The 72,089-nt window shown below is 33.5% G+C and overlaps 4 protein-coding genes and 1 long non-coding RNA gene across 5 annotated transcripts; 3 read left to right on the plus strand and 2 right to left on the minus strand.

Moving 5' to 3' along the window:
- Positions 1-5,748: 5,748 nt before the first annotated feature.
- Positions 5,749-6,611, plus strand: LOC112782314 (pleckstrin homology domain-containing protein 1). The gene has a single exon (XM_025824660.3). It carries the CDS (start codon positions 5,974-5,976, stop codon positions 6,406-6,408), a length of 435 nt encoding a protein of 144 aa, XP_025680445.1. The 5' UTR covers positions 5,749-5,973; the 3' UTR covers positions 6,409-6,611.
- Positions 6,612-9,331: 2,720 nt separating this feature from the next.
- On the minus strand, positions 9,332-11,538 carry LOC140173168 (probable LRR receptor-like serine/threonine-protein kinase At3g47570). Its single transcript, XM_072230924.1, has 2 exons — positions 11,315-11,538; positions 9,332-9,935 (listed from the first exon to the last, which is right to left on the minus strand). Exons 1-2 carry the CDS (start codon positions 11,536-11,538, stop codon positions 9,332-9,334), a joined length of 828 nt encoding a protein of 275 aa, XP_072087025.1.
- A 1,863-nt stretch (positions 11,539-13,401) lies between these two features.
- On the minus strand, positions 13,402-15,097 carry LOC112785438 (uncharacterized). Its single transcript, XR_011878951.1, has 3 exons — positions 14,747-15,097; positions 13,898-14,227; positions 13,402-13,737 (listed from the first exon to the last, which is right to left on the minus strand). It is a non-coding gene; the product is annotated as an uncharacterized lncRNA (long non-coding RNA).
- A 19,865-nt stretch (positions 15,098-34,962) lies between these two features.
- LOC112785440 (uncharacterized) lies at positions 34,963-39,584 on the plus strand. Its single transcript, XM_025828905.1, has 4 exons — positions 34,963-35,338; positions 35,375-37,191; positions 37,357-39,218; positions 39,335-39,584. The coding sequence occupies exons 1-4, from the start codon at positions 34,963-34,965 to the stop codon at positions 39,582-39,584; spliced, it is 4,305 nt and encodes a 1,434-aa protein (XP_025684690.1).
- A 3,102-nt stretch (positions 39,585-42,686) lies between these two features.
- LOC140182945 (uncharacterized) lies at positions 42,687-49,567 on the plus strand. The gene is made up of 7 exons (XM_072230925.1): positions 42,687-42,997; positions 46,694-46,973; positions 47,214-47,279; positions 47,611-47,893; positions 47,984-48,242; positions 48,340-48,585; positions 49,252-49,567. The coding sequence occupies exons 1-7, from the start codon at positions 42,687-42,689 to the stop codon at positions 49,565-49,567; spliced, it is 1,761 nt and encodes a 586-aa protein (XP_072087026.1).
- Positions 49,568-72,089: the final 22,522 nt, after the last annotated feature.

Genomic DNA, 72,089 nt, shown 5'->3' on the forward strand with positions numbered 1-72,089 from the left:
GATAAGGCAGCAGCACCATGTGATGCTTGCCATCTAGCTAAACAGAAAAGACATCCTTTTCCTGTAAGTAGTTCTGACCCAACTCAATTGTTTGAGCTTGTACACATAGACATTTGGGGGCCACTTAGAGTGCCATCCACCAGTGGACATCGTTACTTTCTAACCATTGTAGAAAATAAATCAAGATATACTTGGGTGTACTTGATGAAATTGAAGTCTGAAGTATGCAATCTAGTTCAACATTTCATCACTTTCATACAAACTCAATTCAACAAATCTATCAAAATCATTCGGACTGACAATGGTCCAGAATTTCTCATGGAATCTTTTTTTGCTAAAACTGGAATTTTGCATCAAACTTCCTGTGTTGAGACTCCTCAACAAAATGGGATAGTAGAACGAAAATACCAACATATTCTTAACATCACCAGAGCTATACTATTTCAATCTCAAGTCCCACATTGTTTTTGGAATTTTGCTGTTAAGCATGCTGTTTTCTTAATGAATAGGATTTCTTCTACTTTTCTCAAGGACAAGTCTCCTTTTCAAATATTGCATCAATCTCTCCCTGATCTACTGACCCTAAAGGTCTTTGGTTGCTTGGCCTATGCCAGCACCATCAATGCTCACAGGTCCAAGCTGGATCCTCGAGCCAGGAAATGTGCTTTCCTTGGATTTAGGGAGGGGACAAAAGGATATGTTTTAATCGACTTAAAATCCAAAGAAATTTTTGTTTCTAGAAATGTGGAATTTTACGAAAACCATTTTCCTTTTGCACAAGATAAAAACAATCATGCATCAACATTAGAATTAAAAATAAATAAAACCATTGCACCACCTGCACTAAGACCTGAAACATTGGAATTGGACCATGGCCCTTCTTCCTACAAGCACACGAGTGACTCATCGAGAGTCACTAAAGGTGACTCAACAAATCAAAGGGAAAATACCCAAGAACTAGCCAGGGAAAACTCACAACTAAGATACTCTGAACATAATGTACAAAGGAAATCCACAAGGGAGAGAAAGCCACCAGCTTATCTAAAGGATTTTGTTTGTATGAGCACCACCATTGACAAAGCTAATCCAAATCAAACCATCAACGATAAAGTCAGGTATCCAATGTCAAACTTTGTGTCTTATGAATCTCTTTCTGCATTACATAAAGCATATTCACTTGCACTAACCAATGATATCGAGCCAAAGTGTTATGAGGAGGCGGTGTTACAACCCTGTTGGCAAGATGCGATCAATGCTGAGCTTAAGGCTCTTAAAATGAACAAAACGTGGAGGCTTACAACTCTGCCTCATGGGAAGAAAGCGATTGGAAGTAAGTGGGTCTTCAAGATAAAACACAACCCGGACGGTTCGATAGAAAGGTACAAGGCACGGTTAGTAGCAAAAGGGTATACACAGGTGGCCGGTATTGATTATCTAGACACATTTAGCCCAGTGGTAAAACTGAAAACACTAAGGATTGTGCTAGCCTTGGCTGCCATGAAAGGTTGGATGCTTAAACAAGTTGATGTAAATACTGCATTCTTGCATGGCGTACTCAAGGAGGAGGTTTACATGAGGCCACCACAAGGTTTGGAAATTGAAGATGGGAAGGTGTGTAAGCTGGAAAAATCACTGTATGGACTCAAGCAGGCTAGTCGTCAATGGAACCACATGCTACATTCTGTCTTGGTAGAAGCTGGATACACCAGGTCAGCATCAGACCATTGCTTGTTCACGAAAGGGACAGAATCTGGTTTTACAGCACTGCTGGTCTATGTGGATGACTTAGTGATAGCTGGAAATGATGAAAAGGAAATCGATCGAATTAAGAGGATCTTGGATGAGAAATTCAAGATCAAGGACATAGGAGATTTGAAGTTCTTTCTAGGGATGGAAGTTGCAAGATCAAAGAAAGGTATTGCTCTCTATCAAAGAAAGTATGTGATGGACTTGTTAAAAGATACAAGATTTGAAGGTTGCAAACCAATAAGAACACCATTGGATTATATCGTGAAGCTGTCCAGAGAAAGAGGAGAACCACTGAAGGATCATTCAGCTTATAGGAAGCTAGTTGGGAGGCTCTTGTACTTAGCTAACACCAGACCTGATATAAGTTACGCAGTTGGAAAGCTCAGTCAGTTTTTGGACTGCCCAACCACACAGCACATGCAGGCAGCACATCATGTGCTCAGGTACTTAAAAGGAGCCCCAGCAGCAGGGTTGTTTTTCACATCAGAACCAGATTTCAATCTGACTGGGTTCTCAGATTCGGACTGGGCAGCATGCCCAGACACTAGGAAATCAATTTCAGCCTATTGTTTCTACCTGGGAAACTCACTCATAACATGGAAGAGTAAAAAGTAATTGACAGTGGCTTCATCATCCTCCGAGGCAGAGTATCGAGCATTAGCGAGTGCGACTAGAGAGGCACAATGGATTAGTTACATCTTGAAGGATCTGCAGATCCCTCTTACCAAGGCTATCAACATCTTCTGTGATAGTCAGTCAGCAATATACATAGCATCTAACCCTGTGTTCCATGAGAGGACGAAACACATAGAGGTGGATTGTCATGTGGTGAGGAATAAAGTTCAAGAGGGACTCATTCATTTGCTACCCATCTCAACCCATGAGCAAGTGGCTGATTTGCTCACCAAAGCACTTGCACCAACCGTGTTTAGTAGGCTCCGAGATAAACTAGGCATGCTGAACATATACGCTCCTAACTTAAGGGAGGGTGTCACTTAACCTCTAAGTTTGATAATAAATAGTTAGAGTAATTTAAGTTAGGAGCTGATATGTGCCTGATCAGTTAGTCATGTTGATAATTATATTAGATGACACCTCAGCAAATTGGTTACTAGTTTGTTAGAAGGGTTCTGATCTAGTACAGCTAAGGTATAGTGTAGGTGCTGTATATATATGTATTTGCAACTCACCTGTAAAGTGTGATTCACCATTTTATGCTATTAGGTATTTTGCAATTGTGCCTTTCTCTCTGGTTTTCTCTCACTGAAAGTGCAGCTACTCACACTTGCAACACCTTCAACATGTTTTTGTCCACTCTTCATCACTTGATCAAGGTATAAAGGTCTTGCATATATAGTCCTAAGGCATTCAAGAACCGTTGGACACCCTTTTTCACACACTGTCACCTTTTATCATAACTTGTAAGAAGGTACAAAGGAAAAATTCTTTTTTCTTGTGCCACTATCTTTTATCCTTTTGGTAGTATTTTGTAGTTAAACGTCAAAAGATGCCTTCAAACGGTTTAACTTGTTGAGTATATTTGAATTAAACCGTTGCAGTCATAATGCGTGTTTTGCTATGATACTTTTTGAGGTTGAAATTTTTCATTCCCTTAAATTTTTTTCGCACGTGAGAAAATGACATAATTTTGGAGGTATACTATTACTTGGGGGCAGAAGTTCTAACATGAATTGTTTACTTAGATATAGTTTCTGAAATTATATAACACTTTCTCAGATTTGGCATTCACTTAGTTTATATATATAATATATTACGGGTTAAGTACGATTTTGGTTCCTAACGTAGAGACTGAAAATTTATTTCATCCCCGACCTTTTTTCCACTACAAAATGGTCCTAAAGATTTCAGTTTGTTTAAAAATAGTCATTCGAACGAAAATACCCTTCCCCCATCTTCCCTAACATGCAGAAACAGAAGCAGAATGCAGAAGCAGCATGCAGAAGCAGAAAACAGGAGCAGTGAAACAGCAACTACAATGAAACAACAACAACTAGAAGAACAACACCACCAACAACAATGGATAATGAAATCAAAGCAACAACAAAAGCAAACTAGAAGCAGAAACAAAAATAGAAAAATTAAAGAAAAAAGGGCTAAAGGTGGTGGGGCAGGAGGGGCTGTGGCAGTGAACTGCGAATCGCGAGAGGAGGAGAGATGCAGTGGTGGTGGCGGATCGCGTGGAAAGGACTACAGCAGTGGTGGCGATGCCGCGAATTGCAATGAGAACGGCAAGGAAGCAGCGGCGGCATGGAGATTCCCCACTCTCCATCACAAACGGTGGTGCTACCTTTCCCCCGACTCTCTTTCTCCCCCTCCCCCTTCTCTTTCTTCCCCCCTCCGTCATTTCCTTTCTTTCTTTTTTCTTTTATTTTATAATTTTTTTAATTAGGAGTAATTTGGTAATAAAAATAAAAAATTTGGTAAAAAGGAAGATTTTCAAACAAACTGAAATTTTTGAGACCATTTTGTAGCAAAAAAAAAAAGGGCAGAGACAAAATAAATTTTCGATCTCTACGTTAGGGATTAAAATTGTACTTAACACATATTGCTTTAGAAAAAAAAATCTTATTGCATTGAACACTTGAGAAAATGTTAAATAGTAAATAATGAAATTATTAAATTATATTTGAGTGTGTATAATCATCAAAACTCAATTAGAGATATGTGAAAGTGAAACTAACAATCTCACCTTTTTATATGATGACAACACAAATATAAGTTTAAGAATTTGATTGATTCTGAGAAATATAAAGTGATCTAAAGGACAAATGCTTAGATATTTTTCAAGATATAGACATACCGAAAATCATACTAATCTATAGTAACCCAAGATTATGTTGTTAAAAAACAAGATAAATCCAGAAAATCGCATCAAAGAATAGTAGACAGAAGATTTTTAGGAATGGTTTAATTAATTTGTTGATTTCTATAGATTTACTAAATTTTTAATTAAGTCCCTATATTTTTTTAATTAAATTTTTATATTGTTTTTAAATTCATAATTAGGTCCTTTTTAGTGTAAAAAATATTAGAGTTAGCTGAATATTTTTCTACAAATTGAATGTATTCACGATTAAGAATCTAACTAGATCTTTAACCATATATTTGTTGAGAGAAATATTCTATTAATTTTAATATTTTTGACATGAAAAGAATCTAATTACAAGATTAAAAGAAATATAGAGACTCAATTAAAAAAATATAAAAATTTAATTAAAAAGTTGGTGAAACTACAAAGACTAATAAAATAATTAAACTTTTAGAAATTTGGAGTTCTAATATGTATCTTTGGAAATTCTTAAGAAAGATTAAAATTTTAGGTAGAAGTAAGATTGTAGAGAAAAAAAATCGGCTAAATCCTTTTTAATTCTATCAATATAACATACATTTAAAAGAACTTCATAAATTTTAGGGTGACATTTCTAACGTATTTATTTTAAAATGTCAATACTCATTGTGTTATTTTTTTTTTTTTTGTCATACTCATTGTGTTATTCTTTATTGATCACTTTAATTAAAATTTTGATATGATTTATAATTAAATATATTTGTAAAGTTATAAAAAAATAGAACAAAAGAAGAAAAAAAATAGATGTTAATAACAGAACCCATGATACACATTTTGAGTTCAACCCAATGGGGTGGTCTATGTTTCACATTACTTTTCCTCTATATCAAAATTTTCAACACAATTTTTCATAAATAATTTTAATAAAATATTATATTATATGTATATAAAAGTAGTCATTATACAATTGTGAAAACATTCTTAAGTACTCTTAATAATTTATTTTATAACAAAGTAAAGTATATAGCATAAATTAATTGAAGATAATAAATTTTTTATTTTATTCTAAAAGTATTTAAAAATTACTTATATTTATATATAAATATATTTATTATTTAATTTATTTTTAATATATATCTTATATTCCAATTTATATTTCAAATGATAATAATAGTAGTATATTATTAAAATATACAAAATACGGTTGTAATTTTATACTTCATCCTGATTATTAAGTTAACAAGTTGATATAAGAAAAGGAAAAGAAGTAAAAAAAAAAAAACAGCAAGAATAATCTGGCGTGTGGCTAAGTCCAGCGAGACACTGTAACTAACTGTGACTGAATCTTTCATCTCCTGAGCTGTTCTTTTAAATCTCCCTCACTTCCTAATCTCCCTCCATTTCCCTTTCTACTAATGGCCAACCTGTGGCGCGCCGCGGTTGGCCTCGCAACCAATCCGGCAACGGCGGACCACGATGCCATCGAGTTCTGGTCGAACCCTGAGCGAACCGGCTGGCTAACAAAGCAGGGAGAGTACATCAAAACGTGGCGCCGTCGCTGGTTCGTCCTCAAGCAAGGGAAGCTTTTCTGGTTCAAGGACTCAACCGTCACGCGTGCATCAAAGCCACGCGGCGTCATTACCGTCGCGTCTTGCCTTACCGTTAAGGGCGCGGAGGATGCGCTCAACAAGCCTTGTGCATTCGAGCTATCCACGCGCTACGACACGATGTACTTCATCGCCGATTCGAAGAAGGAGAAGGAGGATTGGATCAACTCTATTGGTCGCTCCATTGTTCAACATTCTAGATCCGTCACTGAGGATGAGATCGTCGATTACGACAAGCGATGATTCCTCAAGCGCGTGAAATCTGTTTCGGTAAATCGACAAATCAAACCTCTCTTTTGCCCTTTTCTGTTTGTGTATATTAATCAATCGTGTTGAATTGTTATCTCACATTACCGTGATTAAAGAGAACGAACATGTAATGATACAGTTTCTTATATAAACCAAGATTGATGGTAATAAATTGGTGAGCAAGTATTATTCCTTAATCCTTGTAAATGGTAGAGAAGAAAACACAGACAACACGCAATAATTCACAAAAAAGAAGAAGGATAATCCAACTCAAAGCAGCTAAATGTTTCTCATAAACATGACACCTATTTATGGAAGGAGTTTGTGTTTAATTGCATGCAGCTCCATTATGACATCTTTAATGTTCATCGGTCGAGTGAGAAACTCTTGAGAACATGCAACTCCAATCCTGGCAAAGGACACTAAACACTCCTTGATACTTTACTTTTACGTGATCTTTCTTTCTCCTTCACTATACAAAGTTAGCAATCTTAAATCAACAATCTCAATGATTCCTTTTGGAATTATCTTTTTACAAAATTTGTGTAGGCTTAGATTTTCACCAAACATGTAATTTGTTGTTTTTTTTTTCTGTTAGTATTTTCAAAAGAAGAATTTCATAGTTATAAATGTCTTCTTGTGGTGATACTGACCCACCTGTTCCATACTCTAAATGATTCCATCAAAATGATAAGGGAAGAAGAATAGATATAGCGCAACAACATGATGATTATAGAACAGTTATTTTCAGTTCAATAAATATTTTAAGGAATTGATTGCCATAATAAAGTAGACATCATAATTAAATTAATGCAATTATGCATGATAGTATCATGAATCTAACAAATAATAATACATGAATTAATTTGAAGAAATAGTAGACAAATATTACCAAAAATGATCAAGAGCACTTTTACTTGGTGGAACATATCCGATGGTTCCTTTAATTATAGAGGAACTACCATGATTACTAGTAGAATAGTTTTTGTCCCCTTGAACAACTGAACAAGTCTAGTTAGACCAAAGTCTCCCAAGTGGAAAACAATATCATCATCAAGAAGCACATTGCCAGGCTTAATATCACAATGAATTACGGCTTCTCCTGAATCATTATGAATATAATCCAACACAAAAGTTACATCAAGAGCAATATTTACCCTTTGCATAAGGTTCAGACTCATATTTGTGAACTCGCTATCTTCAATAGTGTTGTGCAACAAAGTTTCTAGGCTCCCATTAGACATGAACTCAAACACTATGGCCTTGAAATCATTCCTTTGTAATCAACACTTGAACAAGAAGTCAGTAGGCTGAGAAGGTTTCTGTGTTTAATTTTTCCTAGAGCTTTACATTTGGCCATGAAACTCTTCGATGCCCCTCGTGTTTGAAGATTCAACACATTCACAGCAACATGTCTCTCAAAATGGACAAGAGTTTCTCCATACACAGAGCCAGAGCTTCCCAAGCCAACTAAATTGCATGAAAAAAATCCATTTCTTGCTTGATGTAGCTCTTCATAGGAAACCTTCAAATATCTATGTTCTACTGATGGTGAAAAAGATAACTTTTTGGACTTCTTCCTGAGGCATAATAGATACTAATAAAAATTATGAAAGAGATCAAAAGCCTGCCAATCACACTGATGAGAGTAATTTTCTTTTCATGAGAGCTCTAATGTTTGTTTAAGAAAAACTCAGGACATGGAGAGAGATTCAGTTGAGGTATCCCACCATACAAATCATTATTTTCAATGAGTGATATTACAGTGATGTTACTAAAGACTCCTTCCAGTGGAATTTGACAATATAGATGATTATAAGACATGCTCAAATTACTCAAAAAAGTCAGGTTTTCGAGTTCATGGAGATTGTGCTTGAGAAATTATTAGAAAGGTCTAACCTTTCAAGAGATCTTAAAAATCCCAGGAATGGGGGTAGACTCCCATGGAAGAAATTTTTGTCTAATCGAAGCTCTGTTAGTGTTACACACCAAGTTCCACGGGAATGACACCACAAAACTTGTTTGCATACATATATAATTTGGAGAGATGCATCAAATTACCTAACTCTAGAGGGATCGAACCAGTAAAGGAGTTGGTGGATAAGTCAATATTTACTAAACCTTCTTGATAGCCAAAAGTTTGAGTAGGTATGTTTCCACTTAAATTGTTTACCGAAATGTTGAATGTGTGCATCTTTTTACAATATATCAAGGTAAATGGAATACTTCCTTTAAATGCTTTAAAGTCCATGTGAACTTCTGACAATATAGTAAGATTGCCTATGCCAGTAGGAATATTACCTGAAAGAATGTTTCGTTGAGTGGAAAACTCTTGAAAACATGCAACTCCAATCCTGGAAAGGACACTAAACACTCCTTGATACTTTGCTTTTGTGTGATCTTTCTTTCTCCTTCACCATACGGAGTTAGCAATCTTGAGTCAACAATCTTAGTGATTCCTTCTGAAATTGCTTTTTTACAAAACTTGTGTAGACTTAGATCTTCACCAAACATGTCATTTGTTGGTTTCTTTCCTGTTAGTATTTTCAAAAGAAAAATTTCATAGCTATAAATGTCTCCTTGTGGTGATACTGACCCACCTCCTCCATACTTTAAATGATTCCAACAAAATGATAAGTGAAGAAGAATAGACATACCGCAACAACATGATGATTATAGACTAGTTATTTTCAATTTAATAAATATTTTAAGGAGTTGATTGCCATAACAAGGTAGATATCATAAGTAAATTAATGCAATTATGCATGATAATATCGTGAATCTAACAAATAATAATACATGAATTAATTTGAAGAAATAGTAGACAAATATTACCAAAAGTGATCAAGAGCACTTTTACCTGGTGGCTGGTGGAACATATCGGATGGCTCCCATAATTATAGAGGAACTACCATGATTACTGGTAGAATAGCTTCTGTCCCCTTGAAATAAGTCTAGCTAGACCAAAGTCTCCCAAGCGGGCAACAATATCATCATCAAGAAGCATATTGCTAGGCTTAATATCACAATGAATTACAACTCCTGAATCATTGTGAATATAATCCAATGCAAAAGCTATATCAAGAGCAATATTTACCCTTTGCATAAGGTTCAGACTCAGATTTGTGGACTCGCTATCTTCAATAGTGTTGTACAACAAAGTTTTTAGGCTCCTATTAGACATGAACTCAAACACTATGGCCTTAAAATCATTCTCTTTGTAGTTAACACTTGAACAAGAAGCCAATAGGCTAAGAAGGTTTCTGTGTTTAATTATTCCTAGAGCTTTACATTCGGCCATGAAACTCTTCGATGCCCCACCTGTTTGAAGATTCAACACTTTCACAGCAACAGGTCTCTCAAAATAGACAAGGGTTTCTCTATACACAGAGCCAGAGCTTCCCGTGTCAACTAAATTGGATGAAGAAAATCCATTTGTTGCTTGATGTAGCTCTCCATAGGAAACCTTTAAGTATCTATGTTTTAGTGATGGTGAAAAAGATAACTTCTTGGACTTCTTCCTGAGGCAATAGATACTAATAAAATTATGAAAGAGATCAAAAGCCTGCCAATCACACCGATGAGAGTAATTTTCTTTTCATGAGAGCTCTAATGTTTGTTTAAGAAAAACTCAGGACATGGAGAGAGATTCAGTTGAGGTATCCCACCATACAAATCATTATTTCCAATGAGTGATATTATAGTGATGTTACTAAAGACTCCTTCCAGTGAGACTTGACCATAGAGATGGTTATAAGATAAGTTCAAATTACTCAAAAAAGTCAGGTTTTCAAGTTCATGGAGATTGTGCTTGAGAAGTTATTATTAGAAAGGTCTAACCTTTCAAGGGATCTTAAAGATCCCAGGAATGGGGTAGACTCCCATAGAAGAAATTTCTGTCTAGTCGAAGCTCTGATAGTGTTACACACCAAGTTCCATGGGATGACACCACAAAACTTGTTTGCATACATATATAATTTTGAGATATGCATCAAATTACCTAACTCTAGAGGGATTGAATCAATAAAGGAGTTGGTGGATAAGTCAAAATTTACTAAACCTTCTTGATAGCCAAAGATTTGAGTAGGTATATTTTCACTTAAATTATTTTTAAAAATGCTAAATATATGCATCTTTTTACAGTATATCAACGTAAATAGAATACTTCCTTTAAAGTTCAAATGCATTAAAGTCTATATAAACTTCTGCCAATATAGTAAGATTGCCTATACCAGTAGAAATGTTACTTGAAAGATTGTTCTTACTCAAAAATATTATTACTAGATTTTTAAGCTTTCCAATTGAATTTGAAAATGGTCCCTCAAGGACATTCTCATCCATAAAAAGTGAACCTAAGCCAAATAGATTTTCAATTTTTCCAGATATTCTTCCAGATCTTTGATTCAATCCCATGTCAAGCAAAATCTTAATAAGATTGGTTGATAAGTTGCCTATGAGAATTATCAATGCACCACCTAAATAATTTTTATAAAAGTCCAGCTTTTGCAATTGAGTATAATTAGTCAACGAAAGAAAAGAAATCCAAATCGTGAGCTCTTCCAGTCCCAAATCTATTAGGACCCACTTTAAATTCCCGCAGTTTGTGTAAACTTCCTAAAGTGGAGAAATTAGTCCATAAAAATCATTTTCTTCTATATCAAATTTTTGCAATTCAGAAAGATTAGATATTGAAGATGGAAAAATATCAGTGAATAAGTTTCCTCTATACGCAAAATTTTGAAGATTGGGAAAAACCTGAGCTATGTTTGAGAGAAGATTACCCGCTAATTGGTTGCCCGCTAATGAGAGAGTTTGAATATTTGAAAGGTTGTAACGTGAAGGAGGAAGTAATCCAAAAAAATTATTTAGTCCCAGGGCGAAAAATTTTAAATTCGTCAACCTTCCTAAAGCTGGAGTTATGCTTCCTTCCAAATGATTTTGTGAAAGTGACAACTTGTGAAGTGATGAAAAATTTTTCAAAGAAGGCCGGATATTGCCGACAAAATCATTGGCTACAAGTCCCAATTGAGTGAGTTGTTCCATAGAACTAAGCCATGAAGGAAATTTGACAGTTAAATTATTGTATAGCAATATAATCACCTGAAGGCTTGAACAATTTATCATCTCTACGGGAATATGATTACCAAGATTATTGTCTCTCTAAGTCAAGAATCTTCAGCCTCTTTAAACTACCTACTTGTCTTGGAATTTCACCATGCAAGTAGATGTCAGTACTCCTTGAAAAACGTTAAATTTCCTAAGGATGGCGCAAGAGTACCACCCAGTATTAATTTTGCAGTTGTAGGAATGAGACTCTCATGTGGCAGCAACTTGCATGTAACGCGCTGCCATTCACAAAAATGGAGAGACTCATTCCATCATGGCAGAGCATGAGGATCATCATTGGTAAGCTTGTCCTTCAAAGCAAGCAATGCTATCTTATCGGTCTCTGAACTCAAGGATTTGGCCGTTGTAGGTGACCCATGTAAATTAAGATTTGTGAAGCAATAAATAAGAAGAGAAATCTGATCATGAAAATTGTTATTTTACAGTGCAGAATGCGACAATAAAAGCATGGAAAATCAGTAGACAAAAAGAAGTACTTAATAATAGGAATCATACGTCTAGATTCTATCAAGCTTCAGCCTTGTAACTGGTTGATACAAATGATTAAGAATTTATTCTTCATTTCTATTTTAATATACAACTAATGTTTCATAAAGTCATCCAATATATAAATTAAATTATGTGATTAAATGAATATCTTTATATAAATATGATAGTTAAAAATTATTAAATAATTTAATATAATATATGTCTATATTCTAATTATCTTCTTCACACACTAATAAAATTTTCATGTAAGTAAACTAATCGTTATCAAATTAATATATATAAAAACAAAAACTAATAAAATTATAATTTAAATATTATTTATTAATTTTTTATATTTTTTATTTGAAAAAAGTATAGAAAGCCAATTTTTTTATGGCCAACTTTAACCAATTTTTTTACTCTTAAAATAATTTTTTTTCTACTCATCTTCTCGCGATCGGCTTTTTCTTTATCTACACTTACTAAGATTTTACTTCAATTCATAAACATATATTACCCATCTCCCTCGTAAGTCGTAACTTTCAATAAAATTATTATTGACTTTAGATATAGATTTCATTTTTGCACGTTCTTTTAACTAAGATTTTGAATTTTTTTATATAATTTTTTGGGTGACTTTCTGATATATAGAAGAATAACTGAGCAGAAAGCATAAATTTTTAGATTGTAATTAAGTTTTAAAAAAAATACTAATTTGACAATTATATAAAAATAAATTAAATCTAATTAGAAAATTAACTATTTATCACAGACACTCGCAACTTTTGTAAAATTTTATTTTAATTTACATTAATATTCAAATTAACATCTAAAAATAAATGTGAACCGAAAACATGTTATCTATAAACGCTGTTTGAAATTTGAAAAGTGAAGTACCAACCCGACTCCTGTTCATTTTCAAGAATGACAATGCGACCCCTTAAAATAAAATCGATCCAGTTTGGTCTCTATCTCCGATTTCCGTCACACAAGGCGGTTCCCATGCGTTTTTCTCCGGCGAGACTTGACGGAAAACGCTGAACTGGCTCGTTCGGTGCGTGACCTGTCATATGAAGTGGATGATGTATTCAGTCAGTGTTGAGATGGAGAAGTTGAAATGGACAGGGGCTAATTTGTCCTACCCAGTCACCATATAAACGACGTCGTTTGAGTGGGAAGCAACGTTTCAGTTACTTTTGAAAAGGTGGGTTTCCATGAAACCCCTTCCTCCAGCCTTCACATTTAGAAGAAAACCCTAACAGAGCCATAAGCACATAGTTGTAAGAATCGGACCGGTGATCAAACCGGTCAGGTTACTGGTTTATTGGTTTATTGGTTCAACCGATAAACTGCTGCTTGAACCGGTAAAACCGGTTTCACATGAATAAAAAATATAAAATATTAAAAATAGTCATAAACTTAATAAATTCAAAATACATATCGTTAGTTCTTCACCAACATTTTAAAAACAACCAAGTTTCAAAGTCTAAATATAACTAATACAAAGATAAACATGAAAGTAGTTAGTACTAGTACATTAGTATCTTAATTAAACACAATATGGATAACAATTCATAAACTAAATCCAAGGAGTGATTTCGAAGTCGGCAAGTTGCTCTTCATCTGACAAATGTGGAGCTACATCCTGATTGGTTTCATTTTGATTTGCATTTTCCACAGAATTATTAGCTCCATCATCCTTCCGATCATCTTCCAAATCCAATTGATCTAGCATTATAGATAATGTTTCACAAATCAAGATAAAAAATAATATAAAACATGTCATAAGGCATACGAAAATCATAGTTGATCAAAATTCATAAATAAATAAAAGCATACCTAAATCATCTAAAGGTGATTGAAAATTCATAAATAAATAAAAGCATACTTGAGTTTTTCTTTTCTTGCTTCGAAGCTCTTCAATACTTTCATGGAATTGGTGTCTCACTGCAGCTGGCACCTTTCGACAAGACTCAACATCTCCTCCTTTTCCAGCCAAATGAAGCTTAAACCGATGAATTCCTCCACCCCTAATAAGCTTCTCACAATATATGCATAGCAGAATTGTTTTTTCAGACTCCACAACTTGTTTACAATGACCCATGCAAGATCATTTTTTGCTCTATTATTGTTTTTTTGGGTTCCGATTGATGCATCAGCAGTTGATCCTTGTTCTTGCGAAGATGGTGTTTCTGATGGTGTATTCGCAGCAGACATTCTAAAAGAATATGGAGTAGCAAAACCGCAAAATTATAAAACAATAACAATCCTAAATTCCCTAGTTCCTAATCCCTATTCAGCAAGACAGCAACCTTAAAACTTAAATGCTTAAATAGTTAAATTCCATATTCAGCAAGACAAACATATTCATATTTCATAGATTCAAATCAAGCATATAATTCAACAGTTTCATATTTCCAGTACAAATCAACAACACAACAAATTTACAACTTACAAGTCAGCAAGGATATTCAGCTTAACAATTTCAATAAGCATATTCAACAGTTTCATATTTCAAGCTTTCAACAAGGATATTCATCTTAACAATTTCAACAAGCATATTCATATTCATAACAGCAAGTCAGCAAGAAGTGCAGAAAAAAAGTAAGTTTACAACTTACAAGTGCAATGCAGAACAGAGCGGGTGTAATGCATTTTTCACAAAACAATGAACAATCACTAAACTTCAAGTGCAGAACCGAGCAGAAGCAGATTACAGAACTGGAGCTTACCTTACCTGTTTGACAGAGTCACAGAGCAGAAGGGCGAGGCAACGACGAGTTCGACCGGAAAAGCAACGGCGACTGGCCGAGGGCGACGGCGCTGGAACGGCGAGTTCGATTGGGCGGCAACGGCGAGTTCGCGGGTGGCGGGTCTGTATCTGTCCTGTTCCTACTCCCTTGGTTGAGTTGGTTCCTTCAGAGTTCAGACCGGTGGTGAGACGAAGAGGATGACGGCGGGCGGCTGGGGGCTGGGGGCTGGGTGAGTGAGGTGAGGCGGACTGGCGGAGGGCTGAGGCTTAGGCGCCGTTAGGGTTGGGGGGAAAAGGGGAAAGTGGAATTGGGGTGGGGGTGGGGTTTGGTAGCCCGTAGGGCTTTTCTTTTTTCTTTTTTTAAATAAACCAAAACGACGTCGTTTTGGAAAAGGAATAAAAAAAAAACATTTTCGAACCGGTCGGTTTACCAGAAACCGTCGATTTTCCGGTTTTCATCAAAACCGGCCGGTTCAACCCGGTTCGAAACGACTCTCTTCCTTATCCGGTTACATCACTCAACCGGACCGGTTATGGGTCCGGTTCACCGGTTTTCTGGTCAAACCGGCCGGTCCGGTCCGGTTTTTACAACTATGCATGAGCAGCAGCAACGAACCACCGTTGAGTTCCATTTATGGGATTGGAAGAGAAGTTTTTAAAGATGAAGGCAGAAGTCCTATAAGTGTATCTGCAGGAAGTGTTGCTGCGCCGAAGAAGAAGAAGAAGTTCATTGCTCCACGATGCCAGTGTGGGGCGCATGCTATTTTGTTTCTCTCTTCAACAGAACTAAACCCTAACCGGTTATTTTTTGGATGTCCACATTTCAAGGTAATCTGAAATTTAATTTAAGTTTTGTTGATTTTAACTCGATGTGACATCTTTTGAGCCTACAGAGCACAAAACCGCATTGTAAATTTTTTGCATGGTTGGATGATTATGTTGCCTCGTTTGAAGAGTTTCCCAGAAATTCTCCTGATATAGAGGGTTGGACGCGAGATCAAAGTCAGATTCCTGATGCTGCTGGTGTTGATGCTGGAAAACTGAGGGAACTAGATGCTAGAGTTAGTGGATTAGAATTGGAAGCTAAAAATTGTAATGCCAATAGTGGTTCTAGCGGCGTTTGTGTTAAAGCTTTGGTTATTGCTTTTGTATTTGGAATTGTGATCTCCAAATTTTTTTAAGGCATATGAGTAGCAGGAACCTTTTGTGATACTAGGTTCAAAGTGTGTCTTATTTTTTAGAAGTGTATGTTGTTTACATTGTAAGTTGAAGTATGTATGTTGTTTCAAATGAGAATATGATTTGATCCAAGAAAAATGGTCTATTACTACTTTGATGAATTCTGGCAGCATGTAGTCATACAGATTTCTTACTGGAAAATGTTGGATAAACAAACCCAAAAGATACCTTATATAAAACATGTACACAAAACAACCAATCATGTCATTGTTCAGCATGAGAAAGGGACAACTTATAGCCTTCTAACAACAAAAAGAAGGCCAACATGTAGCCTTGAAACAAAGTGTTTCCTAAATTTGTCAAGTTTCAAACTGACTTAAAAATCTTCCACATCAGTCTAGTAGAATTTCAAAATGACTTAAACATGCATACAAGCACTTAAAAGCTTCCAAAATATTTCCTAGATTTGTAAACACTGACACTTAAACTAATAACAAAAGGAGTCATTCTTATCATCTATGTCAACAGCAACATATCAGATATCAAGTCTTCTTCGAATGTATAAACCCAGGGGTAGGAATGAACTTGAAAAGCCTTGCTGCAGTCCCGGAACTTGCTGCAGCCATGGTCTCAGCAGAAGGAGCACTTTGTTGAAAGGGAACATTAGCAGTTGTTGTCCTCGGGTTCACAGCCTGATCGGTTGGAACACATGGTCTAAGACCTGATGCTGCTTGAACTAATGGTGGAGTGGGTTGTCCAAATGAAGGTGGAGCCGAGATAGGAGCAGTTGGGGGCCTAACAACATGGTGCTTTCTTCTCTGGGCATAACTGAGGTTGGGGGTGGAGCAGGGTTGTGGGGGTGGTTGATTCAGGTTCATAGCCTCTCTTGCAACTTGTAACAAAAATTTAATGAGTATAAAATAAACAAACAGCTTAAAAGAACATTGACCAATGACTATACCTCATCTGCCTGGGGTGCATTTTGTGAAAAGGGAATTTCTTCTCCCTGTTCTTGTTGGTCAGAATTACCTTTCTTATGCATTGTCTTTAGAAGTTTCTTCTTGTTCTTCTTTGCCTTTGTCTATCACAGTAGTATAAATATGTTAGTGCAAGGAGAGTCTAATCTGTCATCTAAACAACAATAGGGATAAGGAGCAGGTTAAAAGATATTACTAGTGGATCCATAGGTGGGGAAGGTTGTACAGTATCACTGTTTAGATTGACATTAGGTCCTACATCCTAATCATGTAAACAACCAATAGTGAGACACATAAACCCCTCACAATATTTAAATGAGACACCTAAATCCCCCACAATTTTTAAATGAGACACTTAAACCCTTAACAACTAATATGGTGTTCCAAATCGAACCCTAATTACATGGCCTCTGTTCTGGTTTGGGTTAAAGGGTACAATCTGCATTGGCTTCCCCTTACCAGCTCTTCTCTACTTCTTTGTCAATGGCTGCCAGTTTGGATCCTTTGGGTCATTCTTACAGGTCTTGTAGTACTAGTAATGCCCAAGCTATCCACATTTGTTGCACGTCACTTCAAAGGTTTTCTTGGCTTTAGTGGCGTGCACCTCAGGTTCTATAGGATCTACCTTCCTCTTCATCTTGGGGCGATGAGCTGGTCTCTTGATATTGGGTGGTTCCATCCTTGGAGCATCACATGGGGTCTAGTACTCCTCTGAATCTACTGGTTTGATGCAATGTATATATGTTGCTCTGATTGATTGCATGGTGAGCCATTTATGCACATGCTCCTCTGGCTTCAGACCAATTTTATACATTACTGCAACAGCGTGACAACAAGGCCTAACAAGAAGCACAATCCAGACATGCAATCCACAAGGTTATATGAATGATGTACAAATCAATATTCCAACAGCACAATATTAGAAATTTATAAAATTCCATAAGATACAATAACTCAAATAATGATTGATTCATAAACAACTATACCAGTAAGTTGCCAAGCATTACAAGTGCAGGTCCTTTCTTGAAGGTTAACTCCAACCTTGCTTGTTCCTCTATGAACCTCGAAGAGCACCCTATCATTGTCTCTAGCCCAAATGGCTCTCCACTTGTTAGCTTTAGGTTTCACAAACTCATCCAGTTTCTTCTGCTGTACTGGTGCCAAGTGACCATTGTGGCTCTCAAGCTTCTTCTTGTGTGTTGCCATTTGGCCTACAACCCTAAATGAAACCCTTCTTGGAAGCGTCTAAGCTAATGTATAACCTATCAAACAAAGGGAGGGCTTCAGGTTGTGGTATTGTCTCCATCAATGCTGTGGACCCGGGATTACTCCGATGAATCTCACTCAAGTAGTCTCTAACTTTTCCATACTGTGCCCGTGCATTACCAATGACCACCTTTCTAGCTACTTTCAAGGCCCTCGCAATCATTCTATGGTTAAGTTGCACATTGTACTCCTCAATCATGTGATCCATTGCCTGCCTTGGTTTCATATCAGGATGGATAAGTAGTCTCTTAATGAGCTTCGATGCCACCCAGCCCCTATCTGCCATGTTGCTGCCATAGTCTCTGGCACATGTGTGCTCATCTATCAGAGTTTTCACCTGGAAACACCTGCTAGTACTATTTTAGGATGTGAAAATCAGCCATGGACAATCCTCAGCAACACATGCTGCCCTCAGACTATGTTTTTATTTTTAATATATAACACATCCTTTCCCTCAAATACAAAGTAGTCTTTTAAAGCCTTCTTAAACGTTTCCATTGTAGGGAATATCTGACCAACCTTAAATACTACCTCTCCATACTCAGTATCCTCATCAAAGGAATCATATGCTCTCATTCTCTCATCCTCAGAAGAAACTGGGCTCTTGAAAGCCTCACGCTCATACTCATATGGTTTCTCATAATCACTATCCATCTGCACCTCAGTTGGGACTGAGCTTTGGTTACTAGGCCCATCACCCATACTAGGACCCTCAGCTGATCCACCTACAGGCCCATCTCTCTGGTCTTTTTGTCCAGCCCCAACACTTGATCCAGCTTCTCCAGTTTGGCCCTCCATCCCCCTCTTGCCTAGTCCATCTCTTAAGATATGCCTCCTTCTAACACCAAAATATTTTTTAGATGTTCTCTTCTTAGCAGTTCTTGGTGATTGTCTTGGGGTATTACAACTTAAACCACCCTTCTTACCCTCATTCTTTTTAGGTGACACTATTTTTTTAGGCACATTGTTCTTCTTCTTAGTTTTTTTTTCCTCATCTGTACTTTTATCTTCAGTTTCATACCCAACAGCCTCATTACTCGTCTTTTTCTTTGCTGAAACTCCCTTTTTTGGAACCCTTTTCTTCCTCTTGTTTTCTTCTTCACTACCACTGTCATCTGTCTCAAATCCAGGAGGAGGGGCTTGTAAGGCTCATCCTCTGTTGTCTCATATCCATCATCAGTTGATGATGATGATGATGATGAATCCAACACAACAGTCTCCTCAACCATATCTTCTTCAACTACATCAGGCATATCCACATCGTGTTCAAAGTAGATGTATAGCTCATCAGTTTTCCTGTACCTCAACTTACCCTCCCTCATCTGATTAATTTCTACATCTCCTTTAATTGCATGGAGTCCAGCTTCCATATTCGGTTCTCCCATATCAAGCCAGAACATCTGTTTATACTCCCGGTAACCCAATTCTTTAATAATTCAACCAAGTCAAAAAAATTTACGTAATCCAAGTCTAAGGGGGGGGGGAATCTCTTCACTTTACCATCCAAGTAGCAGAGATCACCTTCAGAGTTTCTGACAAATCTCCGCCATGGTGGAACACAGGAATGACCATATACTCAGACATCTGCAATTAGTTTATTCAAGCTTTAATAAAATCTCCCTAACAATAAACATGCTTAAACAAGAATGACCACCACTATATTATTTAATTTTTCAAAAATGCCCAAAGTTCAGGGTTATTTCAAATTTTCCATGACTAGGACCACAAAGGGTTGCAGACAACAATGGTTCCTTGTCAGAAGCAGAATCAATTTGGGGGGACCACACAACGCACAAGGGACAAATGCTTCATATAAAAATCACTAACCTGAACTGTCTACAGCGTCCTGACACAATTCCGTCCAGCTCCGTCAACAGCACCACCAAACCACCGTGAACTATGACGTCGTCAACACTGTAAGCAGCAACATCAGCGCTTTCCTCCACCAACATAGCATCCACAATGGTCTTGAGAAGTGAAGAAGCTTTTGACCTAGAGTTTTTTTGTAAATGTCAAGGCTGGGGGAAGGGGTTTTATGGAAACCCACCTTTTCAAAAGCAACTGAAACGTTGCTTCCCACTCAAACGACATCGTTTATATGGTGATTGGGTAGGACAAATTAGCCCCTGTCCATCTCAATTTCTCCATCTCAGCACTGACTGAACACGTCATCCGCCTCATATGACAGGTCACGCACCGAACGAGCCAGCTCAGCGTTTTTCGTCAAGTCTCGCCGGAGAAAAATGCATGGGGACCGCCTTGTGTGACGAAAATCGGGGACAGGGACCAACTGGATCGATTTTATTTTGTGGGGTTGCGTTGTCATTCTTGAAAATGGATAGGGACGGGTTGGTACTTCACTCGAAATTTGAATCAATCATTGGATTTTTAGATGCCAATATCAAGCTTAAGAAAGAGATTAACGCGAAATTAGGACCGGAGAGAGATGAACGGAAATGGGTTAAGTGAGAAAGTGGAAAAAAAATAATTTTGATACAATATAAGTGTAAAATAATTGTACATATATATTTAATTATGCAACAACATATTATAAAAAAAATTATTATTTTTATTAACTATAAGAATAATTATTTAAAAAGATGAATATAATTGTACATTATGTACAATATTTTACTTATTAATACATCAAAATTAAACTAAAAAAAATCATGGTAGAGCCAGAGGCATGGTTCATTCCAATGGACTAAACTAAAGAATTGCATATTCCGTTCAAATTTGCATGCAACTTTGTTTCCTCACATGCTAAGACGTCGAAAAAGGAAGTGCTAAATGATAATAAATTAAAGGTCTAAAATAAATATGAGACCAAAGAAATAATAAAGATAATTATTGAAGACTATTATTCCAAGGCAAATTCTATGGTATGGTCAGTTGAAGACATCTACACAAATAATGGGGTGCAGTCTTTTGGAGTGCGTTCCGAGTAAGATTACCGAGATAAAAATAAGTAGTTAATTTAATGATGTAATTTATTTTTTTTGGGTGATGGGTCGAAGAAATCCACATAGACTATTTTTTTATGATTGGTTTGAATTTGGATGTCCAATAAAATTTAAAGAGGTCTGAGAACATCAGAACCACAAACGAAAAAAGGCTGAGTTCACCAAAAATGAAATCCACGAGCATCTAAACAGAGAAGTTAACGTTAGTGAAGGCATAAAAAAATCATGGTTGGAATTGGCGAATAAGAGTTTTAGGGTGTGTTTAACAAATACGTTATAATTGAAAAAACACATTTTTCCTTCCTGCAAGCTTCAAATTTATGTTTGCCTAATTTTTCCTTCATGAACGCAGAAGTGTTTTTGCATTTGAGACTACGTTTACAAGAAACAAAAATTCTTAATTTCTGTGTTTTACAAATGGACTTTTAGCCACTAACACTTAACATTTATTTTCCTTTCACTTATTCTATTATCTATGGAATTCCTATTATTTCTTTTTACATGACCTTTTGTTTTATTATTTTTTATCTATATCTTTTTAGAAACCTTTTGTTTAATATTATAAACTTTTATAATTGTGATTTTTGTGTATTTTGTTTATTATTATTTTTTTATAATGTGATTCACATTAGGTAATGTAAATTAAACGAAAAAATTATCCATAAATAACAAATGTAAAAAATTTTAACATATTAAAAAAGAGAACTAAATATATACTATAGAAAAAGGTTATTAAAAAATAGTTTTAAAAAATAAAGATGTATTAAAAAATAATATTGTAATTTAATATTATGTCCTTTTTAGTAATTATCTATGTAAAAGTGAGTTTAACTAATATTATCCAAACAATATTTATTTTATCAAAATAAATTTTGGTATAGAGTTGCCAAATATAAATCATATTAACGCAAAGTTACTTCTACTCGAAATCAATTTGATAGAATCACTTTTATTCGAACTCCAGTTTGACAAACAACAATCCAAACACATGCTTAGTAGTTAGTTGCATAGGGTTAACCTCCAACAACGCCCCTGAATTATTCAAACGCCAACAAAGATGCACTTGAATTTTGCTTTCGAAAAAAATGCCTTTTAATAATTTAGAGACGCAAAAAATGCGTAACAGTTAATTTGTATTTTCAAAAAATATTAGAGATTGAATTTTGATGCGAGCTTTTGCAAGGATGATTAGAAAAATGAGATACTGTTATTCTTAATATTTGGTGAGTTTTTTGCTAAGTATGTATTTTTTGTATTTTTGAAACATACACTACTACATAATTGATTTTTACTAATATTTAAAAAATATTACCAAATCATATTAAAATGCTACCTATGTATATTAGTAACATTTTAACAAATGTAAAATATACCATATGTTACTAAAGAATTTTACTAACATTCTTCTAAAGATTTAATTATATTTAGTAAAAATGTTACAAAAGATATTCTATAGTAATATTATGAAAAATGTTACAATAGACCATTTATGGTAACACTTAGAGAAATGTTACAATAGATATTTTTTGTAACACTTAGAAAAATGTTACCATATATAATTTTTGTAAGATTTAGAAAAATGTTAGCATAGATATTTTCTGTAACATAACACTTAACAAAATATTACAATAGATATTTTTTGTAACACTTAAAAAATGTTACAATAGATATTTTATGTAATATTTAAAAAATGTCACAATAAGTCTTTCTAATAACATTTTAAAAAAAATATTACGATAAATATTCTATAGCAATACTCTAATAAATGTTACAAAAGATTTTCTTTACTAACAACAAAAAAATATTACAATAGATCTTTAGTAACATTTAAATGCACAAAATATTGAATTAATTTTTTTTTCAATTACATATTCTACACCCACTTTACAAATTAAACTCAAGATATTTAAACATTAAAATTGGTCTAATAAGTCAATTTTCCTATTTCTTCAATATGCTTACATGATTAATATTTTTTAAGATAGATAAGATTCTACCTAGCTTGAATATCGGTTCCAAGTTCCTTCCCTTCCGACGAAATTCAGTTGCTTCTTCTAGCTTTAGGCCTTCTGGAACTCGCTTGACCAACCTAGGATACACTGGAGATACAAGTTTCCACAGCATCAGAGGAAAACGCTGGCGTGTTCTATAGTTGTAGTTTCTGCCCCGGAAGAGGTATATTGTACCACTTTTCCTATGAATGATTTTTCCCCAGTCCTTTCCTTGGAAACCAGACAAAGACCATAAGTAATGAAAAACAATTAATTTTTTTATTGAGGAATGTCAGAGGACATGGTCAACTCAGAAAAGTAAGATCAACAAAGTCATCGTAAAAAAAAAAAAGAAAAACAAATTTAAAAATTTATATCCTTGAGAGAAGCCAAAGAAAATGCCATTGGAAATCGTAGCCCCCCACCCCAAAACAAAAGATGCATGAACTATATTCTCCTTACCATTTAAATTGCATAGCAGGATGAACAAATAAACGAATGTTTTAACCCAAAAGCAAATACATATTAACCACACAAGATGAGTTTTACTTCCAAAACACAAGCACAGATTTGAGGTCATTATGAATTGATATTAGTGAAAAGTGCGACAGTTGAGAGCAGAAAATAGATAAGAAACTTAATCATTTAAGATAGATAAGAAACGGATCACCCATATGAATATGACATTCATTTTACATGAGAACAACTATGTAGGGATCCATATCAAAACCATTTACTCTGCAAGTCATACCTTAGTTCGTCCATATGGATTTATTGCTAACAGAGGGAACTCTTCTGTACATGGAACCTCCTTTGGCCAACCATATATGGTGGCCGAAGATGAGAACGCATGCTGGAATCATTCAAATAAATAACAAATAAGTTATTATACAAGCAATATTCAGGAAATTTGAATATTCCTCCACAGATGTTGGAGTTTAAGTATTTAATTGAAATTTGAATATTATACAAGCAATATTCTGGAAATTCAACAGGCCATACAAATTACTCCAAGCAGTAAGAAGGAACTAGAAACATAATGTATTACAGTATCATAAAAGTCTGACACTGTTGATAATATTCATTCCATGCAGATGAAGATTGTCAAGCAGGACCCAAAACAACAATGAATTTACCTTCTTGCATCCATGAGCAACCATCACTTCCAACAGAGTGATTGTCCCAATCAAGTTGTTGTTATAATACAGTAATGGTTTTTGTACACTTTCACCTACTGCTTTTAGTCCCCCAAAATGTATCACCATCAAACATTAAAAATTGGTCTAACAAGTCAATTTTCCTATTTCAAGACTTGTAGCGGCTCTAATTCAATGTCAAGAACTATACGTGAAAGAACACAAAACAATTTTATATCTTTAAACAATAGACTTCTATAAGAATCTGCAACTTGCTCAACAATTATGAATCATTTTCAAATATATTTCATGCCACCAGGCTAAAGCAATTTACAGTTATATCATGCATGATACGTGTTCGGAGACAGACCTGTCCAAGAGTTATAGGAAGGAGTCTTCCGGTGGGAGGTCTAGGCCGGCTGCCGCCTAGAGTACGAGATGAGAATGCACTGCTATATATCAGTCTCCATCTTCCTTGCAATTTATCGAGGTCAACCAAGAGATCAACTACTCCTCCGACAGCTTCGAGTTCCTTAGCCACAGCATCTGCCTTTCTCAGATCCGCATTTGTAGCAAGACCTCTATTCAGCCCAGAAATAGCACTCTGCATAATGTAACCATAATTACTAAAATCCCACAGGTGTGAATTTAACAATACAAGTCCTCATGCTACCTAATGAAGTAAGAACTTTAGTATATGATGAAGTACCATCTTACTAACCCTAGAAGTATCAAGTAATTGCCCCCAAATTTCTTCTTCTTTTTTCTTTTTCTTTTTCTTTTTTTTCCTTTTCTTCTTTTGTCATTTTACGATGTGCAGGGCCAAAAATCATATATTATTTATAGATACTGGTTTTGACTAGTGACTAAAGGAAGCAAAATATAGATGGAGAAAAGCATAAAAGGGAATAAATCAAGATTCTCACAATTCAACAAAATAATTATTAATAAAGGGGATTGAGAGGAGTATGAAATTACCTAGATGGAAGAAAATCATAGGGTTGACATATCTCTATGACTAAAATCAAGATTATCTTGAGACTTTTCTCCCATTGGTTGATTATCTAAGATGCATGTATCAATTGTTGTCCCAGGTATATCATTCCTAATCCAATTAACATCATCTTCAACACTTGTAGATTGATAAAGCACAGAACTTGTTATTTGAGGACCATCCTTGAACTTTTCTATGTCATCATTATCTAAGTCACCGTATATATCAAACAAATCCCTTGGAATGGTGTTGGTAACAACATGCCAAGTATCAGTGGATCTTCTATGTAATAAACTTGTCTCACTTGAGTTGCAAATACGAATGGATCATTTTCATAAATTGGATTTCTAAAATTTACCAGTGTTAACCCAAAGTTGTCTTTTTTACTTTGAAACCAATCGCACTTAAATATCACATATTTAGAATGCCCATGATAATCTAACTCAAGTATAACTTTTAGAACTCCATAATAAGTGACATTTTCTACTTCTGGATCCTCATCTTTCTCATTTCTAAACTTGAGAGTGGATGAAATAACCATAACTCTAGTATTTTGTATTTTTCTCTCACAATCTTCAGTCATAAACTTATAACCATTTATCACATAAGCAGAAAATCTTCTTGCAGCAACATTTGGCCCTCTAGACAACCACTTCAACTCTTTACTAACAGATGAATTCCTAGAAAAATCTTCAAACCATTCAGTAAAAGTAAGACAATGGTCTTTTGTCTTGTCCCATTTATCTCCAAGGCTAGTATGAGCATTACTAAAAACAATCTCCTCATGTTGTCTACATAAAGGTGAAAAGTATCAAATATAAGTATGATAATATTAAAAAATAAAGAGGCATATATGATCACTTACTTGATATATGGAGCGGTGATATTACAATTGAACAATACATAACAATGAGATTGCTCCCACATAAGAGGATCCAGGCTTATCATCACCCCATTCCCTATTGGACCGTCAAGATTCTTTGTTGGGTTATTGAATTTTGTTCGAACATTGTCATTCAAGTATCTTGAACAAAATGTCAAACATTCGTTTGCTAAATACCCTTCTGCAATAGATCCCTCAGGACGACTTTTATTACGGACATAATTCTTCAATTTGAGTAGGAACCTATAGATATTAGTAATAAAACTTTAGAGAGGATAAATATATTGAACATATATCATTAATATCACCAAATAAAGAATATAGGAATTGTTATAGGTTTCAAAATAAACCACTTTTCAATTGGGTACATCCAACGGTATTGGACAGGTCCACCAAGTCTTGCTTCATATGCTAGATAATGCATAGACAAATGGATCATTAGCACAAAAAATGATAGTGGAAATATTGTTTCTAATTCACAAAGAATTTGTGCAATTTCGACATCTAATTGTTCAAACACATCAACTCTGATAACTTTAGAGCATAAAGTCTTGAAGTATGAACTGAACTTGAGTAGAACTCTCACAACTTCTTTTGGTAAGGCTATTCGAATTGCTATTTTAAGCAAGTCTTGCATCAATATATGGTAGTCGTGACTCTTAAGACCAAGAAGTTTGTGATGTTCCAGTTGAACACGCCTAGAAATATTGGAGCCATACCCTTCAGGAAGCTTCACATTTTTCAAAACACAACAAAAGACACTTTTTTCCTTTGAAGAGATTGTGAAACGTGCTGGTGGCAAAAATATCTTATTTAGTCCTATATTTTTTGGATGAAGTTCATGTCGTATCTCTATATCTACCAAGTCAAGCCTTGCTTTGAGATGATCTTTTGATTTTCCTTCTAAATTCAGTAATGCTCCAACAATATTTTCACAAATATTCTTTTTAATGTGTATTACATCCAAGTTGTGACGAAGCAAATTAGTACTCCAATATGGTAACTCAAAAAATATGCTTTTCTTAGTCCAGGGATCATCATCATTTTTTCTCCTCTTTATAGTCTTCCCAAACGAATTCTCCCTATCGCCTAATTTTTCTAATATATCAGGCCCTGATAGTGGTATAGGTGCTGTTCTTAGCTCTTCCGTACCGTCGAAACTCTTCTTGTCCTTTCGCCACCGATGCTTTGATGCTAAAAATCTTCGATATCCCATGTAACATATGTTTTTTACTATGTTTCAAGAATCTAGAGCATGTGTCATAATTACAAACAAGACATGCCAATTTTCCACTTGTATGCCAACCAGATAACATAGAGTAACCGGGCAAATCACTTAGAGTCCAAAGTAAGGCAGCATGTACACGAAATAACTTCCCACTAGAAGCATCATATGTCCCAAAGTCATTCTCCCACAACTCTTTTAACTCATCAATTAAAGGTTGTAAATATATGTCAATATTTCTATTAGAAGAAGAAGGACCAGGACTAAGCAAAGACAACATCATAGAATGTTGTTTCATGCAATCCCATGGAGGCAAGTTATATATCGTCAGGATCACCGGCCAAATACTGTATCTACTACTCATTGTTTTATATGGGTTAAAACCATCACTTGCTAAACCCATCCTCACATTTCGAGGCTCCAACGCAAAATCTAAATGTAACGAATCGAAAGTTTTTCAAGCTGGTGAGTCTGCCAGATGCCTTAGTTTTCCATCATTTTTACGACCTTTATTGTGCCACGTCATCAGATCGGCGGTTTTTAAAGATATGAATAGTTTCTTGATCCTCAGTTTCAAAGGAAAATACCTCAAAATCTTTGCTGGAATTGGTCGAGAAGTTACCTTGCAAGAAACTTTTCTTTTAGCACTTTGGACCTTTTTCATTTTATACCTAGAAGCACCACACTTTGGACAAGTAGTGTATTTCTCAACTGATGATGACGCCTTAGCTTAGCCATATGATATTTCTACATATAGTTTAATTCCATTTGTATAACAAAATAGTGATTGTATTAAGTTAAGATGGTAGACAAGAACGAATCAGAATAATACTAGAACTGTGAACTCCTAAGTTTAAATAAATATTTAAAGGAAACCATGCTATGCTGAACAGATGACAGGCAAATCATTCTGGAAAAGAAACAGCAGTGTTTAATGAAAGAACCAATGCAAGTTAAATACTTTTATATTGTTATTAACTATGAAAACATTGTACCTATTATGCATGAATATGAAAAAATTGGAGATACCTTTAAATGAACACTAAGGAAAGGACACTCTAATGTAGACTGCAATATTGATGTTTTGATGTTATATGCAGCTCCAAGTCCAATCCCTGCTTCTTTATAGTTTGCCAATATCTGTAAATAGTAGCATTTGTTATACAAAGGAATGGGGAGAAAATATTTGGAAACACAAAACATATATAAAAACAAGGGTGTCAAGTAACTTTGATTGGGACAAAAGGTCAAACATTACCAGAGAAAAATGTTAGAAACTTACTTTATTAACTTCTGAAGTGCTGGCTTCAGTCACACCATCCTGCAATCTATCTACAAGTTTTCTATGCATCTCCTGCAAAGCTATTCAAGTGTTATTTAAACATGAAACTCCAAATTTTTTCTTTTAGTTAAAACAAGTTAATCAAATTTCAACAGTCTTCCAGTTTTAAAAAATTTAGAAAGAAATAATTGAAAGCTAAAAAATGATGCTTCTAAGAAAGTAGCAAGCATAAAAGAAATTGCTCAATAATAAGCAGAGCAGACAATAAAATTGTATCCCCAATCTAGCACCTAATGCTAAAAAGTGCTCCATAATAAGCAGAGCAGACAATAAAACATCACATAAAGGAGTTGAAAAATTAAAAATTAGCATAAAAGAAAGAGAATTAGACAATCCTTCAATACCAGAATGAAAGATCCTAAGGCCAAAGATAATTGTTCATGGGAGTAAGATCATAAACATTGAGGTACATTGTGACACGGATCTTCTGGTCACTGTTCTGCTCCCTTTGCGACCTTATGCTTAGTGGAAACAACCACATTGTGCTCAGTAGAAACAATTCCTTGAACTTTATTCGAAGAATCAAAACCACATCCTCCAATAGTTTCAGAGTAAGAAGCCCTAGAAAATCTCCCCCAAAAAAAGTGAATCGAAGCCCTTGAAAGAATTGAGGAATGAAAAACAGAGAGATCAGAAGTCTTAGACTAAAATTTGTTTGAATTCCATAGTGCTAAACATAGGGAATTTAATTTCCTGAAAATCAACTGCAGTAATCATAATTTATAATTAAAATCAATGCATATATTAACATATTTTGGAATTAAAAAACACTAAATTAGGGGTTGGCCACGAATTCGTAACATAAATAAACACATTGAGGATCAAAGGATGACCTACCTGTAGGACGACGGCGACAACGACTGTGAGCGGCAATCAGAGACACTTACAACGAGGAGGACAGAGGAGTAGTGATGACTTAGGAGAGCAGATTGGCAACGAGCTCAAAGATTGCAGCCTCACCAGAAAGATATCGAGAATCGAGATCGAGCTAGAACGAGATCGAGAAGAGAGCGAGAGCAGATCGAACAAGAGCCAGATTGAGATTGAAATTTAGTGAGATCGAGATCGAAGCAAACGCATGAAGGAATAAGTGATTAGATTGAATCGTGAGCGATATTTAGATGTGAGGAGTGAGAGATTTTGATGTTGTGAGTAGTGAGTTTTGCTTGTTTCTGAAAATGTGAATAAGTGATTAGGAAAAGGTAATACTTTTTAAAAAATTAAATATATTTACTAACATTTATAAATAAATGTTACTTAATATTTAATTTTATGACTATTACTAACATTTTAACAAATGTTAAAAAAAGTTACTAAATCTTCAAAATGTTGTAGTGGTATTATTTGTTGGTAACAAAATATTACAAAAGAAACATATACACGGAAAGAAAAATTCACCAAATTTTAAAGATAGTAATACCCCATTTTTGTATGTATTCTTGCCAAAAATCACATCAAATTTCAATCTCTAATGTATTTTTTCAGAAATACACTTTTATTGTTAGATAATGCTGCAAAAAATCTAACATTAAGTATGTATTTCTCAAAAAATACATTCAAGATTGAATTTGGATGCGTTTTTTAACAAATATGAATGGAAAAATAAGCTGTTATAATGTTTAAAATTCAGTATTTTTTGGTAGGGTTAAAATTTTTTTTTGTGATTTTTTAAAAGTAATATTGGTTGGTAACAAATATAATACAAAAAAATATATGCTTACCGAAAGGTCACCAATTTTTTTTGACTTTTTATACTGTTGATGAACATAAGACTGGTTCCAGCAGTGATTCATCGGTTGACCTAATGAACCGGTAAACTAGTAGCCAGATCGGTTCGATCACCAGTTCAGTCCTGAAAACTATGATGTTGGATAAAAAGGTAGATGTGTTTAGTGGAAGTTTGTGAATAAGTCATACTTTCACTGGTTTGGACTTGTTATGTTCATCTAGTCTCTGTGCCAAATTAAGTTTGTTTCTATGATAAATTGAACAAAATTAGTTTTAAGTTTGTTTCGCAAAAAATTCATGAGTAGATACGATAAATATAATCTTCCATTAATATATAATAGAAATGTAGTAATGAATTGATTGCTCGACAAATGGAGTTTCAAATGGTTGATTAGTGTTAGTTTTCATTGAGTGACACATGGTACAAAACGAAAATGGATCCTCTTAATTTTTTTTTAACAATTGAGGAGGTAAAGTGTGATCTCTCACCATTAATTTTATAAGTGGGACCAAGAATAAATATGAGAGATAGAGAGCAATAAAGGGTTAGAGATCACACTTTACACTCTCAATTTCTTTTAACAATTGAGAGGATCCATTCCCTAAAAAATCAAAGTTTCATGAATAAAGAAAGTATTGGACAGGAATTTTAATAAAAGGTTTAATTATTCTGTAGGTCCCTATAGTTTCACCGAATTTTTAATTAGATCCCTATAATTTTTTTTTAATTGAATCTTTATACCATATAATTTTTTTTAATTTAGTCTTTACCATGATAAAAACGTTTAAAATAACAGAATATTCTATTAAAAAATAAATATTTTCACCATTAAAATAAAAACCTAATCAAAGACACCCTCATATTTTTAAAATTTCCAAAAAACTCTTATTATTTTGTCCAACACTCACCCAGTCCTAACTCAGTAGCGCTAATTAACTTCTTAAGCTCCTACCGAATCCACCGCATGGTCTCGTCTTGCGGCATCTTCTTTGCTCAGCGTCCTTCTCGTGCTCGTTGCCGCTAGAAGAAGGCCATTCATCCACTACCAGCAGCAGTCGACAGAACAAAGATAAATCAAGGTTGGAAGTTTTAGCGACAAATCTTGGAGCTTCGATGCCGTAACAAAAATCACTTGAGTTGTGGTTCTTTCTTCTTCAAATATCTCAGCATTCTGAACTCTCCACAAGTCCCAGCACAGTATTGCAATCAATGTCAGCTTTCTCTCTCCTTCTTGCCATAAACACATCGATGCACACACCGCCAGCCACAGATCGGAAAAATTTTCAAATTGCTGCTGCTAGAGATAATGGACTCGAGGCCTGATTCAGCAGGGCCGCAATTAAGCAAACAGTTTTCGAAGAAGGTTTGCATCTTGAACTTAGGTAGCGGCAAAATAACCTTATTTTTCCTTACTCAGAATCTATATACTTTTTCATTTTGAAAAATTTCCTTTAGATTTGTTATCAATAATACTAAGTTGTTTTTTGATGTTGCTACACCATTAACCTGTAATTTGGAGGTCTTAGCATGTACACCCCAAAAAAAAAAAGCTTCATACTTGTTGATGGAAACATGCATTGGACAGATACTTTTGTAAGTTTTATTTTATTTTTTAAATAATTTTAATTTTAAGATTTCATTTTGGGATTTGGACTGTGAATGCAAGACTAAGAAAAAATTTTTTGCCGCGCCACGCCTCGCCTGGCCGCACCTTGCCTTGCTGCCTTAAGTCGATCTGCCAAAACAGGTAACGAGTTAAATTTTTTTTTATTTTTCTTTTCTTATCGTTTGTTAAGTTTGGGAGCTGGTTATTAAGTTTGTTACTGCCAGTTTGTTACTACCTCATTAGCTGTGTGCATTCGGATTATTTTGTATATATAAGCTGAAACTAAGTTGTTGTAGATCGAATTTCCTTTTTTTAGTTTAATGAGTTTGTTATGAAATATGAATTCATGAATGCTTTTGTCTTTAGTAGACAATGTTTGATATTGAGAACGAGCTGCATTTTGTTGCGTTAGGTTATTACTTTAATATGTTCGTATGATGCGGTCGCTCTGTGATTAGTTGAACTATAGTTTCAATTTCGATATATGCATATTAGCAAGCTCTCAAGGAGCAAGAAATGAGAGAAAGCAGAAGAGCATTTTGGAGAATTTACAGAGAGGAAAATAGCACTGAATCTTGATGCTTGCGCTATAATTCATCTTTATGTCTCTAATTCTAGTATGACAGCTGAAACTATTGTAACTAAATCTAATTAGTTGATTTGAGTCATTGTACTATACTTACGAAATTAGGAGAACTATAGCAGTGTGTGTGTTTTATAACTTGAGGTAGTAACCTTGTTGCTTTTGCGAATTAGCTTTTAATTAAGGTTTGGTGCTATTCATTTGATACTATTTGTTAGCAGTATGTGTGTTTTATAACATGAGGTAGTAACCTAATGCTAAGCTTGTTGCTTTTGAGAATTGGCTTTTAATTAAGATTTAGTGTTATTCATTTGATATTATTTATTATTGGTGATTTGTGTTTTCATTAAAAATTTTAGTGTGTTTTCTGATGTTAAAATTTATCATATCTTCTAGAAAAATATTTTGTTGTGGCAAAGACGGTGTGAGGATGCATTGTATTTCCTGCTCACTTTTAGTACTCGACGGCCTGTGTGTCACTTGGCATCAGTTGCAATGGCAAAGATTATATCCAAGAGAAATGGAATATCAGTTTATGCTAGAGCAAGCAACCTTTAGAGATTTCTTTCTGATGGGAAGAGGAGTGAACCTTAGAAAATTGTTGATCGGTAACTGTTGATACTGTTTGACATGGTTTAATCCAAGAATGTGTAGAGAAAATCTTGGACTGTTGCTTTATATGTCTTGTCTTTTGTTGATACTTGAAAAAAATATGTATTGTTTTGTTCTAGCTTGAACATAAGAAAAATTCATGCCTTTAATATACTTACTTTTAGGTTTTTGTCAGTCAAATTAGTTCTCTTGTTTGAGAAACTATATAGAAATATGTTTTTGTAAACAATTTTAGTTATTACTCTATCAATGGTTCTTGTTACCATATGCCATGTGCAAGTTCTTTCATTATGTTGATCATCATAAATACTTGAGTGATGGAAACTGAATTTTATATATACTTATTACTACTATTTTTTTGTTTTATTTTATCCTTTTTTTATATATTTTTAAGATAAGCTATTTTGAAAGTCAAAAAAAATAAAATAAAGAGAAAGTATTTTTGGTACAATTTGTATATAAATAAGAAAAAGAATGATAGTGACAAAATAAAAGAAATTATAGGAATATCTTTCATGTCGTAGAATCATTAAATATGGATTATAGGAATATCTTTCATTTATAATTTCACCGAATTTTCAATTAGGTCCCTATACTTTTTTCTTTTCAATTAGATCCCTAGAGATATACAAATAATTTCACAATTCACTAATATTTTTTTGACGTTTAACGTTAACAAGGACTAAACTGAAAAGAAAAAAAAAAGTATAAGGACCCATTAAAAAAAAATATAAAGACTTAATTAAAAATTCGGTAAAACTATAAAAACTTGTTGAATAATTAAACCTAAATAGTATTATAAAAATTAGAATATGTAATTATTTAAATTTAATATCTATTTTATTTTGTTAATTAGATACTCTTGAGATATTTTAGTGTATATAAATTGTTAGAATACATTTATATAAATGATTATAATAACAAAAATAATGAGATTTTTCATCTTTCAATTTTTTTTTTCAGAATTTTTTTCTCATATCGTATTTGTTCTACTGTTTTACTACTCGATCAAACTCTGCAAATTTAAATAGAGTTTTGTCAATTGTCTTTGATACGTCACCCTTATCCTCGGTTGCACAGAAAGGTCGGCCCCGTATCAGTCACCCGAAATACTCGGCGCGTAAATATCGGGGGCTGGCGCCACATTAAACAAGCTCGGAAAAAGAGCAGATAAGCTCAACCTTACCCGTTCGAATAAAAAGACACGTGCATCATAAAGCTCGGTCCCGTATCAGCCGTCCGCAAATCTCGGCACGTGATCAGGACCAAAACAGCATCACTCAACTGAAAATAGGAAACGTGCTCAACTAGTTTATAGCACCAAAACAGAATATCTCAACCAACCTATAAACTAGGACTTATCCACTAACGGGCAGAAGACAACTCCTATAAAACCTAGCTAATATGCTTGGCTAGGTCTCAGGTTCTATCACTCTAACTCTCTCACTCTTTTCTCTTAACTCACTCACTGTGAACCACTACTGACTTGAGCGTCGGAGTATCTTGTGCAGGTATTCCCGCCGCGGTGTTTCACTTCCAGCCGACGTCAAGCTCTTCCTCCTCGGTGTCAACCCACTCGGAAGCACTTAAGCTCGGCCTCCCTAGTGTTCAGACGAACCACTTGGCGCCCACCGTGGGGCCCGGAGTACATCTAACCCCATTTTTTCCTTCGTCTAGTCTTCTATTTTATTTTGCAGGATCCCCGATCCTCGGACATGACTGACAAGGAAAATCCACAACTCTCACAGGATGACCTCCTGGCTCAAATCGCTGAGCTTCAGGCGGAGGTACGGAGGATAGCCGAGCTTTCAACACAAAACAATGGAGAGAACTCCAAAGGCTCGGCTCAAAGTGCGGCGGACCCTTTAAACATCGTCCCGCCAAAGGAAAAGCTCACCCTCGACAACCCTTTCTCCGAGGAGATCACGAATTACCAAATGCCAAAAAACTTTACGCTGCCCACCGCGCTGGAGCCGTACAAGGGGTTCGGCGACCCCCGAGCCCTTGTGAAGAAGTTCCAATCGATGATGTTCTTCAACGGCCCGAACAATGAGCCCGTCCTCTGTCGAGCATTTCCCACGTACCTAGATGGTGCTGCGTTACTCTAGTTTTCTAAACTTTCTGCAGGTTCGATTTCCTCCTTTGAAGACCTCGCCAGATCATTCATTGACTACTTCGCTGCATCAAGAATTTATGTACATGGCTCGGACTATCTCGGCACCATCAAACAAGGTCAGCACGAGAGTCTGAAAGACTACATGACCAGATTCGCTGACGCCACTATGGAGATCCAAGACTTGGACCCGGCCGTTCACCTGCACGCCCTCAAGGCCGGCCTCAGGCCTGGCAAATTTCGGGAGACCATTGCCATAACAAAACCAAAGACGCTAGAGGAATTCCGAGAAAGGGCGGCTGGGAAAATGGAGATTGAAGAACTCCGAGAAGCCCAAAAATCAGAAAAACAGCCACAGTGGAGAGATGAGGAAAGGAATTTCAGATCGCCAGGCAACAGGGACACCAAGAAACCTCCTAAGCCCGCGTCAAAGTACAACACATACACCAGATTCAACACCAGAAGAGAGAACATCATCAGAGAAATCCTCAATGCCAAAATCATAAAGCCACCAGCCCGAGCAGGGAACTACCAGGATCAACGATTTGTGGACAAGACAAAGCATTGTGCCTTCCACCGGAAGTTCGGTCATACCACAGATGACTGCATCGTTGCAAAGGACCTCCTGGAAAGACTAGCACGCCAAGGGCTCCTGGACAAATACATCGAGACCCGAAAAGGCAGAGGAGGAAACTCGGACAGGATAGAGCATAAGCAAGCAACGGCCGACGACAAAAAAGAGAGGATGACTCCTGATCCGCCAAGAGGAGTCATCAACCACATATCAGGAGGATTCGCAGGCGGAGGAGGAACAAGCTCGGCCAGGAAGCGAAGCTATAGAGCAATGCTGGCAATCGAAGGGACCATACAATCAAGGAAGGACAAAGAACCAGACATCACAATATCCTTCAACCAAACAGACTTCAAATCGGCAAGCCCTAACCTCGACGACCCCGTGGTAATTTCCATTCAGGTCGGAGAGCTGTTGGTAAGAAAAACATTGTTAGATCCAGGTAGTAGTGCTGACGTTTTATTTTACTCTACTTTTACAAAAATGAAATTATCAGAGAAATTGATACAACTCTCCTCTGGAGAGCTAATTGGGTTCTCCGGAGAGAGAGTCCCCATCATGGGGCATATATGGCTAAAGACCACAATGGGAGAGATCCCTATGTCAAAATCAATTGATATTCAATATCTAATAGTAAACTGTTACAACCCTTATAATATTATACTTGGGAGACCCGCACTGAACATATTCAGGGCAGTGGTGTCCACATTACACCTGTGTGTCAAGTTTCCAGTGCAGGAAAACAAGATCGCTACGGTGTACGCCGACCATCAAGAAGCTCGGCAGTGTTACAACGCTGGTCTAAAACCAGTCCAAACAGAACAGGAAGCTCGGCCCCAGGTTCAAGCAATCCACACGACGGCCAACTCAGCAACACTACCCGATCTAGACCCAAGGGAAGACCTCGGGGAAAGACCTCGGCCAATGGACGACCTTCAACAAATAACACTAACAGCAGACGACAAACAATGCACATATGTTGGAGAGGCATTAGAAGGGGCAGACCGAGCAAGACTCATTCACATACTGCGTCAGAACGCCGACCTTTTTGCATGGACACCAGATGACATGCCCGGAATCAACCCAGAAGTCATCTGCCATAAGCTAGCAATCGACAAAACAATCCGACCAGTTGCACAGAAGAAAAGGAACCTCGGAGAGGAGAAAAAACAAGCAGCACTCGAAGAAACCCAGAAACTCCTCAATGCAGGTTTCATCAGAGAGATTCGCTTCACCACATGGTTGTCCAACGTGGTAATGGTAAGGATGAGCTCAGGTAAATGGCGCATGTGCGTCGACTTTACAAACTTAAATAAAGCTTGCCCTAAAGATGCATATCCACTGCCTTGCATTGATAAATTAGTTGATAACGCCTCTGGTTTCAAAGCTTTGAGTTTTATGGATGCATACTCTGGCTATAACCAGATTCTAATGCACCCAGAAGACCAAAGCAAAACAGCTTTTATAACAGAACATGGGAATTTTTGTTACAAGGTAATGCCCTTTGGCCTAAAGAATGCAGGGGCGACATATCAAAGGCTAATGGACAAGGTGTTCCAACAACAGATAGGCCGCAATATGGAGGTCTACGTAGATGACATGGTAGCAAAAACACCTATGCAGGGGTCACATTGTGACGACCTAGTAGAAATCTTCAGACAACTCCGAGCATATAACATGAGACTCAATCCAGACAAATGTGCATTCAGAGTACAAGGAGGGAAGTTCCTGGGATTCATGTTAACATCTCGAGGCATCGAGGCCAACCCAGAAAAGTGCAAGGCCGTGCTGAACATGACAAGTCCAAAAACGGTAAAGGAAGTCCAGCAACTTGCAGGACGAATAGCTGCCCTGTCACGTTTCCTACCTGCAGTGGCAAACCGATCTTATCACTTTTTCCAGACATTCTCAAAAGGCAGGAAGTTCAGCTGGACAGACGAATGCGAAAATGCTTTTACCGAACTTAAACAACACTTAACATCACCACCAATCCTCCAAAGACCAGAGACAGGTAACCCACTGTATTTATACCTATCGGTATCTAACCATACTATAAGCTCAGTTTTAGTAACAGAAACAGGAAGAAAGCAAAGCCCAGTATACTTCATCAGTAGGGTGCTACAACCAACAGAAACAAGGTACCCGAAGATAGAACAACTGGCGCTAGCACTAGTCACCATAGCAAGAAAACTGCGGCATTATTTTCAGAGCCACACAATCATAGTACGAACGGACCAACCGCTAAGGCAGATATTGACTAGACTCGAGCTCGCCGGCAGATTGATAAAGTGGTCGGTCGAGCTCTCCGAGTTCGACATCCAGTACGAATCAAGGAAAACACTGAAGTCACAGGTGCTAGCCGACTTTATATCGGAGATGACTATTGATACACATAATACAGAGGTCAGTTGGAGCATACATGTAGATGGAGCGTCAAACAAAGAAGGCAGTGGAGCAGGGATACTATTAAAAGAAGGAGACAAGGTGGTGGCCGAGCAGTCACTACAGTTCCGCTTCAACGCAAGCAACAATCAGGCAGAATATGAGGCCCTACTTGCTGGACTAAAGCTCGCCCTACAACTACAAATACCTCAAATAACAGCCTACTGCGACTCTTCCTTAGTGGTACATCAAATAAAGGGCGAATTTCAGGTAAAAGATCCTCTGTTAGAGAAATATTGGCTCATAACAAAGGATCTAATTTCAAAATTTAAAGAATTTGATATTATCCATGTAAACCGAGAACAAAACACCAGGGCCGATGTGTTATCCAAGTTAGCCACAACTCGGCAAGCCGAAAACACATCGGAACTGTCCCAGCTAACACTTAACAAACCAAGTTTTGAGCAGGGTACAATTCTGAGCATTACACAGGTCCCAGATTGGCAAAAACCTTTTCTTGATTACATTAACACAGGCACTATGCCAAATGACGAACCAAACTTGCCACTCTTCCGAAGAAGAGCAAGCTTCTATACAGTGCTCGGAAATACCCTATACAGGCGGGGACATTCACAACCACTACTCAAGTGCATTAGCAAAGAGGAAGCCGAGGAGGTTATGGCTGAAACTCATGAAGGAGTCTTAGCAAAGATCTTGCGAACAGGATACTATTGGCCGACGATAAAACGGGACTGCATCACAAAAGTCAAAGCATGTGATAATTGTCAAAAGCACGCCACCCTCTCAGAAACCCCAGCCGAGGAGCTCCATACCATAGAGGTAAGCTGGCCTTTCGATAGTGGGGATTGGATATCCTCGGACCCTTTCCGAAAGCGCCAGGCCAGGTAAAGTTTCTCTTAGTGTCAATTGACTATTTCTCTAAGTGGATAGAAGCACAACCACTAGCGCACATAACAGCAGAAAAAGTGCGATCTTTTCTATGGAAAAATATCATATGCAGATTCGGTATCCCAAGAGAAATAATCTCGGATAACGGGAGACAATTTACAGACCACAAGCTCGCCACTTTTCTGAAAAATTTTAACATTAAACATCACTTCAGCTCAGTAGAACACCCGCAGACTAACGGACAAGTTGAATCAGCTAACAGAATTATCTTGCAGGGATTAAAGAAAAAGCTCGGCGAAGCTAAAGGAGAATGGGCCGACCTCATCCCAGAAATCCTGTGGGGTTACAACACCAGCATCTAATCTGCCACAGGAGAAACTCCTTTCAAATTGGTATATGGCGCAGAAGCGCTCATTCCAGTAGAGGTCAGCGTCCCAACGTTAAGGACCAAGCTCTATAATCAATCAAACAATCAACAAGCTCGGATAGCCGAATTGGACCTTGTAGAAGAAGACAGAGACATTTCCGCCATAAAACAGCGAGCCAGAAAACAATACCTAGAGCAAAGACACAACAAAAGAGTAGTTCGCAGGTCTTTCAACAATGGAGATCTTGTACTCAGACGAACAGAAGATGCTCGGAAACCTTCATCACATGGCAAATTAGCAGCAAATTGGGAAGGACCTTTCCGAGTCCTTCAAAACCTCGGAAAGGGGGCTTACAAACTAGAAACCCTTAGAGGAGAACAACTCCCAGGAACATGGAACGTCTCCTCTCTAAGGGAATATCAGTCTTGACATAGCCTGTATGATAGCGAATGATGGTACTCTTTTTTCCTCTGAAGGTTTTTTCCCAAAACGCAAGGGTTTTACTCGGAAAGGGTTTTAATGAGGCCGGACGCAACAAATCATTGTACCCATACAACTTATGTGCAATCAAAACAGTTCCCATTTTGACAGTTAGCATACGTTTCAGTCAGTAAACATTTCAAGTATCCGAGCATAATCCTCGGGACCCTAACATCACAAGCCAAGTTTTTTCCCAATGAACAAACTAATCCGAGCTTCATACTCGGAATTCCACATACGCATACCGAGCATAATACTCGGACAAGTAAAAACTAACACTTTTTTTTTCTACTACGCATTCCAACAAATGAACATTTAAAATTAATCCGAGCTCTATACTCGGAGAGAAACGCGCGCATTCCGAGCATGATTCTCGGAGAAGAAGAAGATAAACAAAATATTTCGAGCGAATCCTAAGGGATCACTTTACCATAACCCTTATATTTGAGCTACTGCTCTCTTTACCAACCATCATCAAACACAAACAGCCGTTTTCACATAACGGCACACTACTATAATCTAACCAAAATATATATATATCACATTAATCAACAGAAGCTATAATTTCAAACCGAGCTATATACTCGGACCACAAAACATCATTGTCAAACATTAGGAAAAAAGTTCAAGACAAAAATAGAAACAAGCTTCAAAGATACTACAAGCATACAAAATAAACAGGACAAACACTAAAGCCTACTCTATCTTATCACCTATGCTGGAACCCTCACTCTCACTTCCAGCAGCACCTTCATCTTCCACAAGTTCTCCATTAACGACAACCTTCATAACATCGAGCTTTGAAGAATCAGCTTCGGGATACAACACCTTGACTTGGGAAACGGCGCGGTCAAACCCTTGGGCAAAGGCCTCATAGACCCCGCCTTCTAACTCTTTGATTCGAGCAGACAACCGATTGACCTCAGACTTCGTGTTCTTCAAAGAAGCCTCGTGCAGTTTCCGCTCCTCAGCAAATTCAAGCTCTCTCTTCTCAATGGAGGATGACAGCTCAACAATTTTATCATCTTTTTTCTGGATAATTTCAGACAACTCCTCTACATGCGCAGCTTCTTTTTCCTCCCGCTCTAAGGCGAGCTCCTGAGATCGACCAATGGCGACGATCCGAGCACCAATAACCTAAAAGAAAAACAGCTCAGTAAACAAACAACATTATAAAGGAACATTCAGCAAGCACAAATACTTAAGTCATACCTGGAGAAAACGACTAACACCAGCTCGGCCCACCTCATCAATCATTTTCATATCATCAGGAAAACAGCAAAGCTCGTCAGCCATAACGCCAAAAGGATAGAGCTTCGCCCATAAAGATCTGCCATGCTCGTTCTCATCATATCCGTGAAGCCTTTTTTGCGATTCATAAGCAGATTCAACTGCTTGAAGAATCAGCGATGACTCCCCCTTACCATCCAGCACCTCGGCAAGACTACCTTTAGCCTGAACCCTCTTTCGCTTAGGCTTCGGCCCAAGACCATATTGGGCTACTATAGCGGCTGGCCCCTTCCCCACATTAGACGACACTTCCTTCTCACTTTTCTTCCGTTGGCTAAAGAACGACTTCAACCCCGCAGTAGTGATTGCAGGAGCTTTCTCAGCTGTAAAATAACATGCAAACAAGTCAGAAGAAAACATGGAAAATCAGAAACACAATACAAACATAACAAAGTGCAGTTACCTATATGATCATACACTGCTTGCCTATCGGAATCCCATTTCAACACCTCGGCAACTGACAACAAACCCTTCGGACCCAGAGACTTAAACAAAAAATCCATGACAATATCATCATCTAGTAACCTATCGTCTACATCCAGGGCCTGGTAAGGTTTGGAGCACCAAAATAAGGGAAACCTTTCAACCAAATGCTCGTTCAGATAGAAGGGAAAATCCTCGGGAACACTCCTAACCTTAACGAACATTGATTTGAAATCCTTAAATGAAGACTTATACAAACCAAACACCGCCCGACGAGGATAGCTACTAAGATTTACCCACAGCCCTCTATTCACTCCCTTTGCTTGAAATAAGGAGAAAAACAACCTAAGAGACGGCGGACACTCTAAAAGCTCCATCAAAACCTCAAAAGCTCGAACGAAACCCCAGGAGTTGGGATGTAATTGGGTTGGGGCACAGTTCAACCAGTACAAAACCCCACACTCAAATTCGGTAAAAGGAAGTCTTACCCCCAGCTCTGTGAAAAGGCAACTGTACATATAAAAATAGGACCAGTCGTCTAACCGGTCACAAACACGATCCTCCTCCCCACAAGGCAGCAACTCAATCCTAATATCACTACCAGGCCTAACCCAGACACCCGACCCTAATAGTTTCACAGACTCTTCATCATCAAACTGGGATTTGCGTTCTCTCACCCTAACATCAACCCAATCATATGAAGCACCCACATTACAGTTCTCCATCGAAGACAAAGAAAGAAAAAAGCAAGATGAAGAAGAAAGAAGAATTAACACGGACCTTGCTTGCTCATTTCTCAGACAAGAAGAAGAAAATAACCTCTATCCCAGATTACAGCAGTTGGGAAGAAGAAGAAAACGCAAAGTAACATAAAACCCACAAAAGAAACGGTTACTAGGCCCTATGCATTTACTTCAGATTGGCAAAAAAGAGGGAAGCATTAAAACCACCACACAAACCAATGGACAAGGACACCTAGAGAAGCGGAGCGGTTCTTTCACATCAATCATTTCACACTGGCGCGAAGTACGAAGCCACTCACAACGCTCTGTGTTCCCAGACAGAACCAAGCCGAGCTTGGGGGCTACAAGGGTTATGTGCGACAAACAAAACTCGGCAACCGAAGATTGCGGTATTCTCGGTCCAAAAGCTCGCCTTAGTCCTGTCCACACCAAGGCAAGCTTGGGGGCTATGATACGTCACCCTTATCCTCGGTTGCACAGAAAGGTCGGCCCCGTATCAGTCACCCGAAATACTCGGCGCGTAAATATCGGGGGCTGGCGCCACATTAAACAAGCTCGGAAAAAGAGCAGATAAGCTCAACCTTACCCGTTCGAATAAAAAGACACGTGCATCATAAAGCTCGGTCCCGTATCAGCCGTCCGCAAATCTCGGCACGTGATCAGGACCAAAACAGCATCACTCAACTGAAAATAGGAAACGTGCTCAACTAGTTTATAGCACCAAAACAGAATATCTCAACCAACCTATAAACTAGGACTTATCCACTAACGGGCAGAAGACAACTCCTATAAAACCTAGCTAATATGCTTGGCTAGGTCTAAGGTTCTATCACTCTAACTCTCTCACTCTTTTCTCTTAACTCACTCACTGTGAACCACTACTGACTTGAGCGTCGGAGTATCTTGTGCAGGTATTCCCGCCGCGGTGTTTCACTTCCAGCCGACGTCAAGCTCTTCCTCCTCGGTGTCAACCCACTCGGAAGCGCTTAAGCTCGGCCTCCCTAGTGTTCGGACGAACCAGTCTTCATACAACACATTATGCCTTCATTATATTATCGCAGCACCGTCTGGTTGAGTGACATTTTCTTTTATTATTATTATTATTATTATTATTATTATTATTATTATTATTATTTTGCGCACGTAAAACAATATTAAAACTTAAAAGTTAAAATCCAATTTTATTTTATGCGCGTTTATTTTACTTTTTTATGAAAAAATGTTTTTAAACCTAAAAGCAGGTTTATATATTTAATTTGCATTAATTTTAATTTATGAATAACCAAATTTTAAAATAAAAAATTGTTCGCTTTAATAGAATGACCTACAAATATATTTTTTTTTTGGAAATATAACTAAAAAAAAATTTAAAATTAATTTTAAAAAATAAAGGGTTAATATAGACGATGGTTCAAAATATTGTGATTTAAAAATTTAAGAAATTAAATTGAATAGTTTCGATTGCTATAACTGAGGATTATCCACATTAATTAAAAAAAAAGTAATATTAAGCTAATTCATCAAGCATCATAAATTTAGTGCTTGTATGTTTAGGCATTATTAAGTTGATAAAAAAATTAATGAAAAAGTTTTTTTTATTAATTTTTTAGTGTGTTTAATAAATTTTTAGTAGTAAAAGTAAAAGTATTAGAAAAATAAAAAAAAATATATTTTTTGAGAAGTCAAACATAAATATTTTTATATAGTTATATCCAAACATAATTGATAAATAAAAAAATTCTTTTGTATGAGATATTCAAACATAAAATTATTTTTATTTTTATAAGATCTTCTCAAAAAAAAATAACTTAAAAAATATCTTTCTTAAAACTCACCTAAACAATCTTTTTTATTTGATAAGATAGTAAAAAAAATTTTTTATACCTCTATATATATATATATATATATATGCAACAACACAGCATCAAACGTTAATGGTAAAGAACTGGCGTGTGCAATTCTGTGAATATACATAGCAACCTTGTTGAATTAAAAATTTTTTTTTAAGATAATTAAAGCTCTCTCAAATATTCATACGTAAATTATAAATATATATACGTGAAAAAATCTATTAACGCTTGACGGTGACTCGAAGAATAAATGTATTCCTAATATTTACCCATTATTCTACCAATCTAGTTATTATTGACCATTCTGAGTTAATAATTCCTCTCTCCCCTCCCTCCTCCTCTCTATCACTAACATGTAATTCTTCAATTTACGTATTTTCTATTAAAAAATTATTGGTAAACTCAGATAAACTCATCAATTATGGTTATTTAGATATTTTTTATTAGCAATAAAAATAGATTTAATTATAATTAGTTAGTCACTTTAGCATATATCAATTAAAATAAAAATTAATTTAAATTGTTAGTTATTTAATGCATAACTATAATTAATTGTAGAAAAATACATTAAATAATTAATAAATTAAACTAATTTTTATTCTAATTGATATATGCTAGAATGATTAACTAATTATAATTAAGTTCACATTTATTGCTAATAGAATCTACGTAACAAATTCGATCAATAAAAAGATAACGGTGTGATCATTCAACATTTTAGTTTACTTTTGTTGTTTAATTTGGAAAAAAAATTAGGCTGTACATTATCTTATTAGTTAAAGGCTACTATAAATTGTTTATTATTAAAGCTTCTAAGAGTACAAGTATTTGTAGTGTCAAAAAAATATATAATCTATTCTATTATATAAAAATTGGATGTCTGCACCTAATGATTAAGCTGACGTGGTATGTTTCGAAGAGTATTTTTCGATTTAATTGTTTTAACTTATTCAATACAATTTATTGCACTGACTTAATTATATTAACTAATTGATTTGATTAGATATTTAAATATTAATATAATTAATATAATTTATATTACTTAATTAATTATATTACATTAATTATAATTCGTTATATTAGTGAATTAGTCTTTTCATTTATAAAGTCTAAAATAAAATAAATAAATTATTATTATTCTAATTAAATTTATTTATATACTATATATGAATTAACGTTAAGTTATAAAATATAGAACTTGTGGATTGTGATAAAAATGCAAATCAGGAAAAAAAACGCATACAATTATAGAAGAATTAAATCTATCCTCTTTATTTATTTTTAACCATCGTTTTAGATTTTATTTTTTTTTAAACCAGTGATAGTGGAATTTTATTGATGCTAGATAAAATTATAGAAGAATCAAATCATAATTTACATTTATTGATGCTAGATAAAATTATAAATTGTTGCTCTTTCAATCAAATCATACCACATACAAAAATAAATTAAATTAAATAAATTGAATTTGCATCTCTATATAAATTCGATTTAGGCAAATATGTAGTAAATTAAATTCATAAGGTTCGAATTATATGCAACTTCTGAATAATTATAATGTTATGGGTATTTTATATAAAAATTAATACAAAAATAATTTAAATTCTGTACAATATTTTTTTTTGTATTTATGAGCTATTAAAAATGAACAAAAAAATATTGTATGAAATTTGAATTTTTTTTTTTGTATGGGTTGTTGTATAAAATACTAATATCATTATAATTATTTATTTTGAAACAGAGTACAACTAAGATTTTATTAATAATTTTAACTAAAATATTTTTATAAAATTTTAAAATTTTTTATTAGGAGCACTTTTTGTAATTATTATAAATAACTTTATAAAATTTAAAAATGGCTTAACAGATGTTATGAGTAAATCGTCTGACAAAAAAACTCATTACAAAATCGGTCGTATATGTGATTAAAATCGGTGAACCGTTAGAACTGGTTGGTTTTTTTAAAAGGTTTCCGGTTTGTTAATAACTCCTCCAAACGGTGCCGTTTTGACTTAAAAAAAAAAAAACTGAATCCCCAACGACTTAAGCCCGTAACCCATTCCCACTCCCACACTTCTCTCCTCTCCTCTCTGAAATTGATGTGAAAATGAAAGGCCAAATCTATAATAGCTGAGATTCTTGATGAAAATGAAAGGCCAAATCTACATGGAGCTATTCAAAATTACATGGTACATGGTCCATGTGGTCCGTACAACAAGAATTCACCTTGCATGAAGAATGGATCATGTTCAAAGTTCTATCCTAAAGAGTTTAGACAGTGAACACTCATTGATGAGGCCGGATTTTCCAAATATAGGCGTACTGATAACGGTCGAACAGTGAAGAAAAGGGAATGTGTACTAGACAATAAGTTCATTGTTTCATATAATCCAGAATTGTTGCTCAAGTTCGAGTGCCACATAAATGTGGAATACACATGCCAAATAAGTTCTATTAAGTATCTGTTTAAGTATGTACACAAGGGTAATGACCGCGTAACAGCTACTCTATACAATGCTGGTGATCCGTCAGAAGCCACACAAGTTGTTGACGAAATTAGGAATTACTACGATTGTAGGTACATTTCGGCATGTGAGGTAGTCTGGCGTCTATTTGGATACGAAATCTAAGAGAAAGAACCATTTGTGATTAGACTTCCATTCCATTTGGTGGATGAGCAACCTGTGGTTTATGGTAAAACTTCTAATGTGAATGATATCGTCGAAAGAGCAATATCTCATAAGTCCATATTTTTGGGATGGATGGCAGCGAACATGTTATATCCATATGCTTGAAGTCTGACTTATGCTGAGTTTCCAACCAAGTTTGTTTGGAAGGATGATTCTTCAAAGTGGTTTCTTCGAAAGAAAGGCTTCACAATTGGAAGACTCATGTACCTACAGGTAATGACGAGTTTATATTCAATTTTGATCTTACTTATTTAATGATTTAAATTTAAAATCTTAACAGTCTATACCCCACGTCCATTTTATTCGATTTATCTACACTAGAAAATAAATGTTCAAATAACTTTCAACAGTTATAATCTGTAGATTATACAATTTTTTATTTTTCTATATTTTTTAGAAAAATTATTCTTATGCGGATGTGTAGCTACATAATAATTAAAATAGCATAGCTTAATCCATTTAACAACTTAAAAGTGGGATTTTAACCCAATTTTTTGCAGCAAATATTGAAGAATATTACCAACGACTTCTCTTGAATATTCAGAGAGGATGTATGAGTTTTCGAGATATAAGAACAGTAGGAGGAACAATTTATGCTATGTATAGAGATGCATGCTTCGCCCTTGGACTCTTGCAAGATGACAAAGAATTCATTGATGCAATTAAGGAAGCAAGCTCATGGGCCTCAGGATCATATGTTAGGAGGTTATTTGTCATTCTATTAACATCCAACAATATCTCAAGACCAGAACATGTCTGGGATAGATGTTGGCATGAACTCTTAGATGATATTTTGTATCGACAGAGAGCTGTGATGAACATGAGGGGTGAGTTTTTATTAATTACAATGATAAAAGTTCTTCCTTATTGATCATTTTTAGTTTGATTGGATTTTTACAGTATCGTATAATATACAGAGTTAACAATGTCAGATGATGAGATTAAGCAGTTGTGCTTAATGGATATAGACAAGATCTTACATTCCTATGGTAAAACCTTGAAAGACTATCCTCCAATGCCTTTAACAACTGAAGTTGATAGTTCTTTGTTAACCGAAAGGGTTATTAGGGAAGAGCTAAACTTTAACAGCGATGATTTAAAGAAAAATGTCTCAGACATGTTAGCCATCGCAACACCTGAGCGGAGATATGCATTAGATAAAATTGTTACAGCTGTGTATTGTGATGAAAGGGGGTTTTTTCTTTGTGTATGGTCATGGGGGTACTGGAAAAATATTTCTCTGAAACCTTATGTCTGCTGAGATTCGCTCAAGGGGTGATATAGTGTTAAACATTGCTTCGAGTAGTATTGCATCTTTACTTCTTCCCAATAGAAGAACGGCACACTCAAGGTTCAAAATACCGCTGAATATAACTGAGGATTCTGTATGGAACATCAAACCTGGTTCCCCTCAAGTAATGTTGCTATTGAAAGCCAAACTTATAATTTGGGATGAGGCTCTAATGGTTAGTAGGTACTGCTATGAAGTGCCTGATAAATGCTTGGGTGATATCATGAGGTGTTCTCTAACATATAGCAAAGATTTGTCCTTTGGAGGAAAAGTGGTTGTACTAGGTGGAGACTTTAGACAAATTCTTCCTGTCATTTTACGAGGATTGAGACAAGATATCGTTCATTCAACCATGAATTCGTCTTACCTTTGGAAGTTTTGTCAGGTGCTCAAACTAACAAAAAATATGAGACTCTCTGTAAGGACGATTGCTTCAGATCAAGAAGAGACAGAGCAATTTGGTGAGTGGTTATTGAAAGTTAGTGATGGTCTAATAGGTGACAATATGGATGGTGAATTTGAGATATATCTTCCAGGAGATATTGTTATTCCTTCTTCGGACCAGACATTTGATGAGTTGGTTCATTTTTCTTATCCAAATATTTTGGAAAACATGTCCCCAAAAGATTTTTTCAAAGCAAGAACTATACTGGCTCCCACACTAGACATCGTTAAAGAGGTCAACAACCATCTGATGGCTATCATTTCTGGAGGGGAAAAATTATATCTTAGTTTGGATTCCATTTGTATGGATGAAGGGAATATGGAGTGTCAGCTAGATCTCCATGGTCCTGAATTACTGAATAGCATAAATTGCTCTGGTTTGCCTCCACATAAATTAATACTCAAGATTGGTGTTCCGGTGATGTTACTGAGGAATATTGACTAATCCAGTGGTCTTTGTAATGGTACAAGGCTACAAGTTAAGAAGTTTGGAAATCATGTCATAGAATGTGAAGTCTTAACGGGTAACAATGTTGGTCATATTGCTTTGATTCCAAGAATGAATATGGTACCAACAAATGAAACCGTCCCAGTTAGATTCCAACGAAGACAGTTTCCTATAACAGTATCGTTTGCCATGACAATTAACAAGTTTCAGGGACAAACTTTATCTCATGTTGGATTATGCTTGCCCAAACCAGTTTTTACACATGACCAACTATATGTGGCACTTTCAAGAGTTACTTTCCTGTTCGAAAAGGCATAGGAAGAGTTAAGCCAGCATAGAGCAAAGCTCAACCTTCTATTAACGGGGCTATTTGCTATAGTTCTAAGAGTAAGAGAGGTTTAAAAGTTTTACTTATAAATCATGTAGGAATATCTGCAAATTCAACCATCAATATTGTTTATAGAGAAGTCTTTGAAAAAATAGTATTCTAATGTAAATATTTTAATTTTATTTTAAATTCTGTATCAGTGTATAATTATTTTACCTTAAAAATATAAAATAATTATTACTTACTTTTTTTAAGTTAAACTTTGATTTTAATAATAATTTTATAAATTTCTTAAAATAATAATTATTTTGTACTTTGTTTTAAATATCGAAGCATATATATTTTTTTATTTTTATAAATTTTTCTGTGCTGAACACGGGTCATACACTAGTACTAAATAATTTTATATTACTTAAAAATTTAGTATTTAATTTTTAAGTTTAATTTTAATGCACTAATAATCAATTAAAATAAAAAATAATTATTTTTATTAATGTATTATTACTTAATTAAATGAACATTTAAAATTATTTTACATTGACAATGTTTTAAAACTAAATTTATACTATAAAAATGGATGCTTTTAGTATGATTTTTAAAAAATAAATAAATAACAAATTATTTAATCATGTGACAGACAAATTTATTCATTTCTTATTAATATTGAATTTCGACTCTTGTAAAAACTAAATTCTAAAGTGATAGCCACAAATTTCTCAATTCAGTCAAATATTAATAAATATATATATATATATATATATATATATATATATATATATATATTTGGATATAATTATATTAAAATACATTTATTTTAAAAATATATCACTTTCGTCGAAAATGTTTGGTAACAAAAAAAATATATTAAATGAATAAAGAATGAAATTATTAGAGAAAAAAATATATTAGTATTTAGATATAGTGAAACTATCTTTTTAGATACCATATTTTAAAATTATCTTAATTAAATGAATAAAGAATGGAATTATTAGATTATATATATTATTAAAATTTATATAGAAAAGGCGTAAAAATACACTGCTTTCCATGTGAAAAATTAATTAATGACTATGTATGTCAAAATAAAATTAATATTACTTTTAAATTAAATTTTAAAAAATAAAAATCAAAACTGCATCATTGATCAATAGAATTCGAAGAGAATATAAAATTCTCTGTATATACGGTTAAGTAATTAAAACCAATATATTTACGGTACAAGAAAATCCAGGAAGATATCATATTTAAAAAAATATGTGATCACAATTCATAAATATAAAAAACCTCCCTGATTTGAAAAAAAAAAAAAAAGGAAGATTGTGCGATAAAATAAATATTTTTGCCATTATAAAATCAAATAGAGAAATAATAATTAAACGATATTTATAAACTAAAGAAAATCCATATAAAAAAATAGACGATAATATCAAGGAGGCCACTCGGATAAAGACGTCTAAAACGTCTTTTTTTAAAAATATTTTCATGTTGTGTTTTAATTGGTTTCTGTATAATTTATTCGGTGTTCCTCATCACATATTATTAAATTCCTCAAAAGATTTTCTTTCCAAAAACAATAAAAAAACATTTAATTTAGACTAAAACAAAAAAGGTAATAGATTAACTATTAGATTTTTTTAAAATATTATTTACATAAAAAATATATCACATTCATCAAAATATATATATATATATATATAACAAGCTCTTAAAATTTTTATAAATAAAAAAATAATTAATTTTTATTCGTATAATATATAAAATAATTACTATATTATTATTATATTATAGATCAAAATTTACTAATTTAAATTTTATTTTTATTTTTAATATAAGCATTAGAAATAAATAAATTTTTTATAACAAGATGTAATGTAACAAAATATATATAATATTAATTAGTTTTTAAAAAATTCTGAAAAGATGATTTTTTCTAATAAAGTGTTATTAAAAAATTAACATTATAAAAACTAATTTCAACCAATATGATATAATAGGTTATTAAATATATTTAATACAACACACATTGAATATAAATTTTTATTGAGTTTAAATTTTAAATAATTTTTAATTGAATTTCGAATATTTTTATTTTAAAGAGTTAGAATATTTTAACATCATTTTTTTCGTATCTTTTTAATTGAGTCTTTGATTTTTTAAATTATAAACCTTATTTATAATTAAGAGTAATATTTTAACACCACCAATTAGTCACACATATAAAAATACAAGAACAATTCTATTGTGATAATTATAATCTAACTTTATAAGCAATACAATACAATGAAACTATATATAAGTAATATAACTAAATTTTATCTACATCTATAGTCACATTTCATAAATAATATAATTAAATTATATTTATGTTTATAATTAAAATATGAATAAAAATACAAAAAATTATCAGGATAGTTAATTTTTTTCGTTCATAATTTTTGTTATTATTTTTGTTGTGAAAAGTTTAATTATTTTAATAATTAATTATTTTTTAAAAAAGATAATTGAATAACACAAAAAAGTCTTATTAAGAGTAATTTATTTATATATAATTAAAAAATAATTGAATAATTATATACGGTAAAAAATTAATATTATTAAAAAATAAAATTAAAATTTATTTTAAAATTAAAAATAAAGTTTATTTAAAAATAAAATAAAAATCATGTTTTTTTTTTCTTTTTTCCAAAATTTATCTACGAGTAATTCTATAAATATTTTATGATGAATAAAAATATTAAACTCGTACTAAAATTTATTCTAATAAAATTTATTTTATTCTGCTAAATGTTAAATAAACTATTGAAAAGAATTTTGTTTCCTCCATTAGAAAAGGAAACACGTCACCAAATAATTTATCATCCGAATTATATATGAATCAAATTGATAATATGAGGGCTAACACTACAAAAATCAATAATAAGGTTAGGGACTTACAAAACCTTTCTTAAGATCATAGAAAAAAAAACGTTTATATTTGTGTGATATATAAAATAAACAATTATCATATTATTATTATTACATTATATATATATATATATATATATATATATATATATATATATGAGCAAAAAAGTCCAACTGTTTTAAAGTAAAATTTTCTTTTAATATTTGATTAAATGTTCTTATATTTAGTACTTTTTTTTTGCACTTCCTCTTAGTTAAAAATATAATCATTATAATTTTTTAGTTATTATTGCTAAGGGTGTTTACAGATGGGATATGGTTGAAATTTCGATCCAATCCGCACTAAACTCATTAGATCAAATTCGATTTTCGCACTTTTTATGTTTGGATCAGATATCAAATATATCCATAAAATAAAAAATATTAAAAAATTTTATTTTTATAAAAAAAGTCAATAATTTTTTTTGTTTACTTTTGTAAACATATTTACTTCTATCTGATTAGAGTGTGGATCCGATTCGATCATCTTACAGATCAGATCATATTCTCAAATTACAGATCAGATACGGATAAATACTGTGAATTTATATGGATATGATCTAATCTATGAACACCCTAACTACTACTATAGGTTCATTGTTGCAAAAGAATGCTTCTTTCATTATAAGCCATTATTAGATCTTAATTACCATTAAAACAACTTAATTGTCAACAAAGAGATAATACTTATTGGTCTCTGAAATTATATTCGTATTTGAATCCATAGTTGTAAAAACCGAACTGAATCGGCTGGTTCGACCGGAAAACTAGTGAACCAGACTAGAACCGAACCTTCGATTTACTCCTTAGACCGTTTAAAGAATAAAATCAGTGTGAACCGGTAAGAACCGGTACAAACCGATCTAACTGAACTGGTCTGCTTGAAAAATTTTTTAAAATATCTCCACAAGGTCTCGAACCAAGAACCTTGGAGCAAAAGCAACCTCTACTTGCCACTTAGCCATTGCACTTCTAAGTATTATATTTGACAAATACTAATTATATAGTATACATAAATATCTAATTTAATTTAATTTTTGTTTTTCTATTTTTAAAATTAATTATATTTTAATTATATACCATTATTAATATAAATATAAATTTTACTAAAAATTTATTAATTTACTTGATCTATTTTATTGCTAGTATTGTGATTAAGGTTATTTGTTTTTATGTTAGTGTTAAAATCTACTGATATTATAGTTAGATAATAGGCTTTGTGAATTAATTATTTTTTTATTGTGTCAAAATAAGATACTATTGTAGTATTAAAATTTTATAATTTTTTATATTAGTTATTTTTAGAAGTTGAGACTTAATTCTTCATAAAATGTTAGTGAAGATATGTATTTCAAATTTTAATTTTAAGTTTTTAACTATTTTATATTTTATATTTACGTGAGACCGGTTTTATTGATTCAACCAGTGATTTATCGGTTGAACCAATAAACCAGTGAACCAGTAGCTTGACCGGTTCGATCACTGGTTAGGTTCTAACAACTATGTTTCAATCTAATTTCAAAAATTTTGATTTACTCAATTTAGTCTCCCAACTTAATAGTTATGACTCACATTGGTTCCTAATCTTATTTTTGTCACTGTCTCACAAAATCTTTGACGACATGCTGAGATGGACTAACAACTGTTACATTATACATTCTAGCGACTGTTTGATGTGACAATTGAAAATTTTTTTACCTTATTTTTTTTTCAACTAAACACTTAAAACCCTAATATGAGTCAGGGATACCTAAGTTAAAAAATCAAACTAAGTAAATTGAAACTTTAAAAATCAGATTAAAGCTCGAATATAACTTCAAAATAGAACTTTAACTTATGTAGTGATTAATTTAAATGAGAATCAAATAAATCAAAATTCAACATAATTTTTATCAATGTTTTCAAATTCGAAATTTCTATACCAAAATTAACTAGGATTTTTCTTTAAATTAAAAATTTAATGAAATAGTGACTTTAATTATCTTAACCAATGTCCTAATTAATTACTTTTATGTCTTAAAAAAATTGTATATGAGAAGAAAATAATTAATTTGTCTACTTTAATAAATAGTTATTTTACTAAAATGAAAGAAACTATTTTTTTAGAAATTTTAAGAACTAATTAATATTATATATATTTTGTTACACTATATTTAGTTATAAAAATTTTATTTATTTCTAATGCTTATATTAAAAATAAAAATAAAATTTAAATTAGTGAATCTTAATATATAATATAATAATATAGTAATTATTTTATATATTGTACGAATATAAATTAATTATTTTTTTATTTATAAAAATTTTAAGAGCTTGTTATATATATATATATATATATATATTGATGAATGTGATATATTTTTTTATGTAAATAATTTTTTAAAAAAATCTAATAGTTAATTTATTACCTTTTTTGTTTTAGTCTAAATTAAATGTTTTTTATTGTTTCTGGAAAGAAAATCTTTTGAGGAATTTAATAATATATGATGAGGAACACCGAATAAATTATACAGAAACCAATTAAAACACAACATGAAAACATCTTTAAAAAAAGACGTTTTATGCGTCTTTATCTGAGTGGCCTCCTAATATCAATATTAACTTTCTTTCTTTCTTAATTCTTTCTTTTTTTTTTTTACCTATTTCTCTCCTTTCAGTCTGAAATTGTAAGCTTCCAAACGAACAAAATCATCATATAATATATCTATTTTATTTAATAATAATATAATAATAATAACTCCTCTCTTTCTTGAATAGTATCTACACATTCTTGATAGTCATTCATTCATTCATATATATATATAGCTCTTGTTACTCAAAATTTCATGAATGAAGAGAACTTATTAGACAGCATTATTGATGTTATTATCTAATCAGTAGTAATGGGTTTGAGTTTCAATTTTAGAACAAGGTTTGATCCAAACAAATATCAGTGGAGACCGGTATCGAAAGAAGAGAATCATCAGCAACTGAATCAGATGGAAAATCAGCAGCATCAATCATTGATGAAGAGAATAATGGTGGAACAAGAGCAAGAAACTAAGAACAAGAAGAACCAAGAACAACAAGATGGTTTTTCTGTGGAAGAAAGAACAACCGTTGGTGGTGGTGGTGCAATGGCGGCCAAGGCAGTGGACATTGTTCCTCGTCTGATATCTTTTCTTGAGAAAGATGAATCTTTTCTTACCCCTTGGAATTCGGATTCCAATTCTTATTCAGGTTCTTTAAACCAGCAAGGAAGAAAAAGCTACCATCAATTTCAATCTGGGTCGTTTTTCGTTAGAGAGGTGAAACTCTCAATTCAATTCAATTCAAAATAGTTCTCTTTTTTTCTTTCATAATTCTTCATTATTGCAATCATTAACCTTTTTTTAATTATTATTATCAGTATCCAGAGTATTTTGGGAGCCTTTGTTATTATCCGGGACCTACTCAGTCTGATTCTATTAAGCCTAGTTCATAAGGTATGTGAAAAGACTGATTTTTTTTTTCTTTTGTTTTTTGTTTTTTTCATATAACAATGTTGATGACTATGAACAATGTTAGCTTTATTTATTGGTTTGACAATCCAATTTTACAAACTAGTTTCATAAATTAAATCACAGTTATTATTTATACATTTCAATGTTACAATCAAAATATATAGCACCGTATTTTTAAATTAAAGGTATATGTTAGTTTCTCTTACTAGTTGTTTATGGGTTTAATTTTTAGAGTATGTATGTATCTTTGTATGGATTGTAAGTTTGTAACACAAGAAACCTTGTTCCAAGGTGTTGGTTTTACACTCTGAATGGGACTTTGTGTCTCTGTGTATGGATTGTAGCATAAGATATTGCATTGTTTTAAATTGATAGCGACACAGTAAATTACAATAGTTATACATGTTAATGTGTATTGCTATGCAAATTATGTTCAATCTTTACTATTCTTTAAGCTATCTTTTAAATTGTTCAATTATAATATGGTATTAGATTTTATTTTATATTTGTTGGGTCACATGTATATCATATATTATAATCTTAAATATTCAGTTCTAGATGTTTCAGAAAATATGATATATTTGTTAAATATAATTTAAATATTTTTTATTAAGCTAATTTTTAAAATTGAATTAGATACTATTAATTTTAGTTCAACTACATGTCAAGAAATATACAAATAAATAAGTTGATGAAATATACTATTCAAAACTCAAAGTTCTCGTCTTTCCTTTTTTTAGGTTTGTTGACTGTGCTGACTAGGAGGGGTGTTAATACGGTGACAGTAAAGGAGTAAGGAATGAAACATGAAGAGCTGAATTGAATCTGAATAGCATAATAGTAATTAACTCTGACAATTCTTTATAGTTAGTATTGGATGTAGTTTAGTTTAATTTATTCTTGTTAGTTGGAACTTGGAATTAAACATGGGTCTTGATTCTGATTTTTCTGCAACGTTTGAAATATTTATAGTAAAATATTTAGATGCATTGACATCAAACTATAAAAGTACGTTCTCTTACTCTGCAAACTTTAATTTCTAGTTTCTAATACGTTATTTGCTTATTTATCTTACTCTTTGCATTTGAGGATTCGAATAACTATGATTAGAATCAGGGACGGACCTACATATCATGAAGAGGGGGGGGCATTTGCCCCCACAAAGGCTTTTAAAAAATAATAATACTTTTATATATATATATATATGTGCCCTTTTTATATTATATTTATCCAAAATAAAATATAAATAATTTTCTTGTATTTTATGTTAAAATTTTTTTTGTTAAACTTAACATATAATAATAATAATAATAATAATAATAATAATAATAATAATAATAATTATATCATTAAATTTGAGTTAGTATAATAATAAAAAATAAATAAATAAACTCAAAAAATAGTAATAATTAATTTTATTATATTAGTTAATTAGTTGATAATTAAATTAAAATTTAATTTTTTAATTAAATATAACTTAAATTATTAGTAATTTTTTAAAAAATTATTTAAGATAAAAAATATATTATCTATATATTAATATACTGTATTAATATTTATTATTAAAATGGTCTTGATTATAGTAATTATTTTGGTTAAAAAATGTATTTATACTATAAAGACTATAATAAATAGATCTAACAGTTAAATACTTAAATATGAAATAATAAAAAATAAAATAATTTTTTAAAAACATATATAAAAAATAATATTATCATGTTAAAAATAAAAAAAAATCCATTATAAATTATTGTGTTTATTATTTTGAATATTATATTGTGGGTGTGAAACTATCTCTTTATTATTTTTAAAAACTATAATAAGTGATTGTGTGTATATTTTTAGTTTTTATTAATATGTATAGATAGTTATAATTTAAAATTTTAAATATATCTAAACTAATTTGGGTTGGTCGAGTGATCATTTTTGTTGTTTTCCACTTAAGCAAGTGTTGGGAGTTTGAATTTCATCTTGTATGTGTAGTAACTCATTGGCCAATTACAAACTCTTAAATGAAATTCAAATTCATAATAGAATAATCCTTAACTTGTTGGGTATTGTAGAAAGTAAAAAAGAATAATACCTAAATTTTATTATATTTTTGCCTCCACTATAAAATTTTTCTAGGTCCGTCACTGATTAGAATATATGATACAATAGTTTCTGTTTGATAAAGAAAAAAAAATTATCAAAATGGTGTGATTTGCTTAGCAACTAAGAAGTTGGTGCTTGAAAGTTTAAAGTTTAAACCAATCAATTATCAAACATTGCTTTATTTATTTTAACATAAAGCTCATTATTTTTACATATTAAAGTGTATTTCAAGTTGATAATTTTCACTTTTCTGTTATAAGAATAATGTGAAATTCGTTGAAAATTGAATAATAATAATATGGGTTGCATCTTGGATCTTTTAAAACTTAATGTTAAAAGAAAAATCTTTAACCAAAATATAGATTTGCTTTGTTTTTCATTGATGCTCTATGGCGATTTAATATTAATTTTAATGAGTAAATAATGTTCGGGACATAACAAAAATCAATCAAAAAGTTTAAATTTACTTTATTTAGTATTTATTAATTATAAAAGTTAAACAAAACAAATTTAAACTTTTTTTAATTCTAGTTTGGACTGTAATTTAACATAATTTTGTTAAATAATAATAATAATAATAATAATAATAATAATAATAATAATAATAATAATAATAATAATAATAATATATTATAACACTAATAATAAATAATTATAACTACAATGTAATAATAACAGTATTGAATAATAATAATAATGTTTAAATTAACAATAATAATATTTAAATTACAACAAAATAAAATATTAAAATAGGAGTGAGGTTATTATAATGCAAATTCATACAAAATTATAATGCAAAAAACTAATGTAATTTTAAATGAGTGGTTAGTAGATAATAAACATGCTAATTACAATGATCAATTAGAAATAATAGATGGTGAACATACTATTTACTTGATCATTGTGGTTAGCATTTTAAACTTTTTTTAATAAAATCTTAAAAGCAAAAAATATTATAAAATAAGATATCATTTTTCATTTTTATTTCTTATTTTTTTTATTAAATTCTAAAAATAGAAGGCTAAAAATAAAAATAAAATAATAAAAATTCAAACACTTCCATAATTTATCCTGGGCGAGTCCCGCTAGAGAGTCGATGGGATATTTATACAATGTGTATAATGGACTACTTATTTAGCCCAATATGAGTTAAAAATGAAAATTACCCACGAAATAATAAATTTAAAAACTCTTATTCAGTTATTTCATATCAAATTTCAAATTTCAAATTCTCCAATTTCATATTTTAAATTTTAAAAAAATCTAGTTAGCTTTCAAAAAAATAACTATCTGAAATCCTCCGATATTCTCTTTTTTTTCAACCGGCAGCCACCCCACCTTCATCAATTATCATCCCATTTCACCGTCGCTACTTGGCTTGCCACACACCACTCACCCTTAATAAAAATAAACATCCACTTAAGGATGAAAATAATCATCCGCATACCTAATGAATTGAACATCTAACATATTTTAATTATATATAACTAAACTCAATCCAATCAAAATAATCATCTACATAAAAATAAAATAACTATCCGCATACCTACTAAAATGACCATCCTAAATTGACCATTAAAATAGAAGAAGAAGATGAATAAACAGAAGAAACTATTATTGTGGTGAAACATAATTTTGAATGACTAGTCATGACAAAAGTGGCACTGTTGTGAAGCACATGGCTCAAATCATGAAAGAAGTTAACCATGCTTGGATCCGAAGAAGAAGAAGAACATGGTGGTATCATCGGTGAGAAGAGACTTGAAGGAATGGGAGAAAGCGAAGACGCATCAGAGGAGGTGAGGACGGTGTCGGGAAGAAGGCACACACCGGCTGCGACGGAAGCGCTGGACGTCCGGGTTACTGCAGTGCCATTAGTTCGACCCACACAATATGCACGTCCTCCCTTGGCGGTGGCATATGCGGCAACGGTGTCAGTCGAAACAGTGTCGACACAATTTCCGATAGCGGTTGGTGACTGTGGCGTTAGTGTACCGGCGAGACTCCATGAAAAAGACATAGAATGCTGACAAACCGTATTGAGAGAGAGGTGAGAGAGGGAGGTAGTTTATTTATTTTCAAAACACACGGTAATCCTAATATTTGATTTAAATTTCAAATTGAAAACTGTTTAAAATTAATTAGTTGCCTATAATTTAGTTTTAATTTTAAATTAACTCTATTATACACATTGTATAAAATATACGTTGTCTCATCGTACTTTTCTATATATATATATATATATATATATATATATGGTGGAGGCCGGAGGGACCAAGAGATAAGACTTGCACGCCGAAGGAAGGGTTACAATATTTCTAAAAAATTTCACTATTTCAGGGTTAGAATAATTTGATCACGGTGAAGCCAGCGCGTGAAGGGGTATAATTTAAATATGAATGGAATAAATGTCGAAAAAAATTTAGTAGAATAGATGAGCATTATATTTTGAAAAATTCTAAGGTGCTGAAGGAAAGATTCTTCAACACCTACGATTTGCACGTGTCATGGCTGGGTGCATTCTGCGTGGCTCACTAGGAGCAGGTAAGAGCAGGTACGGTCCCCGAATGACAGGTGATGAAAGCAACAATGGACATTGATTAGTTGTTCTAATTGAGGTGATTAAAATTTTAATTAAGTGTTGGAGTAGTGGGCTGCAGGCAGGGTGTTAAATGGGTCGGTGTGGATCCAAATTTTTTGTTTGATGGGCTTTGGATGGTAACCTTTAGTATTATGAACGGATTGAGGTAGTTTGATTTTAATGATGAGTTTTTTTTTTTTTTTTTTGGTCTTGATGTTGAGGTTTGAGTTGGAGTTGAAGAAAGTTGGCTGAATAGGGCAGTTGGGCTATGTTAAGGAAGTGGGTATGAGATACTATGGAGATGAAAAAAAAAAGTTCTGATGGAAAGAATGAAGAATTGTTTGCCAATCACATTGTAAAAAAAAGAAAAAAAGAAGGAATTTGTGGTTGTCCTGAATGTTGCTAATTTCATGTGTTATGAGTTATACGTATAACTTGTGGAATTTGTTAGATAGTTTATATAGTTTTTTTGTATAATTATTCCTTTAGTAAAATGTTTTATGATGAAAATATAATCTAGTATATTTATTTTAACTAATCCATTAATTTATTTCTATGTTTATGCTTATGGTCCATCCCTTTTATTTGACAAAACCGCAAAGCCAATCCAATTGAAGCCGCTTAAAAATGAAATGTCTTGGATTTGAATTTTTTTAGGTAAAATATCCAATTCTTACCGCACCACAAGTAAAATAAGTATTCGAATCGGATAATTTTTCGGTTCAAGATCGCTTCAGGCCAAACCGCCGAAACCGCTAGTTGACGCCGGGGGGGTGAAATGACATGGTTATGACCTTAGGGTAGTGTTTAATTGTCTAATTATTTGGAATGTTTTAAACCTAATGTGAGAGATTGAGGGTTCATATGTTTTAGAGTTTAGGGTGTATGTTCGGCAGTTTAGGGTGTGTTTGGATTAGTGTTTGAAGTATCAAAAGCTCGTTTAATTTTCTTGAAAATTTCACTTTTTCGTTTGGCTATTTTTACTTTTTCTAAAGGTAAACTTGATTCTACCCTTGAACCCACATTTACCGATGATGTCGTTTGTTATTTATATGATGAATTTTGTTATTTTTTTATAATAATATTTTTCTAATACTCTTTGATGCATGTTATTATTTTTTCTAAAAAATTCTTATTATTTTTTATTTATATAAATTTTTTTACCGTTAGTTTTATTTTTTTGTATAGAATAGTTTTTTGCTTTGAATTATGATTCTATTAATCCCATTAGAAAAGTAAAGAGTATTGAAAAAAGTAAAAAAATATAAAAATATGGTTAAATCTCTAAAAATAAAATTATAAAATAATTATTTAAATTTATGTCCTTTTCTGTAAATTTTCATTTTAAAGTGATTTTAAATAATGTAATCGAAACACTATTTGGTTTATTATAATTAATTTTGAATAAGAATCACCAAACATAAACTACGTTACTACCAACTCACTTAATCAAAATCAATTTTATAGAAACCGCTGTTTACAAATAGAAATCCAAATACAGACTCAGTGGCTGAAAAGGTGAATGGATAACTGAGGATTTAGGGCTTTATATATGCGATGTAGGTCTGTTGGGGGTGTGTAGGGTTTAGGGTTTAGGGTTGAGCAGTTGGAAACGAGAATAACTAGTTGCGGATTCCGGGTATAATATGTGTGATGAAAGTCATTTGCTAAGGGTTATTGGTTAGGGTTTAGGGTTTAGGGTTTAGGTTTGTTTGCTTCTGAACGTAAATGTATTGTGTGTATTACATGTTACTAATAGGACAAGCATAACTTATCACGTGTCACTTTTTCGTTTTGATCGAAATTGAATCTCTGCCTCCAACATTAGGGAGTTCGACGCTACTCCCTGCTTTTGTTTTGAGCCAAAATGTGATACATGTCACGAATGACGGATCCAGAAAAATTTCTTTGCGGGGGAAAAAAATAATGAAATTTAGGTATAGATATAGTTTTTTTTTTTTTGGTTTTTCACATTATCCAATAAGTTTATAGTTAGTGTATCGTAACTTTCAGAGTCATCTAAGCGGGTCACTGAGTTGCGACACACACGGAATGAGGATTTGAACTCCGAACAGTTGTTTAAGCGGACGGTTAAGGTAATCACTCGAGCAACCCAAATTTATGTAGACATATTTAAAATTTTAAAGTAAAATTATGTATACATATTGATAAGAATTAGAAACACACACAGTCACTAATTATAATATTTAAAATAATAAAGAGATAATTTAAGTTAGTACAATATCCAAAATAATAGAAAATAACTTATAAAGACTTTTTATAATTTATTTTTAACATGAGTAAATATTATTTTCTACATATGTTCTTAAACATTTATGTTACTTTTTATTATCTCAAATTTAATTACAAAATCAACTTATTATCATTTTTATGGCATAAATAAATCGTTTAATTACTATAATGAATACGAATTTAATAATAAATACTACTAGAGTATACAAATGTATATATAATATGTTTTTTTATGTTAAATATTTTTTAGAAAGTCACTAATTATTAAAGTTGTATTTATTGAGAAAACTAAATTTTCAGTTAATTATCAACTAATTAACTAGTTTAATAAAATTAATCATCACCATTTTTTGAGCTTAATTATGTGTTCTTTTTTATTCTTATAATAAATCAAATTTAACAATATCATTGTTATTGAATGTTAAGTTTAAGATAATATTTTTCCCTCTAGATATACTAATGCAGAATTCGCATCGCCATCAGCTATTTTAATGCGCCGCATTTTGTCAGCATAGTTATAGACATCCTTCTTCAGGAACCCCAACAACGAATATCCCCCGGCCATACCAGCCATGTACCCTACAATCTTAGAGGTCGCAATACCATGTGCTTGCATCCCAACTATCTGACTCTTTGCAACTTCTGTTAACCGACGTTGATTGGCAATCAAGTGCACCATTCCTGCCGGTGTCAGGTCGTGATTGTGTTCGGTTACTAACTTCCTAACCTTCTAATACTTATCATTTTTGTCTAAATAAACCGATAACATTGCTTTGCAGTTAGTTCTTGTTTCCGGTTTGTGTACCCTCGTTCTGTCAACCCTATCGTAGTGTTTACGCTCCCTGAAGCCTTCCTTGTTACAAAAAAACCCGTAAATTACAAGATTCCCCTCACAGTCTTTTCCGGAGTCACCCTTTCGCACACCGAATCCATGCAATTTTCTGAAACCCCGATAGAACTCATATGCATTATCAACGCTGTCCCATACCTTCTTAAGGATGTCATTCACACTTAGTCCGGCAAGGTCTTCCAACTCAGAATTTTCTACATCGCAAGCATCACCATCACTCCCTCCACGATCAGCATCCTCCTGGCTCAAAGACACCTCCATTGAAATAGTTTACCTAATTCATTATTACATACTGCAAGGAAATTCCCACACGGTGAAAATTTAAACCAACAAACAGCCTTACAACAAAAACAATATTTCACTAAGTATTGAATCACCTATTCCAAGCACAGTCTTACAACAAAACAACCTATGTTTCACCAACTAGCATTGATGACAGAATTTACATCCAGAAAATCAAAAATAGTTTTCACAAGGTTTGATATTGGAGCTTTCGTCAGAACAACTGCGAGACCCAGAGCAAAACAAAAATAAGCATACCCACATCCAGAGTTTCAGCACTGAGCACAAACAAACCTGAATTCCAGAAAAAAATAACCCCAACAACCACAACAGAACAGCATTCACATTTTGAATATGCCAACACAAAAACATTGACTTCCAAAAGAAAACAAACCCTAGACAAAATACTGTTCTGCAGAATTTGTTTTCCCATTTAGAGGTAGAAACCATTCGGGTTACAAGAAACAAATCATCACCAATTTCCAGCAATAATATCCCAGACACTAGTAAATACAATAACACAATGTACCAGGTAATCAAGTACGGACCCTAAATGCATGGTCCTTAAAATAAGTTCGCACCGCCCGAACAACTTGTCAACTTACATCATCATCCTCCCAACAATTTAGCAAAGTTTCAACTTAAGAACTTCACGGACAAAAAATCAAAACAAAAGATAAAAAAATCGAAATTAACCGACTAAGAATAACAAAATAACAACTAACGTATTAATTTCTCTGCAAGCATGCTATTTATGCAGGTAAACATTCCTAACTACTAACATCCAATTATTTTAATTTCTCATGCAATTAACATACTAACTTTCCAAATGCTAGCAATTATAAAGCCATCCAGTCACATGGTAAAACCACTTCATCATGCATGTCGAGTGCAGTAAAATTATAACTATAATAAGATACTTCACAGCTAAACAAACGACGTCATACATAAGAGAACATATCTGCGGTATACTTTAATTTAGTCTATTCAAAATATCCAACCTACTACTGATTCAAAAACTTACTTATTTTAACAGAAGGCAAGAAGTGGCAGACTTTAAAGTAGACTACTCTTCTGGTCTGGGTGTATTGTCTTCTAGCGGGCTATGGGAAACTCACCCAACCGACACATTACTGCAATTTCTCGGCCGGGTGTGGCTCTCGCTTTGGCCCCGGCCTTGGCAGGCGACAGACAGGGGTGGCTACAGAACGACCGGGAATGCGAACTCGAAGAAGAAACGGGGACCGAACGTCACCGGACGAGACGGGCACGACGCGGAACTCTGACTGAAGACGCGACGAAGAAGGGCAAACACACCACGGCTACAACGCGCCTGACGAGACAAGGACACCGGAGCCCGAGCCACAACTCGGAGTTGCGATCGGTGACGTTCAAGAGACTTCGATCACCACCGAAGCTACATATGCAGAGCGCCGGCGCACTATATATAACCTCGACGAGAGCTACGGCTAGGGTTTCAATTTTGTTAGAACTTTCATTAGCTTCAGACAGAACGGTCGGGGACACTTCACAGGTGACGGAGAAGTGGGGTAAAGCCCATGGGTTGGCCCATTTTCTTTTTTGCTCCTTCGGGTATTATATTTTCCCCAGGCCCATCAATTTTTTCATCTAACTGAGACCTGAGACTTAACAAAAAAAAAACCAATTACACTACATTAGATTTAATCTCCAATTAACTACCATTCTGTTACTTCTAATCAATCTCATTATCAACCTCGATTCCCGCACTATCACTGATTGTGGGACCTTCTACTGTATCAGATGCCTTCCACTGCAACACATGCAAAATCAGTAACTGTGTCAGCGGAACACATGTTTTCACCACCTTGAGACCAGCAACACCCACACCTGCTGAAGAATCTTTCTTTCAGCACACTAGCACCTCCCTTATATTTTTTGTATATTTAACTAAAAAGGTCAATATATTTTGTAGTGATATTTTATTTTGTTATAATTTAAATATTATTATTGTTAATTTAAACATTATTATTGTCGTTAATTTAAATATTATTATTATTTACAACTTATTATTATTATTGTAGTTATAATTATTTACTATTATTATTATTTTGCGCACGTAAAAGAGTATTAAAATTTAAAAGTTAAAACCGAATTTTATTTTGCGGGCGCTTATTTGTTTTAGACTTTTTTATGAAAAAAATGTTTTTAAACCTAAAAGCAGGTTTTATATATTTGCATTAATTTTAATTTATAAATAACCAAATTTCAAGATAAAAAAAATGTTCGCTTTAATAGAATGACCTATAAATAAAACTTTTTTTTAAATATAAGTAAAAAGCAAAAATTTTAAATTAATTTTTGAAAATAAAGATTTAATATATATGATGGTTCAAGAGGTTGGGATTTAAATTTAAGAAATTAAATTGAATAGTTTCAATTGCTATAATTGAGAATTATCCACATTAATTTTAAAAAAATAATATTAAACTAATTCATCAAGCGTGATAAGTTTAGTCTTCTTTATTTGATAAGATAGTGAAAGAATTAGAATTTTTTTATGCCTATACTGAATACAGCATCAAATGTTAATGGTAAAGAACTTATGTGTGCGACTCTGTAGATATACATAACAATCTTGTTGAATTGAAGGAGTTTTTTCTTTTTTTAAAGTAACTAAAGCTCACTCAAGTGTATATATATATATATATATATATATATATAGAGAATTTTTTTATGCCTATACTGAATACAACATCAAACGTTAATGGTAAAGAACTTATGTGTGCGACTATGTAGATATACATAGCAATCTTGTTGAATTGAAGGAGTTTTTTCTTTTTTTAAAGTAACTAAAGCTCGCTCAAGTATATATATATATATATATATATATATATATATATATAGAATTTTTTTATGCCTATACTGAATACAACATCAAACGTTAATGGTAAAGAACTTATGTGTGCGACTCTGTAGATATACATAGCAATCTTATTGAATTGAAGGAGTTTTTTCTTTTTTTAAAGTAACTAAAGCTCGCTCAAGTATATATATATATATATATATATATATATATATATTAATGATAACTCCAAGAATAAATGTATTCTTAATTTTCATCTATCATTCTATTGAATTTTGTTGCTATTAAGTATTGATCACTCTGTCAATAACCCCTCCCCCTCTCTCTATCAATAACATATAATTCTTCAATTTATGTATTTTTTATTAAAAAACTATTGGTAAACCCCTATGGACTTATCAATCCTTGTTATTTAGATATTTTTTTATTAACAATAAATTTAAATTCAATTGTAATTAATTAATCACTTTAGTATATATCAATTAAAATAGAAATGAGTTTAGATTGTTACTTATTTAATACGGGCCTGCTACACATATAAGCAAAAACGGCCTACAAGTGTTACAAGTTGGCCAAACCCATCAAAAATACACGCGCACTCACTCACTTTGATGGAGCATCATTTACACGCGCGCAACTCAACGGTTGCGCTTCGCAAAAAGCGCTCGTTATGGCGCACTCTTCCACTTCTCCTTCTTCGAAGAAAACACAAACCGTCTATTTTCGAGCAACATTGGAAACTGCAGAGATAGAACTCGTCGCGAAGATTAGAACTCTCCATCAACACAAGATAGAACTCTCGATCAACAATCTCCAGAAAAAATGAAGATATATTACCCAAGGTACGTTACTATTTTACTCATCTTGTATATTTTCCACATTTCGAAATCGAAGAACTAGCTTTTACTATTTTTCTACGTTCTTCTAGGTTTTACTGTTCTTCTTGTTCTAGGTCTCATTTTACTGTTTTTAATGTTCTACTTGTTCTAGGTTTTACTATTCTTCTTGTTTCTAGGTTTTACTGTTCTTCTTAGTTGTTCTAGGTGTTACTGTTCTTCTTGTTCTAGTTCTTCTCGTAACTGATTTTTGGGAGTATATTACGTAATTTGGTGGGTGTATATGGAGTAATTTGTTGGGCGTATATGGCATACTTTGTTGGGTATATATTTCTGAACTGATATACTGTAATATAGTCAACAGTTGCAACTGTTCTAATATTTGCTTGTCCATGGGTGTATATTGCTTGACCTTGTAATGTTGCTTGACCTTGTATATTATGCATGTTTGAGTGATATCTGACTGATATCTATGGGTGTATCTGACTGATATCTATGAGTGTATATTACTGATATCTATGGGTGTATTTTTCATTTCAGAAAAAATGGCAGGCAGAAACCAAGCTGAAAAAAATGTAAGAACAAATATATGTCTTAGATGAAATCAGTTTTTCATAACAGAAATATCTCTGACTATAATTTTGCTTTGTTTACAGCAAACCAAAGACCTTAAGTGTGCAACCCATTTGTTGAGTGAGAAATTCAGAAATATGAGCGAGGAGAAGAAAACAATTGTTAGGAATTTGGGATTTGGTGGCCTGATGCACATCCCGCCGCTAAGGGTGCATCACCAAATATTAAGAGAGTTGGCTAACTCCTTTAAATTAGGGGAAAACAGACTCGAAAACGGCTACGGTTCATTTAAAGTAAGACAAAAAACAATAGGGGCTGCGGTTGGCATCAACGCATCAGGTAACTCGCTACAAACATAGCTGTATATGAGTCATATTTAGGTGTATTTCAATTGATGCTTGGGTGTATTTGAACTGATTTTCATACTATATCTTTTCTTTTTTGTAGGAGATCTATTTCCTCAGAAAGTCAATTATAAGGATCTTTCTGAAGATGACAAACAAATTTTTAGAAGATTCCAAGGTAAGACCCTCAAAAATCTGACAGATGAGATGATGGCTATTGGCGTTGATAATGAACAGGATCGCCTCATGTTCAAGAGGATTTTCATCCTCTATATACAGATGGCGTTCCTGTTACCAACAACAATAAACAAAATCTCACCTATGCACCTGGCGCCAATTTTCAAGATGGACACAATAATAGAGCGGAACTGGGGAGCACATGTTTTGAATTTTATCATCAAGGGCGTAACAGATTACAATCTGAAAAAGAAAAAGGCAATTGACGGCTGCCTGTTTGCCCTGATGATAGTTTACTTTCATCTATCAAAAAATAAAGACAAGAAGAGGGCAGAAAGACCTCCAGAACCCTGGATTGCCAACTGGACTAGGAAGCAGTTGGTTGAAAGAATGAGGGCAGAAATGGAGGAACATATGGTAAGTGAACAAAATATCTTGGGTGTATTTTATTTACCTGAATGCTACTAACTAAAATTTCTAATGTTTCAGGGGATTGTAAAGATGGCCGAAACAAAGGAAAAAATGAAAGAAATAAAGAAAAAAGAAAAAAAGACGAAAAAAAACAAAAAAAAGGAAGGCAAGTTCAACATCATCATCTGAGACTCAAACAACTGAAAGTGACCATTCTACCTCTGAGTCTGAGACTGAAGAAGACTCAGAGATTCAACAAGAAAACAACCCACCCGAAAAACCAAAAAGTAACATATTTGGATATATTTTGTTTATCCAGTTGGGTGTATTTTCTTTATCAAGTTGGGGGTATTTTGTTTATCCAGTTGGGTGTATTTTGTTATCAAATTGGGTGTATTTTGTGCATTCATTTGGGTATATTTTGTATATTCATTTGGGTGTATTTTATCCCTTTTAGTATGTTTTTAAATAATGGTTGTTTTCCTTCCAGAATGGAGTCCAAAAAAAGAAAGAAGATTCAGGAGGATTTTGATTCAGAATCTGAATCAACTGATGAGTAATGTTCTGAAATTATTACTCCTTTTCTTTGGATTTATTATCAAGATTTCATGTATTAACAGAGTGTCTCTTATTAACTTATAGAAGTGAAGAATCATCACCAGTGGAGAAGCAAAAAACAAAGAAAAAGACTCAGAGAACACCAAAAAAGTAAGCACTTCTTTGGATAGTATTTTGTGATCAAATTAATTTTGTATTTCTGATTCATACTTGTTTTTTCCCCCCAGGACACAGTCCAAAAAGAAAAAGGTCATTGTTGAGGATTCATCTCCTGAGCAAGCTCAATCCTATCATGGGTACAGTACTTTCTAAGCTATATTACCGTCTATCATCAAAATTATATTTGTTAACATGTTCTTTTATGCATGTACTTTCAGATCTGAAATTGGAACTGAAGATTTAGATGAATTCTTAAGGGAAAACAATGAAAAATCTGCTGCACAGGGGTATGTCTTATTAGGGTGTATATTTCAGATTTTAGGGTGTTTTCTTTGCTAATAATTGTTTCTTGTTTCGCAGGGAGAAGGAAGCTGACCTGCGATCGACAGAAGGTCACTATGTCTCATTTGAAACGTAAGAAGCTTTATTTAATAAAATATTGTTATCCTGATTTAACAGTATGGATTTTTTTTGAATAATATGTACTCTATTATGTTTAGAATACCGGACGTAAACTTGGGAAGTGATGATCCTTCCTCTCAAGGACACACAGACCAAAGTAACGTAAACAAACCGGCAGAGAGCATGTAATTTCTCTTTCAAATAACCGTTGCTTCTGTTCTTTTATTACCTTCTACTTCTAATTCTGTATATATTTTTTTTAGAAAAAAATCCCTTTATTGTTTTATTCGAGAAAAAAAAGGTAGGAAAAAAAAAAGTAAAAACTGCAAGTATGTAAGTTCTCAATAAACAAAGCCTGTCTTTCTTTTGAATGCTTCGGGTGTATTTTTGACTTTCTTAGGGTGTATTTTAGGTTGAGTCTGGTTGAAGAGTCAGCCAGTGAGCCGGATGAAGAGAATATGATGGTTGTGAGGGAAGAGACACAGTCTGAAGCGCTTGTAATGTGAGTTTTTCAAGAAAATTTCAACCTTATAACCTTTTTATTTTCGGAGGCTTTGTTAACCTTTTATTTTTCATCTTGTTTAGAGTTCCGATTCAAGTTTGTCTACCACTGTCCTAAACAACCACTATGTCGGAAATTGAAGAAACACCTGAGACAGAAAATGAACCAACCCCTGTGCTACAAATTGAAGGAACTACAAAAAGGTAAGAAATAGTCTTGGGTGTGTATTTGGTTACAGTTTGGGTGTATATTGTACCTGTTGGGGTGTATATTTTCACGATTGATCCCTGACTAGTTTTTTTATAACATGATTAATTTTATGTAACCGTGCAGCACTCCTGAACCCCCCCCCCCCAACAACTTGAAGAAAGCACACCCATGCTTCCCCCAGCTCTATCTAAAATGTAAGTTCATCAGAGTAAAATTAATGTTTGGTTATCATTCGTATATTCTTATTCTTATAATACGTTTATACATGATCACGCAGTAATCCAGCCCTAGAAGACGCTGTTGTGCTGATGATGATGGCACGGACAGCATCGTATGTTCCTAAAACAGATCCGATGCCATCATTCAGCCTTGGTTTGACTGATTCAAGCCAAGAAGAAGCAGCAACACAGGAGGGAGCGTCAACGCAAGATGGAGAGAAGGCAAAAACTCCAGAAACCCTAAAACTGCTAGAACAATTAGGGGATCTGGTACAAAAAATTGCAAGTGGTGGGGTGACAACAAAAGAAAAAAATCCACAGATTCCAAAGGAGAGTGGCGCAGAGAGTTTCGAGAAGTTTGAAACTCCTACGAGGACGAATCAACATACTTCTGACATGAAAGAGAAATGCTACCTCTGGGCCATACGAGTGAAGAAATACGCAGATCGACTAACTAATGAGTTTGACACCGTCTGCACACTCCAAGCCCAAGATAGATACATTTTGTCAAAACTCCACCTTGCATCACTCGCACCTGAAACGCATATAGAAGCTGAGGTAATATTACATTAACATTAATGTTTTTATCACCAAAATTAACTGCAATCCTGATTGATGTAAAATTGATTTCGACATCTTTTTTTAGATTGTCTCTGCCATGTATTTCATCCTAAACCAACAAAAGATTAAAAGGTTTCAAGAAGAAGTATACTGTCTCCCCCCTGATTTTGTGGTAAGGGTTGCTTCAACGAATTTTAGATGTATTTTCTGCATACCTTCGGGTGTATTTTC

Source organism: Arachis hypogaea, chromosome 20, assembly GCF_003086295.3.
Source record: "Arachis hypogaea cultivar Tifrunner chromosome 20, arahy.Tifrunner.gnm2.J5K5, whole genome shotgun sequence".
Lineage (NCBI taxonomy): Eukaryota > Viridiplantae > Streptophyta > Magnoliopsida > Fabales > Fabaceae > Arachis > Arachis hypogaea.

Excerpts from the sequence above, each read along its gene's own strand:
- LOC140173168 (XM_072230924.1), bottom strand. The coding sequence starts at position 11,538 with ATGATAAATTGTTCAAGCCTTCAGGTGATTATATTGCTATACAATAAT. Across the intron at positions 9,936-11,314 it reads ATAACTCCAGCTTTAGGAAG|GAAGAAGTCCAAGAAGTTAT; the intron begins GTTGACGAATTT and ends CTATTGCCTCAG.
- LOC140182945 (XM_072230925.1), top strand. The coding sequence starts at position 42,687 with ATGCATTTACTTCAGATTGGCAAAAAAGAGGGAAGCATTAAAACCACC. Across the intron at positions 46,974-47,213 it reads GGTACATTTCGGCATGTGAG|GATGATTCTTCAAAGTGGTT; the intron begins GTAGTCTGGCGT and ends TTTGTTTGGAAG. Across the intron at positions 47,280-47,610 it reads GAAGACTCATGTACCTACAG|AGAGGATGTATGAGTTTTCG; the intron begins GTAATGACGAGT and ends TTGAATATTCAG.
- LOC112782314 (XM_025824660.3), top strand. The coding sequence starts at position 5,974 with ATGGCCAACCTGTGGCGCGCCGCGGTTGGCCTCGCAACCAATCCGGCA.
- LOC112785440 (XM_025828905.1), top strand. The coding sequence starts at position 34,963 with ATGACTGACAAGGAAAATCCACAACTCTCACAGGATGACCTCCTGGCT. Across the intron at positions 35,339-35,374 it reads ATTTCCCACGTACCTAGATG|GTTCGATTTCCTCCTTTGAA; the intron begins GTGCTGCGTTAC and ends AACTTTCTGCAG. Across the intron at positions 37,192-37,356 it reads GGTTGTCCAACGTGGTAATG|ATTCTAATGCACCCAGAAGA; the intron begins GTAAGGATGAGC and ends GGCTATAACCAG.